This window comes from Pelodiscus sinensis, chromosome 3 (genome assembly GCF_052426305.1).
Source record: "Pelodiscus sinensis isolate ZL-2025 chromosome 3, ASM5242630v1, whole genome shotgun sequence".
Lineage (NCBI taxonomy): Eukaryota > Metazoa > Chordata > Testudines > Trionychidae > Pelodiscus > Pelodiscus sinensis.
The window spans coordinates 59,484,910-59,556,998 of NC_143054.1; the positions used below are offsets into that span (position 1 = coordinate 59,484,910).

The 72,089-nt window shown below is 43.7% G+C and overlaps 1 long non-coding RNA gene across 1 annotated transcript; it reads left to right on the forward strand.

The window, feature by feature from the left end:
- Nucleotides 1–3,147: 3,147 nt before the first annotated feature.
- LOC142827593 (uncharacterized) lies at nt 3,148–23,979 on the forward strand. Its single transcript, XR_012902277.2, has 3 exons — nt 3,148–3,283; nt 15,158–15,225; nt 23,807–23,979. It is a non-coding gene; the product is annotated as an uncharacterized LOC142827593 (long non-coding RNA).
- Nucleotides 23,980–72,089: the final 48,110 nt, after the last annotated feature.

The following is a 72,089-nucleotide window of genomic DNA, read 5'->3' on the forward strand; positions in this document are numbered from 1 at the left end:
ACACTTGGAGGAAAAAAACGAGGGTGCAACATGGGAAGCCTCCCAATTCATACTGAGAAAGTAGAGTGATACTTTGAGTATCTGCACCTGAGTGCAAGAAGCCTGGAAAATGAAGAGGCAGAATTGGCGGTCGTGGCAGAGTCAATAAACTATATTGGAATAACAGAGGTAACTCACATGACTTCAGCACTGTCATAGATGAGTATAAACTGTTCAGGAAGCACAGATGGGGGTGAAAAGGTGGAGGAGTTGCACTGCATGTAAGAGAGCAATATGATTACTTAGCACTCTAGCGTGAAATCAGAGGGAAGCCTGATAAGAGTTTTCATTTAAGATTATAGGCAACAGGAAGAAGGGTGAAGTCATGATAGGCACCTTCAATAGACCATCAGACCAGGTGGATGGAGGTACATGAGGCAGTCTTTGGAAAACTTGCAAAAGTTCCCAGATTACAGGCCCTGGTTCTTCTGGGGGACTTTCAATCACCCTGACATCTGCTGGGAGAGCAATATGGCAGAGCACAGACAATCCAAGACATCTGAAGAGTTTTCAAGACAACTTCCTGGTGCAAGTGCTGAAGGAACTAACAGAGTCATGTTCCTCTTCACCTGCTGCTCCCAAACAGGAAGATTGGTAAGAGAAGCAAAAATAAGGGGCAATCTGGGCAGCAGTGACCATGAAATGGTTGAATGCAGGATCCTGAGAGAAAGGAAGAAGGGGTGGGGGACAGCAGAATATGGACCCTGGACTTCAAGAAAGCAATCTTTAACTCCCTCAGGGAAGTGCTGGCAGGATCTCTGAGAGGCTAATATGAGGGGAAAAGGAGTCCAGGAGAGTTGATTGTGCTTTAAAGAAGCCTTTTTGAGAACACAGAAATAACTCACACCAGTGTGCAAAAAGAATAGCAAATATGGCAGGTGACTTGTTTCAGTACATGTAAACACAAAAAGGAAGCTTCTAAGAAATGAAAGCTTGGACAGATGACCAGGGAGGAATATAAAAACCTTGCTTGAGCATGCAGTGATGTAATCAGGAAGGACAACACACAACCAGAGTTGCAGCTGGCAAGGGATGTGAAGAATTTTTGTGTGTGTCACAGATTTATAGCTGTTTTCACTCATAACAAACACCCAGCCTTATAAGCATGCAGACTTTTAACCCTTCCCTAAGGATGGGCCTCCCCCTTGGACCAGAGGGACCATAGATTTGCTGGATCAGAAAGATCCACTCAATTTAAACTCAGTGGCTGGGTCTACATTGGCACCGTTTTCCGGAAAAAGGACGCTAATGAGACAAGTTGGAATTGCAAATGCCGCGGGGGATTTAAATATCCCCCGCAGCATTTGCATGAACATGGCTGCCGCTTTTTTCCGGCTCGGGGCTTTGCCGGAGAAAAGCGCCAGTCTAGATGGGATCTTTCGGAAAATAAAGCCTTTTCCGGAAAATCCCTTATTCCTCTTAAAATCAGGAATAAGGGATCTTCAGGAAAAGGCTTTATTTTCTGAAAGATCCCATCTAGACTGGCGCTTTTATCCGGCAAAGCCCTGAGCCGGAAAAAAGCGGCAGCCATGTTCATGCAAATGCCGCGGGGGATATTTAAATATCCCCCGCGGCATTTGCATTTCTGACTTGTCTCATTAGCGTCCCTTTTCCGGAAAAGGGTGCCAATGTAGACACAGCCAGTCTCCTTTGCCCTTTCTTTGGCTATATCGAGACTGCATCCCTCTGTTGAAATTGCTAATGAAGCAGGGATTTAAATATCATCAGCATAAACATGGCCACCACGTTTTTTCAAAACTGAGGTGTTTTTGGTTTTTTTGAAAAGGGCAATATTGAGGGAAAAATGTATTCCTCAAAAAATGAGATTTACAGGATCTATCCAAAAAGGCTTTATTTTCGACAGATCTGCGTCTAAACTGCCTTTTTTTTTAGAAAAAACTCTGTTTTGAAAAAAGCGGCAGCCATGTTTATGCTAATGAGTCATGGGATATTTAAATCCCTGCTTCATTAGCAATTTTGATGTACCTAATCTACATCTCTCTGTCAACAGAGAGATGTAGTCTAGACACACCCTTTGTCTGCTGATCTCTAGAGAAGTAGAGTCCCTTCAAACTTCTGTTCCTGTGCCTCTGACTTGAAATACTGTAAGCTCTTCCTTGGTCATAACTGGCAAATCTTGCACATCTCAAGCTCAATATGTAATCATGTCTTACTAGTTTCAAGAACTTTTTAAAAATATTGCTCCCACCCCCAAAAACTGGCAATAAGATGACCAATAGCAAAGAAAAATTGGTAGTGTGACTTATTCACAGACTTTCCCAATGTCATTTTAGCCCCAGATATTAGAGTGATAAGGAAAGTATGGTAATATCTTTTATTAGACCTCTTTTGGTGGGTATTTAAATTCATAACTCTTCTAGAAACAATGGACTTAACACAGACACTGGTTTTATGGCTCATTACAACAATTTTGTATATACCCTATTGTCTGTTAATCCTTAATGCCCACTTGAGTTTAAGTAGTTTCCTACAGTGTGTACAAACCTCTTATGTTTAACAGTCTGTATTACTTTGTATTTAGCTCAGACACTCTGGTAACCTTCTACAAACCTGAAGAAGAAGAACTCTTTGAAGCTCAAAAGCTTGTCTGATCCACCAGCAGAAGACAGCCCAATAAAAGATTTTAATTTACTTACCTTGTCCTCTTCAAAAACTAGCAGAAAGTGACTATCCAAATGAGGACAAAGATGATGCCATCTGACTGATACTTTCAACTTGAAATCCAATCTGTGTTTTAACCACCATATTAAAACATCAGATCTTACACGTGACCCAAATTACTTTTGTAAAACCAGTACATCTGACCAATGACATTTTCCCATTTTAAAGATTTTGGGCTGGGTCTACAAAAGGACATAATCATTTCAATGCCTCCCTTACAAGCTTTAGCCAAGTATTTAAGGTACTCACCCAGAATGCAGGAGACGTTGGTTTAAGTCCCCATTCTGCTTGATAGGAAGAAGGAACTTGAATAGAGTGTTCCCACCTCACAGGTGAGTGACCCAGCCACTGAACTATGAGCTATTGTGATGTAGGGCTCCCAGTGTCTCCTGTTGCAGCCATTCCAGATTGTATTATATTATTAAATACTAATTGGGGGTAAAGAGAGTATGTGAATGACTCTAGAGCCCTGTACTTAAGAGTGCTCTCTGAAGAGATGTGAAACCTCTTTTCAAATCATCTGTCAGAGAGAGAAACTGGACCACAAACTTCCAGATCCCAGGTAAGTTCCCTAACTACTGTGCTAAAGGTTATGCAGAAGGATACTACTCCTGCTGCTGCCTCCTCCACCTCTTCCTCGCCACACACACCCCTATTTTGTACAGAATTAGGCATGTTCAAAGCAGGTTAACCCAATCAGGTCCTGCAGGTGAGCTGGATGGGAGACTGTCTATCTTCACCTGGTTTCAGGATCATGCTAAGGAAAATTGATTAATTAGTCAGCTACACCCAGGACACAAGGACATGGAGAACAAAAATTGCAATCCAGTGCTCCGTTCCTATACCCTTCCTCTTATTGTTCCACAAACAGGAGGCAAGTGGCCTTCACATGAGAGCCCTGTGTCTCTGCAGCAGTACTCCCTTCCCAAATGCCAAGGACACAGCTTCAGTGGAGGCAGGTGACCATGGCACCACCTTGCTCTCTGTGGGAGTTTTCATTAATGATCTGTAGGAATTATCTAGGCACATTTTCTCCTATATTCTAGTTTGTGTTTTTCATTAGTTGTTTAAAGCACCAATGAGCTTAAAATATCAAAATACTTAAGGATCAGAAAGTTCCAAGTCCTGCTCCAAAACAGTGCATGTGCCATAACAAGTTTTCCAATGTTGTGCTGTTTACATTAAAAAATTTATCCTTGCTACCTAAGGTTTCAGTCACATGCTCTAGCACTATCCCCTAAGTGCACAAGCCAGACACCGGTTATATACTGTGAATTCAGTACCAATAAAAGAACTTCTGGTTGAAGGCATTTCACCCAGGCTTCCTACTCAGAGAGCAAAACTATCACTAACATAGAGCAGGTCAAGAAAATATATATAAAGTCAACCAATGTTGTATAAGGAAAACCACTGGCTGCTCCTCTGGGATTCATATGGATGTTTTGAGCCTTAGTATTTAGACTCCAGATAGGTATTAAGCATTCCTGGAGATGGAAATCCTATATCATGAAAGAGTAGAGTACCTGAGGGAAAGCAAACAAAATATTTGATTGAGGAGTGAACCTTGCTCCCATGTTTTGTACCCGATTCATTTCCTCTATAAAGAGGCAGGACTAAACTTGAGACCCTTTGTACATACCATACTCAGGAGGGAGAGATTTAGGGTTCAGTTTAAATAATGTATGATGTTTGTATGAGGAAGTAATAACTGTGACTCAGGATATTATCGCTTTTTTATTCGATTCACTAAAAGGTCAGTAAGTATAAATGACTAGGAAAGGAAATTTTACAAGAGGAAAAGATTCAAATCGTGCCACTTCCTGGCAACAAGCCTAGAGCAGGAGTTAAGCATTACATAAGCCGATTTTGCTTCAAAAACACTCATCTGAGAGTGATTGAACACTGAATAATATCGCAGTCCTCTTTCACTCACATTTAACAGAGGTCACTCTGAAGGCATAATTTATGCAGCCCAGGGTACACTTACATTCATATCTGATACTCAGGTTTTCTAATTTTACATTTAGATTAGGTGGCATACAAAGAAGTTTATGGAGTTCAAGTACTTTATACATATGAAAGTATTTGATCAAAGAAAAAAATGATAATGTACATTAGCACACAGTAAAGATGTCTGTTCACAATTTCACAAGAACTGGACCATGCAGATTGCCTTCCCCTGACAAGACTTTAAGAAAAAGCAGTATAACTACAAAGCAAGGTGCTAAGGAGAGTCCTTCCATTCACCCAAAGCACAGCAAAAATCTTCACTGAGGGGCATCATGGAAGTCTGAACCAGAACTGTCAGCCCCAAAGCACAAATCTCTACCACTTAAGCTAAATGAGTAGCTCCAGCAGATAGCAGCAGTAAAAGTGTTCTGTGAACTAGCCACAGACAGTTAATACAAAATACACTTTAAACCTATATGTTAAAGGAAGGGAAATTATGACAGTAGTTAAATATACAGAGAAAGCTATCATCCAGCTCAAACAAATTAGTTAAACCCAGTATCAGAAGTTGTGTAATCTGTCAAAAGCTTTTCAAATAAACTTTAAAAACAACAAATGGTCTGATAGCATTAACAAAACATGTAGATGGTATCATGAGCTTTCGTGGGCACAGCCCACTTCTTCAGATGACCAGAGTTTTGAGTTTAGGATATGCAGAGTCAAAATAAATACAGAAGAAGGGGGTGGGGAAAGAAGCTTTTCAGTTTGTCACCTTTCCAGTAGTTCAAAACAATTTAAAGATAAAGATGATTTTTTTCTCCATCTAAATTTTCTCCTAGGTCAACTGCATAGTAGTAAAGTTTCATAGTTGAACCTTTCAAACTTTAATAAAATATTACCCTTACCTCTTATTAAATAATTGTATAACTTGGTGAAAGAAGATCTCTGAACCATCTGCCATCAGGAGGGCCACCGCTTCACTTTTACTCCTCCAGACAAGGTAGTTCAGCTTTCTTGCCAAACCCCCGACGGCTTTGTTCTTAGGGTAATGAAAAGTCCATCTCTCAATATGGGGCTCTACACACCCCTTGGCCCAGGGATTCAAAAGCGGACATTGACACAAGCAAGCCTTCACCCCTCAGTACAAGGGCTTACAAACAGCTCTTCTTCAAAATCCCATTAGTAGAGTTCCCTGTCTCCAATCTTCTCATCAGTCTTGGGTTACCAGCTGAAAACACATTTCTTTGGATACTTTTCCAAGCATTTTGGCTGTTCTTCATACTCTTTGCCTGTAGAGATCCAAATGCAAGTCCTTCTCCATTTAGGTAGAAACACCCCTCCCCTAACAGGTGTAGCAATTATCTTAAATATACACATTCATCCCAGATCCTTTGTGGCTTATAGCTTCCATAGTCCCACTACACTACAAATCCCAGAATGCCTTGGCACTAGAACCTGCCCTTAAAGGGTCAAAACACATTTCCTTATGCTTGACTACTATGTTTAACTATTTTTGTACAACATTTTTGGAAGCGTCATAAGATTTGAGGGATTTAAGTAAAGACTGAAAATGTGAACTTTAACAGGAATATGATGTTAAACCATCCTCACCCAAGATAAAAAAATTAAATATAATTTTAACATTATAAAAATTAATGGTAATATGAATGATAACAATTACTTGCAAATAGCAACTGTAAATATTTTAATGGTGGACACTGAATTTAGTAACATACCTTCAACATCCATCAGCTGTTAATGCAAATATACACACCTACAGACATCCAAACCATGCTATATTTCTTGCTTGATATCAAGAAAGCAACACACTCTATTTTCAAATGTCCTTTTCTTAAATGTTTCCAAATCAAATTTCCTCAAGCATGATTAAGCACAAAACCATCACTCAGGACTACCCATTTGCCGCATCTGAAGTTTTAAAAAGAACTCAGAGTTATAACATTACAGAAAAAGTGTTTGAACAGCAGAAAACAATATTACTTTGATGTTCATACAACTAAAAAACATTCACATGGATTTTCTATTGAACGGTTCAAAAGAACTCAAATCTGGCTTGATAGTGGACTGAAATTTCTAGAGTGCCTCTATAATAGTTATAATCAACTGAAAAGAGGGGTTTAGAATTAAGTGTTAGCTCAGCCTAATCTACAACATTCCAGCAGGTATATGATACCAGGGAGTTCAATAAGCAAGCATCGCCTGTTGGCTTCACTCTGACTTCATGACTGACATCTGAAGTTGCAGTGGATGGTCATATTGTGACTGGATTAGTTTTCTGCTGCCATACTGTGTTTTCTGCTGGTCATTGCTCAATGTTTTATGGGAATCAAGCTGTAAGTCAGATCTACAAAAAGGCTAAAGGCAGAAAGCTGTATGCACAGTATTAAACCTTAAGAATGAGTTGAAGTGGTATGTAGGCCAGGTGATCTATTATCTCAACTTTTTAGGTGTAACAGCAGCCACCTTGACTCTGATATTTTGTACTAGTGTAACCTCACATCTACTGGGTATGGTTCACTGTCCCATGTAGTAGTACTTAGGCCACTAGAGAGAGAAAGAATAAGTTTCTTCTACCGCTTTAACTGCGAGCTAGCTGGCTTTTAACACATGCTGTGGAGGCTCATGCACTAAGTTCCAGAGGTCCCAGGTTCAGCTCTGTCTGTCAACACTACACTAGCACTTATGAATTTGAGAATGCTCAGTATAAAAATGCATTTTTAATGTTCCCACAAATGAACAGATTCTTTCACAACATAAAGCATTAAGCTTAAATAATTAGAATAGTGAGAATTTAACACTAATAGCCCATCCAATCACAGGATAAAACATTTAGTCATTGGGTTGGAAAAAGAATGAGAATTAGTATACACTGTAAGAGGCAGTCTTGATGACAGAATGCTTGTCTAAATATACTAGACAAATAAGGGCTCAGAGAAAGGATACATCCCAGGTAAGGACCTAAGGCACAGAGGTTATGTCTACTCTGCATTGTAAATCTGGAACTGTAGAATTTGAGCTTGTGAACTCAATATTTCCCAGACCCGCACTGCATTGTAAGTCTGTGTTTACAATGGCTGGACTAGGATCTCCCCACATCTATGCCAATGCCTTCATATTGCATGACAAAGACTTTTTGATTAGGATCTGTGACTTAACCTGCATCCACAAAGCAAAATGACAGGCTTTGGGCTCTGACATCTTCTTGCACAGCTCTTGGACTTAGGTTGAGAGTTCTTGAAGACCTAAATCAGACCAATAGAAGGGAGAAGTAGGCTCAAACCCTGAGCCAATATTCTGTTAAATTAGGGAATAAATGGCTTACTCAAGATCTCGCCAAAGATATGTGGATTTTGAACCCACCCATGATGTGGCTTAACCCCCAATCACCTGCAAGGTAAGGGATGGAACCCCAACTAATTATGCTACAGATTTGAGGGATAGCTAATTAACTTATTGCCTCCTGGCTGCAGGAGGTGGAGCTAGGCCTTAAAAGAAGACTGTGGAAGAAAACCACATATACATGTCTCTCCATAAAAGGACTGGGGTTAGAAACCCAAAGAAGTCCATCAAGGATGACATTTTGGGAGGGTCGGGGGGCAGCAGCAGTGCTCTCCAGGACACAGCTTGCTTTTCATCCTGTTCCTGAGATGCTAAAGGAGTGAGGTGAAAGTGCTTCCATTCTGAGCATGCCTCTTACACCTGGCTGGTGACCTTCCTTCACCAGCCAAGTGTGAGAGGCATGCACGGAATGAAAGCACTTTCACCTCACTCCTTCAGCATCTCAGGAACAGGATGAAAAGCAAGCTGTGTCCCGGACTGCATGGCTGCTGACCCCCAACTGTCCCGAAATGGCACCCTTGAAGGCCATGGAGACAGGATTGGTACCATGTGGCAAGCCATAGAAAAAGGTACATCTTTCAAGAGAGGAATGCACATGCAGAGGAACGAAATTGTAAATGAAGCACGGATTTGAATTTCCCGTGCTTCATTTGCATAATCACTTCTGGGCGCTATTTCTAAATACCCTATTTCAAAAAAAGAAACACTGTCTAGACGCAGTTATTTCGAAAGAAAACCCTTTTTTCGAAATTACCATTACTTAAGGGTAATTTCGAAAAAAGGTTAAGTAATGGTAATTTCAAAAGAAGCGTTTTCTTTTGAAATAACCACATCTAGACAGCATTTCTTTTTTCGAAATAGGATATTTTGAAATAGCGCCCGGACGGGATTATGCAAATGAAGCCTGGGAAATTCAAATCCGCGCTTCATTTGCAATTTCATTCCTCAGCATTTGCATTCCTCTCTCGAAAGAGGAATGCAGTGTAGACATACCCAAAGAGAGCAAGACATAGAGAAGAGAAGGCAGGACTCTCTTATGGGACGAAATTTACAGGAGCAGCTTCTGTGGGATGGGGCCCTGAGACAGTATTTGCAAGTGGAGAAGAAAAGACTTCAATAGCCCAAGAAGACAGAAGAATTACTTGTTTGAACTATTGTTGGAGCTTGACTGTAAAGGGCTGCACTGAGGTGAGAAAGCTGGAGGGTTGAGTCACTGAAGAGCTGGGGTCTGAGGAAGGCAGACTGCAGGAGAAACTGGAGCCAAAGATAAAACCAACATCTTGCCCCAAAGCAAAGGGCTGTTCCAGGGTGAAAGAGCACTGCCACACCTTCTCTTCTGAGTCCTGTGCCAGAGCTTTAGCCACAACTCATCCCCTTTCTTCATTCAGGACTTTGTATTAGCACCATTGGGGAGGTATTTTTTTCCAAAAGAGTTATAGGCACCTCTGTGATGGACTGGGCCATGTCTGGGCACAGCTGAGGGTGTCTACTCAGGGCAAATTGCTCAAATCCGGGGCTTTTTACAGCCCCCAGACTGGTGACCTCTCCAAACAGGCCACAAACCAGTCCCACAGAACGCTTCAGCTGCCTGCCTGAAGCCTCACGAGCAAAACCCCTCCGACACCCCAGCAATATCCGTGCCCCAGATGGCCATTGGCCTCATACACAGGTGGGGGAGGTTCTAGCACCCAATCCCACCTACCCCGAACAAGTTCTGTCCGGTTCCAAGAAACCAGCCACAGATCCCTGGACAATTTACCCTCTGGATCTTACCCACAAATCACGCTGGGCCAATCCTTTAGAATCTATATCTAAAGGTTTATTATCACAAGAAAGAAAAGCATGAGAGTAAGGTTATTAAAGAATAGTACGTTACATGCACCGAATCTCCCAGTCCTCGATGCAGGCTCTAGCAGAGATGTTACAGCTGCTGGTTTAAAAGTCCTTGTTGCACATCCTAGAATCAGGATGGGTTCACAGGTCTTTCCGGCTCTTCCATCCCTGCAATGCTGCCTCTGGGATGAAGTGCTGAGCTGAGAACAAGATGGCGTCGACCACATGGCCTCTTTATACCTCTTTCCTGGTCCCTTCTTGGCTGTAGCAGGTCACCTGGCCAGCGGCCAATCTCTGTGTTCCCTGCTGGCAGTTCTCAGGTGACAGCCCCCATTCTTTAGGTGTGTCCTTGGCCTAGTGCCATTGTCCCACAGGGCCTCGCTAATTAGCATGTCCACAGGCCCGGCCCTGCCCAGTGCTCAACCACATGCAGGGAAATCTTCAGTATCCATACAAGTACATGCTAATAATTGCACACACAGACATTATACAAACACATGAACAGCGTACATAGGATTATCAGACAGTAAGCTTCTATTCAATACCTCACATGGCCCCCTTCTATACCATTTTTGGGGCCAACACCCCCACCTATGGGTGCATCAGTGATCTGGCTGCTCCCCTCAAGATCCAGTAACGTGACAACCTCACTTCACAAATTAATAACACAGGGTCCCTGTCCCACGAGGTGCACAACTGAACAATATATAACAGCGGTAGACAACACGTGGTTCCATCTGCTAAGCACGGATCCCCTGCTACCCACCTCCCCCACATGCCTCACACACTGGGGCACTAGAGCCTTGCACTTCCTATGCTTCTCCACTCAGTCCCAGCACTTTCAGAGGAATCAGTTGTTCATGGTATTCCATCTCTAGGAGGGAGGTTGAGGCATGAGGACAAAGCACAAATCAGGCAATTTATGGCTTCTCTGAAAGTGTAGGGAGGAGGAGGAGGAACAGATATGTGTGGGACTCCAGCCCAGTGCACAAGAAGTGCATTGGGGAGGGGACAGCCAGCAAGTTCATGGGCTGCAAGTGGTACCCCAGTGGATCACAGGCCGCTACAGCCTAGTCTGGTGAAGAAGGGCCACTCATATAGCTCATCCACTATTCATGGTTGCCCATCCGTGAGATATAACAAAAATGAGACCAAAACAGGAGGGATGAGAGTAACAGAACTTTGCAGCTACTCAAACAAAGATGCATGCCCAGCTTGGTGGAGTTATTCCATAAGTACTTTAAAATATAAGATAAATAAATGTCTTAAAAGATTTTCAACTTACTTGTTGTGGGCATTGCATTACAGTCAGGTCTCGAGGAGGACTGGAAAGAAAGATTGGAAAGGAGGGTAGGTAAAATGCTTGCTAAACCAATTTTGGGAGGACATTCTAGGTCCACAGAAAATTATGGGGAAAACACGATGTCATGTTACAAGAATTAACTTGACTCTTGGTGCTTCTCATGTGCCTTCTCTCGAAGATCTTGGTTCTAGAATAGAAAAAAAAAGTCTCTAGTGCTTCAGCCTCGAACCCCAGGCCATGATCCTAGTATTAAGAGGCCCTACTTTGTTTTTTTCTTGACCAGGAAAAGTAGTCAAGTCTAAGTGAGGCTTAGTTAATATATGATAGCTTTACCTGATCTGACCTTTACTAGTTTTCTCTGTAGATCCATAGTAGTTAGCCTAATTTTAGCTATTTATGTCCTACTCTAAGTTGTGCTAGGGCAATGAAGGACAAGATTGGTACACACTCTGATGCCCAGAAGATTTAGTATAACATACATATATGGCACTTTTGAAGTGTTTTAAAAATAAAGATTAAAATAAAATAGTTTTTGAGCAATGTAAGGCTCCCGAATAATACATATCAATTAAAAGAAAAGAAAGTATCACATTTGGCAAACAAAACCCCATTTCTTTGAGCCCGTGTAAAAGGCTTATATGTTCTGCTTTTAAATCCAAGTACCCATTTACCAAACTCAGCCTCTCTCTTGATTGTTGAAAATCAGTTCAGCAAATTGGACTGAACTTATAAAAATAGTGATTTTACCCCTTTACAACAAAAAATTCAGTTATAATCAAGTAAAGTCCCCATTAAAGGTCAAATTTCACTTCTAGAGTTACTTAGAAAAGAAAATCTGTCAGAATCTGAGCAGTTGGAAGCAGTTATACAAACTGCTCAGCTGACAGAAACTGAAAATCACATGAAGAAAATATGACTGTGCCTATCAGCAGCATGGCTCAATATGCTGTTTCATGTAGAGGCCAGGTCTGTATTCAAGGAAAGGTGCTCTCACAGAGACATTGATCCTTTAGGATATATAACATGTTAGCTGCTTGACAGCGTCATGGAATGAGAGAAACTTGCAAACAAAGTGCCCTGAGCAACCAGCAGAAACTTTAGCAGCCCTTAGCACAGGTGGTAGTAAAAGCTGATAAATGTATGGAGCAAGCTTTCCCATTAGGAGTACTCAAGGGTGTCTGTAAACTATAAAGATTAGTCTGCTTGGAAGTTTACCTGTGAGCTTCTGTTGTAGATGCACAGTATATCATTATCTTTAGCCCATGTGCTAATACAGAAATAGTGCACACTGCATACACAATCATTGAGGCTTAGATATAGTCAGGGTATTTCTATAAAAGTCACAGACAGGTCAAGGGCAATAAACAAAACACTAATAGGCATATAACTTGTCCTTGACTTTTACTAAAAATACCCTGACTAAATTTCAGCTGCTGGGGCCCTGGGTTGATGTTGCTGTGGGAGGCCCCAGGGACTGACAGCTGGCTCTTGTTCTGGTAGGGGGCTTGAATGCCCCAGGCTGCTCACTGCTTTGAGGCCCCCTGGAGGGCTGCTCTGACAGTGTCTGGAGCTGGAACTGAGACTAGAGCTTGGGTGGCCCCTGAGAACAGCAGCACTAGCCATTGCTCAGGCATCCCCAGGACCAGCTGCCTGGGATGTCCCGTGCAGCTGGCTATGGGCCATCCGAGGAACTTGTCCTGGGGCCAGCTGCTTGGGCAGCCCTGGGATCGGCCACACCAGCAGAAGTCACAGAGATCCCAGAAAATAATGGAGTCCATGACTTCTGTGACCTCCAGGACAGACTTACAGGCTTAACAATGCTTCACACCTGACCCACAGACCTCCCACTCTTACACAAGTTACATTGACAATGTTTTGGTCCCCAGTACAGTATTTCTTCTCAAATTCCCATTTCATTTATTTCTGGTGATTCACATCAGCCCAACATTGTGTTATACACACCAAAGCCAAACCTTGAGCTCAGCAGAGAGTGAGCTCTCAGTCTCAATGTAAAACTTTTGTTTCAGCAACTTCATTGGAACTCATGCTTACAGGAGTTTGATATCCTGCAGACATGTTAGTTGAATTTTTTGCTTGTGAATGGGAAGTACAGCCACTGTTTACCACCTGCCTAATGAACTCAATTCAGACAGGTACATGGTGAAAAATAGTGTTTTGAAGGACTGGCTGATCAGAACTGTAACTCTATTAACAGTTTCCTGAAGTTTCACTGAAAATGACAGTAATAACATTGTTATCATAGAACATGTCAGTTCCAATGAGGCAATTGTCTTGCCCAGTTGCTTTTCTGCTTGACATACTCATTTTGCTTTCTTGCATGAAAATATTTTTATTTATAAATGATTTACAATGTAGTTTTCTAACATCAAAAATAAATTCTACTGATGTCTGTGGAGTAGTTTGTCAGTGAAAAGCACTGAAACTGGAATTCACAGGCAAATCCATTTATTGCAGTCTCCAATGGGTAGTAGTTAGATACCTGAACACAATTTGGCACAATTGGTAGCTTCTACTCAAGAGGAATTCACAAGTGAGCTAATACAAATATGTAAAAAGCTATTGCCAATCTCCATTAACTTTATTTCATAAAAACACACATGGGTAATCAGAAAACTCCATTAGCTTTCACTGCAAACTGGATGGTTTGTGATAGAAATGTAGCCGTGTTAGTCTAGGGTAGCTGATACAAAATACAGGACTATGTAGCACTTTAAAGACTAACAAGATGGTTTATTAGATGACGAGCTTTCGTGGGCCAGACCCACTTCCTCAGATCAAATAGTGGAAGAAAATAGTCACAACCATATATATCAAAGGATACAATTAAAAAAATAAACACATATGAAAAGGACAAATCAAATTTCAGAACAGAAGGGGAATGCGGGGGGGGGGGGGCGGAGGGAAGGTAAATGTCTGTGAGCTAAAAGATAGCTTCCCCAATTATCACCTCTAATATCATTAGCTCACAGACATTTACCCTCCCCCCCCCCACATCCCCCTTCTGTTCTGAAATTTGATTTGTCCTTTTCATATGTGTTCATTTTTTTAATTGTATCCTTTGATATATATGGTTGTGACTATTTTCTTCCACTATTTGATCTGAGGAAGTGGGTCTGGCCCACGAAAGCTCATCATCTAATAAACCATCTTGTTAGTCTTTAAAGTGCTACATAGTCCTGTATTTTGGATGGTTTGTGACACTACCACTTACTACATCTGATTATATGCAAGAAAACAGAGAATCAGGTAATAGAATTAATGTAATTTTTTTTAATATACAATAAAGGATTCTGTCAAATTTCTATCCTGCCTACCTAAGAAATAAGATGGAAAATGGATTAACAAAATTTGATTCTCTTTATTTGATCTCTTTGGTTTTCTTCCTCTCTCTCTGACAGTGGTTGACAAGAAATGTTAACTTCAACACCTGTCTAAAGCATACATTTTAAATGCCTTAATCTATGCTTTTATTACTTAGCTTTTTGCAATCTGTTTATGCAGTCTAATCCTGGCCCTATTGAACCAACAACAAAACTCCCATGACTTCACTATTTTCTTCATTTTTTCTACATTCTTTAGATTTTTAATAGTGTGTCCCTTTTTGGTTTTCCACCTGCTCCTAAAAGCATCACAGGTTTTTCTTTTTCTTTTGCCAATTTTGATTTATGACAAAAAGTCCATTACTTTCCCCTGAAATGGAACAGACCTTGTATTTCATGGGCTGGTTAACAATACAGTAAGGAGATATTCCTCCCACTCCAACTGCATTCAGGAATGTGTAGCCTTCATTACAGATGCATTTACTGTTGTTATCTCTACTACAAGCATATCCAAAATTTATTGTGATCATGAATCTACTCTATGCCATCTTGTCTGAAAAATATTTCCTGAAGTGTCTTTTTTTATTTCTTTGGAAGTCCATAATGAATTCCTGTGATCTTCTCTGACCATATATTTCTTTCTTCTCAGTTTAAACTATGTCTGCAGTGGAAGTCAGAAAAAATCCTATACATTTATTGGGAAAGCACAAACAAAAGGTTAGTGGTTATCTTTTCAGATGCCTTTTGTATAATTTGTTTTAATCTTTGCCACCCTCATCACTCTTTTTACAATGTTTCTATACATCTACATGAGTCTCTTTTGAATTATCCCTCCTTTCATCCAGTTGTTCTTTATCTTCCTGCTTGACAAGCAAACTTCAGATGCAGTGAACAATGAGAACACTTCAAGCATGGTTTGCAAGAATAAAATACAGCATCTGAACCCAGACAGAACAAATGGTCCAGCCTCAATCTGTAAGGAGAACATGTTCTATATTTGGTGGATATATTTTCCCCACACAAACAGAATTCTACTGAGATAAAATACTCAAGCTATGAAGTGCAGTAAATATAGCACAATGCATTCAAAGCAGCAAAAATCCTCCAACATATCTGTTGACTGTCTGCTGTCAAGATTACTTCCAGTCAAACTGCAAACCTAGCAAAAGATAATGATAAAACATTTGCCAAGTGCCATTAAAGAAGCAAATATGCTCAAAGCTCATTCCACAAAATGAGCACATTAAAATATTCAGACTTCAAGAAACACACACACACATCCCCGGAACACTATTGTATTAGACCTTTTGAAGTGCAAAGCTGTTGTTTTATTACTCTTCTTGAATCCACTCTCTTCTTCCCTCTCAAGAGGCAATCCCCCTTCATTATTGACTCAGGGTAGAACAAAATATCACCAGTCCAATGAATGAGCAGCATATTTATAGTCCAGCCCCAAAATACCTTTGAGTAGTATCATGTCATTTTGAACATAAATTGGAGTAAAAATTCACCCTCCTTCTCCAATAGGCCACAAAAGCCTGATCCCTCAATGCACATGTGGTCCCTGGCTTGTCTGGATCCAGCCCTTGGAGCTATGGGCTCCTACTCCCTCCCCCCCTCCTGCCCCACGGGGATCCCGCACTGGCACTCCAGCCTCTGTTGCGCCCTGCCTGATTGATTTTTCTGTGGGTCACTGGTCCTCAGCCCAAAAAACATTCCCCACCCCTGCCATAAAGGAACAGGGGGAGACAGCATGACACAACACTGAGGCTAAGTCTAGACTGTAAGCTTCTTTCAGAAGAAGCTTTTCCGGAAGAGATCTTTCGGAAAAACGTCTTCCAAAAGAGAGCATCTACACAGCAAAAGCACATCGAAAAAGCTACCACTAAATGGACGCTATCTTGCATTTAAGCTGTGATTACAATGGACAGAGTGGCCACCAGAGCACCTGTGCCTTTTCCTCTTTCCTCTTCTTTCGAAAGAACTCCCTCTTCCCCATCCACACACACCTTTTTCTGAAAGAGCTGTTTCGGAAAAAGTCTTCTTCCTCATAGAAAGCGGTTTACCAATGTCAGAGAAACCCCTCTGTTCTTTTGATTTTTTTTTTAAAGAACACGATTGCCGTGTGGATTTAACGAGTTTGTGTCAGAAAAACACAAACAAGCTTATGCTCCTACACTTCAGTTAGTCTATAAGGTGCCACAGGACTCCTCGTCGCTTTTGTCAGAAAAACAGTTGTTTTTCTGAAAAAACAGCAGCGTAGACATACCCTGACACAGTAAAGAGGAAAAACAAAAATGTGAAAGGAGCAATTGGACCAAATATACAACGCAAGAAGAGTGCACAGCGAGGGAGTGAGCAACCAACAAATCTTTATACAAGGGAAGTTTGTCAATGTTGCAGAAGATGCAGCAAGATACCAAACCACAGCTAGCAACAATGTCCTAAAAGAGGGCAGTTTAGAAGAGGAATGGGAGTGGGGGCTACACTTAGCATTCTTTAAAATTAAAGCAAAAAAACACTCCCTGAGAGAAACAAAACGTCAACAACAGAATGAGCTGCTGATGCCCAGTGACAGAATGAGGGCTATTCAGTTTATTGCACCCAATGCAGCATGTATGATTACTTCCCCTATAGGCAGGTGGCATATGTGTGCATTCAGTGCAAGGAGTTCCTGGCCCTCAGAGACTGTGTACAAGTTTTAGACACCAGAGTGACTGAACTGGAGGTGCTAAGAGAGACACAAAGGAACACAGAAGAGACTTTCTGGGACATGTGATTAAGGCAGACACATCTCTGAGGGGAGGGGAGATTTCACTGTGTGATAATAAAGAGGAGAGGGTAGAAGTGGTTCAAATACAAATAGGATCTGATAAGAAACATAAAAATGAAATTCCAACTGTGAAATGAAAAAGAATTCTTTTCAATTACATATTGTAATGGCAGACAGCTGAAAAGTGGCACTTTTTTAAAACAACTTACATGCAAGAAGTCTAAAGAATAAGATGAACTAGAGTGTCTTATATTAGATGACGATATTGATATAATAAACACCACAGAAATTGGTGGAATGAAGATAATCAATGGGACAGTAATACTAGGGTAGAAAATATATCAGAAGGACAAAAGAGGTTGGGCAGGTAGAAGAGTGAAAGAAAGCATAGAATCAAATGAAGTAAAAATTTTAGATGCACCAAACTGTGCCATAGAATCTCTAAGGAGATTAATTCCATACACTAAGGCTACGTCTACACTGGCATGAATTTCTGGAAATGCTTAAAATGGAATACTATTCCGTTTTCAGTTTTTCCAGAAAAGGAGCGTCTACATTGGCTGCGGAGTTTTCGTGATAACAATGCGCTTTTCCAGAAAAGTGCGTCTAAATTGGCGGCGCGCATTTCCGGAAAAGCAAAAGCCTGGAACCATTTTGAAGAGGCAAAGGCCACCAGACCTTTCCGGGGGCGGGGCCAGAGCTCCGTCCAGACGCGTGGTTAAAGGGGTCTCGCCAGGCAGCCATTGGTCTCGTGCTCCCGTGCCTTGGGACCTCTGGCAGGGACTGGCACCCTTCGCAGGGTCGGTGGTTGCCCTGTGAGTTTTGGGGACACCACCCTTTGGCCCCCCATCAGCTTTTCCCAGCGTTTTGTTTTGTCTTCCCTGCTCTGTCTGCTATGGAGCCGTGGGTGGCCATGTACCTGCTCGGGCCCCTGTTGGACCTGTACAGGTGCCTGGAGCTCGTGCTGCAGGCTGGTGCCCTGCTGTACACATACCAGGAGGCAGAGATCACCTTGGACTCCCTCACCAGGGAGGTCCTGGCAACTGTGTGGCATCAGCACCCCACTGTGGAGAGGCCCATCTGGACTTTGGAGACCAGCACCGACTGGTGGGACCGGGTGGTCCTCGGATGATGGGACGACTACCAGTGGATCCGGAATTTCAGAATGAGAAAGCGGTCCTTCTTGACGCTGTGCACCTGGCTCACCCCCGCGCTGCAGAGAACCGCCACCCGGCTGCGGGCACCCATCCCCGTGAACAAGAGGGTTGCCATCGCGCTCTAGAAGCTGGCCACACCGGACAGCTACCGCTCAGTGGCACACCAGTTCGGGGTGGGAAGATCCACTGTCGGAGTGATTGTCATCGAGGTAAGTCCCAGGGGGAGTGGGATGGGGGGAGGGTGCTGCATTCCAGTCCCAGGGACAGCCAAGACTCCAGGGGTTTGGGCCGTCCCTCCCTTGCACAGGCCCACTGGTGGGGGGGGGGGAGCCCTGGGGGCCCTGGTGTGTGTGTGTGTGTGTGTGTGTGTGTGTGGACAGAGGGAATCAAGGGGGGGACCCAAGGGAGCGCACACTCACCCCTGGCTGTATGTGATGTGTTCCCTTGTGTTTCTCTGCACCCTTCTGCAGGTTGTCCACGCCATCAATGATGTCCTGCTCCCGCGAATCATCCGCCTGCGCGACTTGGATGATACCATGGCTGGCTTCGCTGCCCTCGGGTTCCCCAACTGCGGGGGAGCCCTGGACGCCACCCACATCGCTATCCGGGCCCCAGAGCATCGAGCAGCCCATTTCATGAACCGAAAGGGGTACTGCTCCATCATCCTGCAGGCCCTCATGGATCACCGGGGCCACTTCGTGGACATCAACGGGGGCTGGTCCGGACGGGCACACGACGCCCGCATCCTCCGGAACTCAGGACTGTTTCGCAGGTTGGAGGCGGGCACCTACTTCCCCCGGAGGGACTTGACTGTCGGGGATGTGCCTATGCCCATCTGAGTCGTCGGGGACGCGGCCTACCCCCTGATGCCCTGGCTCATGCAGCCCCACACGGGGCAGCCGGACCAGAACCGGGCCCAAAACCCAGTGGAGCTGGCCTTTGGACGCTTAAAAGCCCACTTCCGTTGTTTGCTCACCCGTCTCGACATGGGTGAGCAGAATGCAACGGAGGTACTGGCCGCGTGCTGCGTGCTCCACAACATTGTGGAGCGCAGTGGGGAGGCCTTCCTTCCTGAATGGGTGGCAGCTGAGGCACAGACCTTGGACCAGCCCGACACAGCTGCCATCCGCCAGGCACGCCAGGAGGCGATGCGCATTAGAGAGGCCTTGGTGGACATGTTTGCCCAAGCCCCATAGTAGGGTCGCCTGGGTCACCTCAGACTACTCCATCCCATCTCCTACCCTTCCCCAGCTCCTCCCCTTACCTCCCTCCCCCCCAATAGTAAAGCGTCGGGTCACAGCACATCGGCCGTCATCGTGACTGTTCGTCGGGTGCGTCGGGCGTAGTTAGGGTTTTTCTTTTAAGTTAGGCTAGGGTTTAGGCCACCATCGCCTGTCCTGAAGAACAGCCAACAGGATTTGGGACTTGTGCGGAAGGCTCATGTCAGTGCCATCTTCGACGGATCTCCTGGCTCTTCCTCTCCTGAGGCCCGGAAGGACCAAAGGATTGAGGTGGCCAGCTTCACTGTCATCTTCTGTCGAGGGATCTCCTGGCTCTTCCTCTCCTGAGGCCCGGAAGGACCAAAGGATTGAGGTGGCCAGCTTCGCTGTCATCTTCCGTCGAGGGATCTCCTGGCTCTTCCTCTCCTGAGGCCCGGGAGGACCAAAGGATTGAGGTGGCCAGCAACACCATCAATCGTCCTCCCTGCACCTAGACTATGTTTCAGAATCTGTACTGTGCATCTTTTAACCATTTGTGCTTGTTTGTTGCTATGTAACTATAGTTTGTGGTTTACATCTTTACTGAAAAGTCTCAGTATTTCTTTATGCGCCACAAACCAATGACCACTGAAAAAGCCCCTCCCCGCCCCCGGTGATAGAGTCATGAATTTGTTGTCCACAGTTTGTAACCCTGTTAAATTGAAGTGGGTAATTGGCATCTCACATCATTTCTTACAGTTACTAGAGGAACACAATAACCACACAAAATTCAAGTGAAAACAGAACTTTTTATTTACAAAGGAGGGGGGAGGGAACCTTTAACTGGAACGGGGGGGACCTTTAACTGGGAGAGGGAGGGGGGGACCTTTAACTGGAACGGGGGGGGATCTTTAACTAGGAGACTGAGGGGGGACCGTTAACTGGGAGACGGAGGGGGGACCTTTAACTGGGAGACGGAGGGGGGGACCTTTAACTGGGACGGGGGGACCTTTAACTGGGAGACGGAGGGGGGGCAGTTACTGGGACGGGTGGCCCCTGTGAGCACCCCTCCGGGGGCGGACCTGCCCACGCTGGGCAGACCGCGTCGGGGCAGGCTGCACGGTGAGGTGGCCACGAGTAGGAGCACGAGTAGGGGCACGAGTAGGAGCACGAGTAGGGTCAGGGTCAGGAGCAGGGGCAGGGAGAGGAGCAGGAGCTGGGAAAGGAGCAGGGATAGGAGGGGGCATGGGCTGTGCTCTGGGAGGGATGGCGGGGGCATGCGGTCCGGCCATGACATAGTGGATGGCATGCACTAAATGTGCCGTCAGGGTGCCCATTGTGGCGAGCATCTCGCAGCATTCCTCCAGGAAGGCAGCCCAGCCCTCCTGCCACCACTCCTGGTCCCCCTGCACCCGCTCCGCAATTGAGGTCTGGATCCCCTCCACCGCGGTGACGTGACGGCGGAGCAGCTGGTCCCGGTGTCGGAGCCTCGGCCTCCGGGCTTGGGCAGCTGGGGGTGCCGCTGCTGCTGGAGTCGCGGGTCTGGTGCTGGGTCCTGCTACAGGGAAGAGAACAAAGGACGGGTCAGTCAGGCAGGCCGTCCACTGTCCCCACACCTCATGCCCTCCACCCCGGAGCCCAGGTGACCGCACAGTTGTGTGGCTTGGGCCCACTCGGTTCCCCTCCTGCTCCCGTGTTGTATGTTGGCAAGGAGGACCACCCCTGGAGTAGGGTCCTCCCTCCAGTATTGTAAGCACCGGTCTGTATCCTGGCCCCATGGAGGGCGGGAGGGTGCTTGTGCTGCGTTCACCTGTGGAACTCCCTGCCGGTGGAGACTGTGAAAAGCTTTGGGCTAATCAGTGGTGTTTGACAGGGAGCGAGATGCATCCCCACGGCAGTGCCTGGGAGCACACCTGTCAGTGGCAGTCTGGGCTCTCAGATCCCCTCGCGTGGGATATCTCCTGGACGGAACCAGAAGAGTGACTGGGTGGGGGGATGTCCAATCCTTGCAGCAAAACTCAGGGGCCCTTCTCCCTCCCACTATCCCTTCTGCAAGCCCGGTAGCCCAGGGACAGGTGTGGCCATAGTGGGGACTTCCCTCGGGGAACCTGCCAAGGCACCGGGAGCAGGTGAGGGGCTTGGTGGGGGTCCACGGTCACAGGACTGTGACACTGCGCTTTTCCCAGGAGCAGCTGGCTGTGCCTCACAGCCAGGCATGGGACAGTGTGCCGTTCTCTGTGCTGCACCCTTGGTGGAGCAGCGGGCTCTGGGCTGAGTCCCTGGGGCCCTGGCCGGTTCCAGCCAGCATCCACTCTTCCCCCTGGTCCCGCCGAATGTGTGTGAGCAGCACGGTCCCAGGCGTGCCCTGCAGCTGCCTGCCACAGCCACCTGCCGCTCGGTCACCAGGCTGCACATGCTGCTAACTGCCTCATGCTACGCAGCCTGCAGCTCACGTGGCCTGAGTGACATGCTCTCTCCCTCCCCCCTCCGGGCACCTGGCTCTCCCCCCCCCCACCATCCGCCCCCCGCCCTTTGGGAGTATAACCTGCAAAGACTCACCAATGGGTTCCTCCCCGGCCTCAGAGGAGCTGCTGGAGGGGGCCTGCTGGGTGGCAACGCTGGCCTCCTCTCCTGACGCGCCGCCACTGTCCTCTCCCTCCTCCGGCTCGGTGGGACAGTTGATGGGGGGGTGCTGGCAGGTGTCCACAGGGACAGCTGGGGCTTGCGGGGCTGGCTGGCCCAGAAATGAGTTCAGCTGCTCAAAACAGGGGCAGGCATCGGGTCCTGCTCCCCTCCCCTCCGAGGCCCGCACGTGCCCCAGCCGCAGCTCCTTCACCTTCGACCGCACCTGCTCTCAGTTGCAGCCGGGGTGTCCTTGCTGGGCCAGGTTCCGTGCCAGACGGCTGTATACGTCTGCGTTCCGGCGGCGGGACTGCAGGTCATGGAGACCCTCCTCCTCCTCCCACAAGTCCAGGAGGGTCTCCAGCTCCCTGGGGGTCCAGGATGGGGCCCTGCATTTGTGGCCCCTGGGGGATTCCTCCCCTGCCCCGAGTGACGGTGGCTGACCACCCGGAGCTGCCATGCCTGCGCTGTGAGGTGGCTGGGCAGCACAGTTGGCACATGGCAGAGCTGGGAAGGGTGGTCTCATGTGGGCTCCTGCCACGTGCGGCCATTAGCGTCCGCGCTCTTTAAGACCTCGGGTTACCCGGAAGTCCGCGGGGTCTCCCGCCGTCCAAACTGCTTTTTTCCGTTTCTTCTGCTTTTCCGGAAAAGCTGTCTACACTGGCCCTTTTCCGGAAAAGCTTTTCCGGAATACGGACTTATGCCGAGCGGGAGCAGAATAGTGTTTCCGGAATAGCGGCTGATTTTGTACAGTAGAGCATCATTGCTATTCCAGAAATTCAAGGGCCAGTGTAGACAGCTCACAGCTTATTCCGGAAAAGCGGCTGATTTTCCAGAATAAGTGGCCCAGTGTAGACACACCCTAATAGTAAGAATATAGCAGCCAGGATACATTACCAACTGCCTGACCAGGATGGGGATAATAACCATGAAATCATAAGAGAGATTAGAGAATCTATAATTTAAAAAACAAACAAACAATAATAATGGGACATTTCAACTATGCCCATATTGACTGAGTGCATGTGAGCTATGGAAGTGATGTAGAAATAAATTTTTGGACGCCTTAAATTATTGTTTCTTGGAATATCTAATCCTGGAACCCACAAGGGCAAAGGCAATTCTTGATTTGGTCTTAAGTGGAGCACAGGATCTGGTCTAAGTAGTAAATATAGTTGGGCCACTTGGTACACTGTTTAAATTAAATTTAACATTCCAGTGGCAGAGAAAACATGACAGCAGCCCAACACTTAAAAAGTGGAAGCTAAATTTTAATGAGGAAAATAGAAAGGAACATAAACTATGGCAGAGGTATAAAAATATAATCTTCACTTTTTTGGGATTTCTTGAAGAGCTAGTCAAAGACACAAATGTAATGGCAAAAAATAAAAGTACATCAGAAGCAGAAAGCCTCTGTTGTTAGGCTAGCATGAATGTGTCTGTAAGATGGAAATTGCACTCCCAGCTCCAAATGTAGGCATACCTGGATTGGCCACAAATTCATCAGTCTCTCTGGTGCTCCACAGTGTCTGTATTTATCCTTCCAGATCACATAACTTATTTCCAGCATAGCCTGCACTTCAGAGAAAATTCATCCTGGCTTCTTGCAAGAAGGAAAACAACCATTGCAGATCACAATGCTGCTCCATTACTGGTCATCACAGAATTGAGGCACAGAGGCAGTTTGGACAGACCTGGTTCAACACATCACCAATCTGAAACAAAAATGTTCCAATTTGATTTAATAAACCAAAATGAAACGTTTAAATGAGTGAATATTGAAATATTGTTAACAAGTCAAGACAAAATGCTGACATTTCTGAATCAAATGTTTTCAGAGCTTTTCAATCTGCCACAAAAAATTTTTTTTTGCCCAATTTGGGACAAAAAAATATTGAGATGTTGGAATTTCTTGCAAGATGGAATTTCTGATTTTCAATCATCTCCTTTTAGTTCACATAATTGGGTTAAATAAATAAACTTTTTAAAAGCATATTTATCAGAGAAAAATATTAGTCCAAGGAGTCTCATAAACTAACAGTGGAAATTACATTGCTTGTGATTTTAAGCAATGGACTGGACAAAACAGAAGACAGTGTACTGTAGGGATCAATCTTGCATTTGAAGGGAAATGGAGTGGAAGATTTAATAGGCTTTTTTCCATCTAATTTGTGTACTTCATAACATTCCCTGCATGTAAATCATCCATTAATATTCCTCAAATTTGAAATATATGTGATTAATTTGGGTTAAGATAAAAATGGAATATAGTTCATCCAAATAAAAACTAATCAATCTTTTATTACACCTTTTTTGCTACCAAATTTGAAACTCTCACACACGAGTGGTTTCAGCATGAGCAGCTCTAGTTGAACGAAATAACATTTCTGTCTTTATCACCAGAGTTCATTAAAATAGGAAATTGGTACATTTGTTAGTCTAAGCTGTATAAAATATAAAATAAGAGCTGAAAGACATGCACTTTTGTGCCAATAATTTTTAAAGTACTTTACAATGGGCTTGATTCTCCTCACATAAGTTTATGTAAATTAGCTATGGTTCCACTGAAGTTACCAGTCTAAAACAAGGGTAAGAATAGCATCAGGCTGTACATTTGCTTCTAGGCTGGCTGAACATGATACATAATATAGTATGCCACATCACATAACAAAACTTTATTTACATTAGAAATATGGAGACCAGAATTTTCTAGTCCTGGTAATATGAGCTAAATTGTTTATAGGTAATGGTAACCCTGCATGTAATTAATGTACCCTTTCAGCATAGGGCTTATGAGATATTTCAAGAAAAGGTAAAACAAAATGACATTTATTTCACATTGGATACCTTTCTAGCAATACTTTTTTCCCTACTGTGGCTAACATTAAAAGGAATCATGTGGCTAAATTGCCCATGTAACGTGCTCAAAATTACCACAAATGTGATGTCAGGGGTTAAAGTAAAAGAGGGGAAAAAGCTTTCTCTCTCTTCTGCTAAAACAGAGGGATTGTCCCTCCATCCCTCTCTAGCTTGAGGAAAAAGCACTCTTTAAAGCTTGAGGCTCTGGTGCTCCTGCTGCAGAGCATGCCGCTCAATACCCTGAACACCACGGAACGCTGCTTCTGATGGCAGGAGACCAGATCAGACTGGTGGGACATCATCCTGCAGCTATGGGATGACCAGCAGTTGCTGCAGAATTTCTGCAAGCCAAAGGTCACCTTCCTCAAACTTGCACCTGCCCTCAGGCAACAAGATCCGCATACAACCCAGCATCCCTGTGCAAAAGCGTCTTACCATTGCACTCTGGAAGCTCGCCATGCCAGACAGCTACCACTCTGTCGGAAACCAGCTGGTGTGGGGAAATCCACAGCTGGGGCTGTGCTCATACAAAGTAGCGCAGGCCATCACCCAGGTGCTGCTACAGATGGCCATCACTCTGGGGAACATGGACACCATTATCGATGGCTTTGCCACCATGCGCTTCCCCAGCTGTGGCGGGGCCACAGATAGTACCCACATCCCCATCTTGGCCCTGACCATTCTGCCTCAGACGATATAAACAGAAAAGGGCAATTCTCCATGATGCTGCAGGCCCTTATGAATCACAGGGATGCTTCACGAACATCGGCTGGGTCAGGGAAGGTGAACAACACCCACATCTTCCAGAAATCCTGCCTGTTCCAAAAGACACATGCCAGCACTTTTTTCCCCGAGTCACACCATCAGAGTCGAGGAGGTGGACATGCCCATAGTGATCCTAGGAAAGCAGCCTACTCCCTGCTCCCCTGGCTCATGAAACCCTACATGGGCAGCCTGGATCCCAGTAAGAAGCACTTCAACGCCAGGCTGATCAGGTGTTGCACGGTGGTGGAGTGGGCACTTGGCTCTTAAAAGGGGAGGTTCAGGAGTCTCCTCACCCGTCTGGGCCTCAGCAAACACAACATCCCCTTTGTGGTAGTGACCTGATATGTGCTCCACAACCTTAGCGAGAACAAAAGGGGAGACTTTTCTGCCAGGGTGGAGAGCAGGGACTGGACGGCTGGTCAACGCACTTGAGCAGCCAGACACCAGCAGACAACAAGGGGTTGTGCTCATCAGGGAGACCTTGAGGGAGAGTTTCATCCAAGGCTAGTTGTGAGACTCTCCCCTGTGCCTCTCCACAAGAGGCCTCTGCATTCCCTCTGTGTGCCTTTCCCTCCTCCTCCACTCCTTTCCCCTGCCCTCCCTTCCCACCTTCCCTGCACAGCAAATAAAGCCTTCTTTTTTGAAACAACAGAACTATTTATTGGGGGGATATACAACAGGGGAAGGACTGAGGAAAGAATCTAAAATGGGGAGGCGGGATGAGTACAAGCACAATTTATGATTTAGCACTATATTATACTGCCATAAAAAGAACTTAACTGGCTTAGAAAAATAAGTCTGCTTTGTGTTTAACTAATTGGGTATCTAGTATTAGCCTGATTCATTTTTAACCTGATGATATAGTAAAGCACAGAAACTGAAGAGTATAATGGAAGCATGTGTCAACATTTCACATTCCTTCTCTGTAAAGATGTCATTGGACTCCCGTCTAGAAATATTAGCCATAGTCTATAAAAATCTTTAAGGATGTGGACTTGAAGCAGCAGAATGCATAATACCTCAGAACCAGCTCAATAGACAACCTAAATATGAGGCCACATTAATTGTCTTTATATCAGGCTGATTATTAATTATTATTTGTAATAGACTAGCATCAAGACTATTCTGAAGAACAAAAGTCATTTAAAATAAGTGGATTCCCTTTTTCACAAAGTAGCTACAGTAAACATAGCTTCTGATAAATTGTGAAGCAAAAAATACAGAAAGGGCCCCTTTAATTAAGCACAGCATATGGGAAAAATAAGGAAACTCATGTTCGGCACACTTTACCTTAACAAGCTAGTATAAAAAAGACTTGTCTCTACTCCCGCTATACAGTACAAACAAAGGTATTAAAATCTCTTTCAGTGGTCAACAAGCTGTTATTTAGCATTTTGGTGTTGAAAAAGGCTCTTGTGACTCTTCCTCTTTTCCTGTCTTTGCATATCTAGGTTTCAAAACAATTTTCCTATTGGACAAAGATGCTAGCTCTGACTGTTTGGGTAACAGCATTCTAGCTTAGTTGCCCTCACCCTAAATCAGAGACAAAGCAGTCTGTATTCTCAGAGGGGTAGCCATGTTAGTCTTTAACATTAAAAGCAACAAGTAGTCCTGTGGCACCTTAGCTCTGAAATAACACGTGGAGCGTCCACAGTACCATGCCCATAATTTTGAAGTAAGGATCTTTTTTGAAATAATAACGCCTTCTTTCCTTGGGTAATAAGCTTATACCAAAATAGTTATTTCAGGAGTTACTTCAAATTTATTTATTTTCAAATAATTTCCTAGTGTAAACATGCCCTTAGAAACTAACAAATATATTATATCATGAGCTTTCTTTGGTAAAACCCAATTCATCAGATGAGTATTATTTTGTGTTTGTGATGGGTCATATAGGACTTGACCATTTTGGGTGCCATTGGGATGATGGGCAGAGTTAAAATATTGGGGGGGGGAATGTTATGCTGAGACCTACAGGCTGCATAGATTTTATTCCTCTTTGAAACTGACTGTAAACACACACTTCACATAAGACAGTTGTAAGAAACACTTAGATAACCACATTACACCCTAATGGAGTCTGCCAAAAAATTAGCACTTGATGGGCAGGTTCAGTAGGGATTGTGAGCAGGTATGTGTGGGTGGGGTGGGGGTTCCACTGGTTATTGTGGGCAGGTGTTCGTATGAGAGACAGACAGAGAAACTGAGCTAACACAACAGAAACTGAAAGAGGCAGAGGTAGGAAGAACACCAGCTAAAAGCCTTGGAAGCCTGATGTAAGCCTGAAAAAAGGAAAAGGGAGATTTTTGGTTCCATTGTGTCTAGAAAGGCTTAGCCTGTCAGGTAAGAAACTGCTCTTTTTAGTCTTGGTTTCACCTGTGTTCAGAGAAGCAGGACTTTATACATTCTTTGTAAATAAAGATTGCATCCAAGAAAATATCAAAGTCTATCAATTTCTACTTTTGACTTTGATTAGCTGTTCAGATTGTAAAGGAGCCATGGTTTTTATTTTATTTAAAAGCAGATTAAATAGTATTATTTTTGTGCTTTCCTCCTAACAAGTTTTTTTCCTGTCAAAATGATCTATAGGGATGAAATCAGGGAAGCTTTCACAAGTCCTGTATAATTTCACATCAGACACAGCAGCATTAGCATGAATGTCTCCAGAAGAAGCAAAAATATCCATACTGTAACATGTTACAAACTTGAGGAATACAGGGCATGGTTCAATGGAGCAGTTCACTGGAGTTCAACAGAAGATGCTCATGATTTTAATACATGAGTTGGGAAATACATATTTATTCATAAGTATTTATAAATAGATAAGGAACTTGGGTAAAGAGAGATTTTTAAGCTATTCTCAAAGTTCATCAGCAGTACACCAACATATATATTTTTATATAGGATGAGTTATCTCTTGTGAGAGTGCCCCAAGGATTGGTACTAGAGCCGGTTTTATTCAACATCTTCATTAATTACCTGGATGAGGGGATGGATTGCACTCTCATCAAGTCTGCGAATGACACACAGCTAGGGGGAGAAGTAGATACACTGGAGGACAGGGATAGGTTCCAGAGTGACCTAGACAGATTAGAGGATTGGGCCACAAGAAATCTGATGAGGTTCAACAAGGACAAGTACAGAGTCCTGCACTTGGGATGGAAGAATCCGAAGCATTGGGGACTGACTGGCTAGGTAGCAGTTCAGCAAAAAAAGAACCTGGGGATTACAGTGGAAGAGAAGCTGGATATGAGTCAACAGTGTACCCTTGTAGCCAAGAAAGCTAATGGCATATTAGGGTGAATTAGGAGGAGCATTGCCAGCAGATCTAGAGAAGTGATTAATCCCTTTATTTGGCTCTGGTGAGGCCACATCTGGAGTCTCGTGTCCAATTCTGGGGCCCCTGCTACAGAAAGGATGTGGACTCATTGGAGAGGATCCAGCGGAGAGCAACCAAAATAATTAGGGGACTGGAGCACATGACCTATGAGGAGATGCTGAGGGATTTGGGCTTGTTTAGTCTGCAGAAGAGAAGAGTGAGGGGGGATTTGATAGCAGCCTTCAACCTCCTGAAGGGAAGTTCCAAAGAGGATGGAGAGAGGATGTTCTCAGTAGTAACGGGTGGCAGAACAAGCAGCAATGGTCTCAAGTTACAGTGGGGGAGGTCTAGGTTGGATATTAGGAAAAACTATTTCATTAGGAGGGTGGTGAAGTATCGGAATGGGTTACCTAGGGAGGTGGTGGAATCCCCATCCCTAGAGGTGTTTAAGTTTCGGCTTGACAAAGCCCTGGCTGGGATGATTTAGTTGGGATTGGTCTGCTTTGGGCAGGGGCTGGACTCGATGACGTCTTGAGGTCTCTTCCAGCCCTAGGATTCTATGAAAATTGAAATACCCTCCTTTTCCCATTTGCAGTTCACAAATAGAAGCAAGTTTGGGGCTAGCTGTCCTGCAGGACACACTGCAGAAGCACTGCTGGGCTCACAAAACAAAAGAAAATGAAAGAATAAAGCTGCAGCTCAAACAGTTTTAATTGTGGATGTTCACAACTGCTTGATAAATTCATAGAACTAAAATTTCTTGAAGACTTCACCCTGAACCAATATTCTTTCAAGCTGTCATGGAATCCTACTGAATTAATAAATGGAAGTCCTGATGTAACCGCAAGACATTCCACTTTATACTGATTTCTGTTATTTAATTTGATTCAAATAAAACCAAAGAAAGATTTATTTTAAATGCTGTGCATAAAAATGACCTCAGTTTCTTTTCTGATTTTAATTGTCATATACCTCTGTGTTTGAAAGAACAAATATATTTGGAGTATGCACTAAATCACAAATCTTATGGAAGAGTAGCAGTGTTGAGGAGTTCAGCTAATGATAGGAAATACCCATGTATATCATTAGCTACTCAGTCTAATTAAAGATAAACTTTGCTTTTTAATCACATATTAAAAAATGCTTAATCATGCTATCATTATTTGATCAGCAGGAAAGGACCACCTGCAGATCCTTCTGTGTGAAATTACAAAGGGATTTCTATTAAAACACAGAGCAGCAGAGAGGAGGCAGGGAATCTATAAACCAGACGCCAGAGCCCTTTGACACTTACTTTTGATATTAATCAAAACCTGTGGTGCTCACATAATAGACTAAGAATCATTATGAAAGAAATGTTTCATGTCTCAGAGAGATCATCTTAACACCACAAGTCCAAATTTTGTCTGAGACTATGCAGGGAGCATGACCATATATTTTATATGAAATATTATTTATACTACAGTAATACCAGAGATCCCTACGAAGATCAGGTCTCCATTATTGTAGTCACTGTATGAACACATAGTAAGAGACTGTCCCCGAATCAAAGGGCATACCATATGGCTGCCATAGAGCTGCCATAATGGGTTTCTACTGAACTACCTACCTAGCCCAGCATGGAGGGTGTTTCAGGATCTAAAAGGAGTCAAAGTCAAGACAACTCCTATTTGCTGCAGCCATGCCTAGCTGTTGGAAGTGGCCCTTAAAATTATGGACATGGAGGCATAGGTTTTGTCCTGTTTTGGGTAGGGGGCTGGACTTGATGACCTCCTGAAGTCTCTTTCAGCTCTATGATTCTAGAGCAGCCCTCAGCTGTTCTAACCTATGCCAGGGATAAGAATGGTCCCTAACTGGTCTCTGGACTCATAACTGTGATGAAGTTATTACTAATTATTATCACTGCTATAGCACCTATGAATGCTATAGCACCTACGAACAGCCCATTGTGCTAGACACTGTACAAATGTAGAACAAAAGGGCAGTCCCTGCCCCAAAGAGTTAAACCATGGATATTCCAGGACCAGAGAGTTCGGATGGAGGGCTGGCAGCTAGGAGCCCTGTGGGTCTGTAAGGCAATAGGCTGTGTGGCAGCTGGTCTACCTAGCAGGGCCTGGAGTCCAGTGCACCCCAGCTGGGCTGCCTGGCAGAGCTGGGAAGTCCGGTGGGGCCAGCACGGAAGTAGGGCCAGCAGCTGCCTCTGGCTGGCAGCTGAGCCAGGACTGGGTGGACCAGTGTTCAAGAACTCCCCCTAAACAGAAGGGCTGGGACTGCCCCCCATCCAAGAGGAGCTGCCAGCTGGTGTGTGTGTATGGGGGTGGGAACCCCTCCTTCATGAGGAGCCTGAGGAGCCACTGTCAGAGCAGGACCACCCTTGATGATATGGATAGCCCTGGCAAGCACCCCTGATCTCTCAGCCCCCTGCCCTGAGCCCCCTCTTCCCCACCTTCTCTGAGTCCCTACACCTCCTAGTCCCTTCCCTGACTCCTGCACCTTCCCCACACCTACAACCCCTTGCCCTGAAGAATCCGACCAACACTGAGTAAGCTTTCTATTAATACTAATAATTATCCAGTTTTTTGTAGGCATCACAGCAAAGGAGAGTTTTGAGTAGGGTTTTGGAGAATAATGAGGCAGATTTTGGAATATTTATGGGAAGCTCCTGCATAACTTCAAGGGGGAGCATGGGGAAAGTACAAAAGTGTTAAATATTTAAAACAAGCAAGTGGGTGATATAGCTTGGGATCACAGGCCAATCAGAGACAAGAGTTGACACTTAGGCCAGGTCTACATTCATAGGAAATGTTGAATGAAGATATGCAATTCTGGAGTGGACGTACCTTGTTTCACGTTTCCCCGCCATCCCCACAGCAGGAGCAATGAGAGCAAAACACTTCCATCAGCTTCCCTTACTCCTTGTACAAGCAGGTGTCCAGGCAGCTGGCGGGGGTGCCCTCTGAGTTTGATTTATTTAGTCTTAACTAGACTCACTAAATCAAACTCTGGAAGATCGATCTAAGCAGTGTTGATCTTCTGTCTAGTTAAGACATGGCCTCAGTAACTAATGAGGGAGGAAAGGTAGAATGGAAATAGGCTGTAAAAGACCTTGAGAGGGAAGACAAACGGCTCCTCTTTAATGCACTAGAGAAGAGGGAGTCAATGGAGTGGGGGATTCAAAGAAAGGGATCAGTGTAGTCTTTAAGGCAGCATTCTCAATAGAAACAAGTCTGGCAAGATTCAGTAACCAAAGCCAGAGCAGCATGATGCAGAAATCAAGATGTGAGAAGACAAGACCTTGGTCAAAAGTTTTAGCCACGTGGATGCCTAGAAAAGACTGTAACTTAAAAATGAATAATGCTGATTTACTTATATAGAACTTTTCAACTGTAGATCTCAAAGCACTTCACAGCTCTTTAGTGCATTTATCCTCCCACAGCTCTGTGAAGTAAGGAAGCATTATTTTATGTATTTTACAGATAGTATGCAAGGCACAGAGTTACTAAATGACTTGTCCAGGATCCCAGAGGGAAGTCCAAAACAGAGCAGGGATTTGCATAGTGTGAGGTAAATAGCCAGAAGAGAAGTTTACTTCACACTGGCTGAGAAATAGTCAATATCTCCTCTAGATCTAAGGGAATGAGAGGTGGCTGTTGAAGTTACATAGACAGCTAGCAAATCTGGATTGATGTGAATGAATTATCAAGCACTATCCATTTAAGTGGAAGACAAAATACAGGACATTATCCCCTAACAAACAGAAGCTAAGAGCTCGTTATTTCCGCTAAGTCAGGGGCCCATGGCTTTCTTGGCCTGTGGCACTCATGGCTCCCCTCTTCTTTTCCCCCACACACCCTACAGCTTGTGCTCCAGGCATGTGACGGCACCATGACCAAAATGCCAGCACCAGCCAACTTGCATCTTTGTAGGACGTGGGAGGTGGGGAGCCCCAAGCCTTATGGGCCTGATCAAAGGAAGCGATCGGCTGGATTGGGCCCATGTGCTCTGCTTGGCAGGGGAGAGGAAGCAGCTCTGCATGGCTCTGCACACTGCAGGGAAATGCTCCCTGCAGGTACTGCCCCACATTGCTCCACTGGCTGTTGGCAGTGCCAGCAGGAAGTGCTTCCATGAAGCATACAGAACTGCATGAAGCACCTGTGACCTTCCTGGAAGTGTGCCAGGTACACACTTCCATCCCCTGCCCCCTCCTGCCAAGCCCCCTGCATTCCCAACCCCAACCCACTCATAGAATCATAGAACTGGAAGAGACCTCAGAAGGTCAAGTCCAGCCCCCTGCTCTAGGCAGGATCAATCCCAACTAAATCAAACCAGCCAGGGCTTTGTCAAGCCGCAACTTAAACACCTCTAGGGATGGAGACTCCACTACTTCCCTAGGTAACCCATTCCAGTGCTTCACCACTCTCTTGGTAAAATAGTTTTTCCTAATATCCAACCTGGACCTCTCCCACCACAACTTGAGACCATTGCTCCTTATTCTGCCATCTGTCACTAAGAACATAAGAACGGACGTACTGGGTCAGACCAAAGGTCCATCTAGCCCAGTATCCTGTCTACCGACAGTGGCCAGCACCAGGTGCCCCAGAGAGGGTGGACCGAAGACAATGATCAAGCGATTTGTCTCCTGCCATCCCTCTCCAGCCTCTGACATACAGAGGCGAAGGACACCATTTTATCCCCTGGCTAATAGCCTTTTATGGACCTAACCTCCATGAAATTATCTAGCTTCTCTTTAAACTCTATTATAGTCATAGCCTTCACAGCCTCCTCTGGCAAGGAGTTCCACAGGTTGACTACACGCTGTGTGAAGAAGAACTTTCTTTTATTAGTTTTAAACCTGCTACCCATTAATTTCATTTGGTGTCCTCTAGTTCTTCTATTTAGGGAACTAATAAATAACTTTTCTTTATCGGCCCTCTCCACACCACTCATGATTTTATAGACCTCTATCATATCCCCCCTCAGTCTCCTCTTTTCTAAACTGAAAAGTCCCAGTCGCTTTAACCTCTCCTCATATGGGACCCGTTCCAAACCCCTAATCATTTCAGTTGCCCTTTTCTGAACCCTTTCCAAGGCCAAAATATCTTTTTTGAGGTGAGGAGACCACATCTGTACACAGTATTCAAGATGTGGGCGTACCATAGTTTTATACAGGGGCAGTAAGATATTCTGGGTCTTATTTTCTATCCCTTTCTTAATAATTCCTAGCATCCTATTTGCCTTTTTGACCACCGCTGCACACTGTGTGGAAGTTTTCAGAGAACTGTCCACGATAACTCCAAGATCTCTTTCCTGATTTGTCGTAGCCAAATTAGCCCCCATCATACTGTACGTGTAGTTGGGGTTATTTTTCCCGATGTGCATTACTTTACACTTATCCACATTAAATTTCATTTGCCATTTTGTTGCCCAATCACTCAGTTTGGTGAGATCTTCTTGGAGTCCCTCACAGTCTGCTTCTGTCTTGACTATCCTAAACAGTTTGGTATCATCTGCAAACTTTACTACCTCGCTGCTTACCCCTTTCTCCAGATCATTTATGGATTCCATCTCTTCCTAACAATCCTTGTGCCCGGAACAGAGTCTCATGGTCGAAGAAACCAAAGCCCTCTCTGTGGTACCACCTGCGCAACCAGGCATTTACTTCCTCAATTTGATGATCCCTGACCAGTCCTTTCCCTTCAACAGCGAGGATGGACGAAAACACCACTTGCACTCCGAATTCTTGCATCCTTCTTCCCAGCGCTACATAATCCGCAGTAACCTGCTCAAGGTCATTCTTGGCCGTATCGTTAGTTCCCACGTGGAGAAGCAGGAATTGGTAGCGATCTGAAGGTTTGATCAGTTTTGTAAGCCTCTCAGTCACATACTGAATTCGAGCTCCCGGTAAGCAGCACACCTCTCGAGATTCCCGGTCCGGACGGCTGATGGATGGCTCAGTCCCTCTTAGGAGGGAGTCCTCGACCACCACCACCCATCGTCTTCTTTTGGGGGTGATTGTCATGGAACCCCCATCCCTAGGACTATGCATCCCATGCTTTCCAGTAGCTGGTGTTCCCTTCCGGTTTCTTCCTTGTGAGGTCCCTTCCAAAGCATTCTCCACTGCAGAGCCTGTGGAGAGAGCCTGAAAGTGATTACTTACCTCTATAGCATTGGGGGATTCCTGTGCTGGCCTTTTTCCCCTTCTAGAAGTTACATGTTGCCAGTTCTCTTCCTGGTCCCATACTGCCCTCTCTGGCTCTTCCACCTGCCATGCTTGCAGGATTAAACTCTGCCGTCTATCGAGGAAGTCTTCATCCTCTCTGATCAAGCATAGGGTCGACACTTGGGCCTCCAGTCCTCTAATTTTTTCATCCAAAATGGTGACCAGCTTGCACTTAGTGCAGATGAAATCCGTTCTTTCTTCCAGGAGGAAGACAAACGTGGCGCACGCTGTGCAGGTAACAACAGCAGACCTATCACCATCCATACCTGCTGTCCTGGAGAAAGGATTTAAAAGAAAGGCACTCCCTCCCCTCCAAACTCCCACTCTGCCCCTGCACCCTCTCTCCTGCCCACACCCCCATTCCTAGCCTGCTCCTGCACTCTCTCCCACCCAGAGCCCACACCTCACCCTGAGCCCATTCTGTAGAATTCCTCTCTCCACACACACTGAGCCCCTCATTTTGGTCCCACCCCAGAGCCCACAAAATCAGAGACCCTAGAAGATTTAATCCAGCCCTGGTGGTAAGCCTTAAGCCTCAGAACATTCTGCCTTCTTCCCTAAGGGGCCGGAGCTTGAGAGAGGAGAGCATCTCTTTCCTGCTTCTCAGTTGTGGGTCACATCTGTGAAGCCAGGTCAGTGAGGATTGTGGTGGGGAGGGGGGAGTGGTTTTTTGGGGGGAGGTGTTTTGTTTGTTTGTTTGTTCTTTTTATTTGTGTAGCCAGGCCCCGGTTGGTTTTTTTGTAGGTTAGTGGCCCCCAACCCAAAAAAGTTCCTTCACCCCTCCTCTAAGTCTTTTCAAGTTGAAGATTAGGAAGTCCCCAGCAGAAGGCCAAAGACTCAAGGAGTGAAGAGATGGGTTTGTAAGTTTGTTGCTACTATCAGACAAATATAGAGTCAGAGAAAAACAGTGACTAAAATGGATTCAAGGCGGCCCTGGAATGATGGAGCAATTATTTCTGCCAGCACCAACTTTGTCTTAAACTTGTTTATTTGCTGGCCTGGGGCTCTCAACGGTTGTATTCCAGCTGACTACAAAATAAATAATCTTCAGGGGGTAGCCGAGTTAATCTGTACAGAAAAAACAACAAATGGTCTGGTGGCACTTTATAGACTAACAAAACATGTAGATGGTATCATGAGCTTTTTTGGGCACAGCCCACTTCTTCCGGTCATCTGAAGAAGTGGGCTAATACTATCTACATGTTTTGTTAGTCTATAAAGTGCTACCAGACCATTTGTTGTTTTTTAAAAAAATAAAGGCTTGTTTTGAAAAGGCTGGCTTGTGTCTCTGCAGATACTTAACAGTTGCATTGCTTCTTGAAGGGATAAACATCTCTAATCAGACACCTGAATCTATATGGAGGTTTTGTAGAGTATATGATGAGAAACTGAGATGGGAAGGGGCTGGCACCCCAAGTCCCAGTCTCATAATGCTCAGAAATTTATCCCTATGAAAAGTTAAGCCGAGGGCTTGGCCGCTTACAGAATAAAGAGATTGTATAAAAGCTGGATCAGTGAACCCTTCTGGTTCTGTGATACCTTTGTTCACCTCTCCATGGTTCACAATGAAAGCAGATCAGCTGAGCTAGAGACTCTGGTCCTATATACTAATTATTTTTAAAGACAGAGACAATATTTTATATGTTAGTTGTACGTTCCTAGACCTCAGTTAAATTGCTGAAAAAAAAGACGAGCAACCTCTTCTAGACAACCAAAGCTGTGGCACTAGGGAGAGAAAAAAATAAGACATATGTTTGAGAGGTCTGAGATTTTTTTAAAAAAAGTTAAAGCTGTACGAAGGGAATATTCCAAAGAATAAAAAGCAGTAGCCTGGAAAATAAGAGGGCATCTTTCCTAAGAGGTTACTTTAAAAAACACACACACAGAAGTAGCTATGCCACAGTACAACAGAAGCCACGCTATACCATGGACTAGGAAAAACAAACAGGTAGTAGTTACAATTGCAGGTTTCATTGTTTGGGGGAAATGACACTGGAGGTGGAAAGGAAAAAAATAAAGCCTTTCCAAAGAACAGCATGGGGATAAAGAGTGAAGGTTATAGGTTTTTATGTTTCCATGTATAAGGTTTACTAACAGTCAGGGAATCATCAACTGAGATTGAGTTTCAAACCTGGAAATTTCTCTGGGCCTGTCACATTTGAAACTTTGCTATCCCTTCCCTTGAATACTTCTCTGGTGAGCCTACCTGCTCCTGAACTCATGTGCTTTAGCTTATATCCCTGAATCTTTAGACCTCTCTGCTAACAATAGCACTCACAGGCACCCTTACCCACCTTTAATGTTTTCCAGGTTGACTTAGTCCTTTCCAATACTCACATGGCTGTCAGACTCTGTCAGCAATTCCTCCTTCCTTGCCCAGACCTCCATCGCCAATCGTGCCTAATATAAGAATTAAAAAATAGATTGTATGAGAAAATTCCTCAGTCTCCATCATATTTGGCAAAAAATGCTAGCGCATGGGGATACTGGTGATTTTGATCAATTTATAATACCTTTTAATAATGTATTTGTGCACTAAGTGTAGTCAAAGAAAAACAAAAGGAGACAGAAGGCATTTCTGCAACATCAGGGAGTTAGTTGCTAAATAATTTGTCTCTTAACACTATGTTAGTTCACCAGAGTGTCTGTCTATACTCCTCTCTCAATGCCTTTTTTATTTAAAATGTTTACTATATTGAGGGAAGACAATTATTATACTTGTCATTAAGAAAGATGCTGAATGTAATCTTAGGAATAACAGACTTGAATGCTGTACTTCAGTACTAAGAAACAATAACTGTCATAAAATTATAAAGAGTTTAGTTGAGTGCATGTCTAGAAGTAGACAACTGATGCTAATGCGACATTCAGTTTCGGCAGGGTTTGGTTTTTTGATTGTTGGTTGTTGTTTTTTTCCCCGATAAACAATTGCTGACCTTAACCTTGGGAATTTCTGGATTCATAATAGTTTCATTTTACAATTTGAACAATTCACTAATGGTTTTGCTTTTAACCTAAGTGATTTAAAAATAATATTATGGTTGAATGCAAAACTTCCAATAAATAATTCTTCTGCTGTATTCCATGCTGATAATGTGTCATCCAGATTTTGTGTTCAGTTCTGAGCACCACATTTCAAGAATCTGGAAAGAACCTCAAGAAGTCATCAAGTCCAGTCCCCTGACCTCACAGAAGGACCAAGCACCATCTAGATCATCCCTGATAGATGTCTATCTAGCCTGTTCTTAAATATCTTAAAGATGGAGATTCTAGAACCTCCCTAGGCAATTTATTCCAATGTTTAACCACCTTAACAGTTAGGAAGTTTTTTCCTAAAGTCCAACCTAAACCTCTGTAATGGACAGGAGGAGTACTGTCCACCCAGTAAATAAGGGGTTAAACTCAGGTACGTAGCAAAGAAGTCAGCCAGGGGGCCAGGAGAACCAATCGAGATAGAGGGTTGAAATTTGAATTGGATATAGGTTCCCTGCCTGCATTCTTTGCGTGGGGAGTTAAACCAGGAGTTGAGACACACAGAAAGATTTAAACCCAGGCAGGACTGCCATGCTTCCCATGGAATTCAGAGAACTGAGCAAAGAGAAAATTAGAAGTGAGTACCAGGGAAATGTGAATCCAGTCGTAATTTTTCTATATTTTGTGGTTTGGTTTCAACTACTCTGTGTGATTCTATGCCTTCCTTCCCTCTCTCTGCTTTGATTTGGTTTCCTCAGTTGCTCTGTAACATCTAGCAACCAAGTATGCTTTATCAAGTTTATCTTTTGTTTTTTAATAAAAATCACTACTTTTAAGGTGATGATTTGATTCTTGCGTCCTGGAAGGTCGGTCTGTCTGTGCATCTACATGCCTCTGGCTGAGGGGTCAGCTACCAGAAACTGCAGCTTGTTTTTCTCTTTTCTTTTTTGCAAGCTCTTTTGGGGCAAAAGAGCTTGGGGTATCCCAGGGGGATAATTTCAAGTATTCACCCCCAGTTTTAGGGAGAAAGCTCTTGATGGTGGCAGCAGTTCCCCAAAATCTGTTTATTATGATTCTGGGGGGAAGTTTTTGTAACCAGTGCCTGTAGAGGCAATAATAATAGAAATGTAGCCCTGTTAGTCTGGTGTAGCTGAAGCAAAATGCTGGACTATGTAGCACTTTAAAGACTAACAAGATGGTTTATTAGATGATAAGCTTTCATGGGCAGACCCACTTCCTCAGATCAAATAGTGGAAGAAAATAGTCACAACCATATATACCAAAGGATACAATTAAAAAAATGAACACATATGAAAAGGACAAATCACATTTCAGAACAGAAGGGGGATGCGGGGGGGGGAGGGGAGGAAGGAAGGTAAGTGTCTGTGAGTTAATGATATTAGAGGTGGGGAAAGGTTCAAGGTTTTGAAGCTCTCTTGAGGGCCCTCACCTTCTGTACTCAGAGTGCCACAGTAGGGAACCGTCCTGACAGTCTCCCATGGTGCAATTTAAGCCCATTGATTCGTGTTCTATCCTCAGAGGTTAAGGAGAATATTTTTTCTCTTACCTCCTTGTAACAACCTCTAATATCATTAACTTTTAGGTACTAGAAAACTGTTATCATATCCCCTCTCTGTCTTCTCTTTTCCAGACTAAACAAACCCAATTCTTTCAATCTTCCTCAGGGTATGTCTACACTAGAAAGTTAGTTCGAACTAACGGACGTTAGTTCGAACTAACTTTCCTATGCGCTACACTAGCGCTCCGCTAGTTCGAATTTGAATCGAACTAGCGGAGCGCTTAGTTCGAACTAGGTAAACCTCATTTTACGAGGACTAACGCCTAGTTCGAACTAGCTAGTTCGAACTAAGGGCTGTGTAGCCCTTTAGTTCGAACTAGTGGGAGGCTAGCCCTCCCCAGGTTTCCCTGGTGGCCACTCTGGCCAACACCAGGGAAACTCTATGCCCCCCTCCCGGCCCCGGACCCCTTAAAGGGGCACGGGCTGGCTACGGTGCCCGTGCCAGGTGCAAGCCTGCCAGCACCCAGCTAGCAGACCCTGCACCTGGCACGGCACAGAGCCACCCACCCGATGCCCCCCAGCCCACCCCCTCTTGCCGGGACCAGGCTGGCGGCTCCCAGGAGCTTGCCCTGGACCGCAAGAGGCGGGCACCTTCCTGGGCTAGTGCGGACATCGTGGACCTCGTCCACGATCTCCGCACTAGGCACAGGAAAGTGGCCGTCTAGGGCAGGAGAGCTGCCAGCCTGGCCACCCAGGAGCAGGTGTGCATGAAAATCAAGGGGGTCCACTGAGACCCCCGACACTGAGCCCTGAGCTTACAATGGCCGTACTGGGTCAGACCAAAGGTCCATCTAGCCCAGTAGCCTGTCTGCCAACAGCGGCCAACCCTAGGGACCCTGGAGGGGATGGACCGAAGACAATGACCAAGCCATTTGTCTCGTGCCATCCCTCTCCAGCCTTCCACAAACTTTGGGCAGGGATACCACTCCTACCCTCTGGCTAATAGGACTCCATGGACCCAACCTCCATCACTTTATCTCACTTCCCTTTCAACTCTGTTCTAGTTCTAGCCTTCACAGCCTCCTGCAGCAAGGAGTTCCACAGGTTAACTATTTGCTTTGTCAAGAACAACAACTTTCTCTTACTAGTTTCAAGCCTGCTTCCCATTCCTTTCCTTTGGTGTCCTCTAGTCCTTCTTTATGGGAACTCAGGAAGAACTTTTCTGAATGCACCCTCTCCACCCAACCCCTGCTTTTAGAGACCTCTATCCTGTCCCCCCTCCGTCTCCTCTTTTCTAAGCTGAACAGTCCCAGTCTCTGTAGCCTCTCTTCATCTGGGACCTGTTCCCAACCCCTGATCATGTTAGTTGCCCTCCCCTCTCCCAGCCTTTCTCTTCCCCTCTCCCACCTCCTTTTCCCAGTCTCCCCCAGTTTTGTTCAATAAAGACAGAGTCAATGTTGGAAGAAACGTTATCTTTATTTTGTACATCAATAAGAAGGGGGGCTAGGGAAGGGCAAGTGGAAGGAGGTGAGGGAGGAATGGGGTACGAGCCCCCGATGGGGAGGACTGGGCTGGCTCTGCGGGCTTCTGGGGGTGGAAGCTCTCCTGCAGCCCCCCAATTACTCCCTCTCCCCAGATGGCAGCCTGCGGCAAGTGCAGCCGGGCTGATGGCCGAGTGGTGTGATGTGCCCAGTGTGGGCACTCAGGGCACTCCATGCCAGAACTTCTTTGCAAGCGGGGCACCCCTTAGAACTGTGTGTCCGGGGTGGGGGTCGGGACCCTTTAAGCGCAGCCCTCGGCTAGCCTGAGACAGCATCTCCATGCTCTAAGTCCTCCTTTTATGCCCTGCCGGCACTGCTTCCGGCCATCATTAAGCCCTGTTCAGAGTCCACTCAATGTGGACTTACTAGTTCGAACTAGCAAAACGCTAGTTCGAACTAGTTTTTAGTTCTAGATGCGCTAGTTCGAACTAGCTTAGTTCGAATTAACTAATTCGAACTAAGTTAGTTCGAACTAGCGCTGTAGTGTAGACGTACCCTCATAGATCATGTTTTCTAGATCTTTAATCATTTTTGTTGCTCTTCTCTGGCCTTTTTCCAATGTGTCTACATCTTTCCTGAAACATTTTCAAAGTGGGCTGAGGGCTGAAGACTATGAAGACTCTTTCGGTGGCACCCAGAACTGGTCAGAATATTGTAGCTGAACCCTAAACAGTGCAGAGTAAAGCAAAAGATTTACTTCTTATGTCTTCCTTACAACACTCCCGCTAACACATCCCACAATTATGTTTGCTTTTTTTGGAACAGTATTACAGTGTTGGCTCATATTTAGCTTTTCATCCACCATGACCCAGGCCCACCAATGGGGGGAAGGGCAAATAGAGCAATTGCCCCAGGACCCATGGATATAAAAAAGGCTATGTCTAAACTACGGGGTTTTTCCGAGATACCTGCGCTATCCTGGAAAAACTCTGCCGCATCCAAGGAACTCATCTCTTCCACTTTTTTTTTTTTATGGAAGAGCAGACTCGCTCTTTCAGAAGCCCTGTCTTCTTCCTTCCACGAGGAAGAAGGGCTCTTCCAAAAGAGGAGGCTTTTCTGAAATTTGGCCCAGTGTAGATGGGCCAAATTTCAGAAAAGCCTCTTCCAAAAAAGCGGAGCGCAAGTTGTGTACTTTTTTCCCCCAATAGATTAGTATAGTCTAGACGTAGCCAAAGGGAATGGAGCTCCTGGCTGCTGCCACCGCTACTTCAGCAGCAGAGGTGGCCGGAGCCCCAAACTCTTGAAATCACTCTGGGCAGCACTGAGGGCTTCCTAAGTGAAGCATGGTTCTCTTTGGGCAGCATTCACCTGCAGCTGCCGCCATATGCAGCTGCCATTTGCCATCTCTGGGTAACAGGAGCTATGGAAAGCAGTAGCCCAGCCCACACCACTTCCCACATCTCCCAGTGACCAGAAACTGCAAGTGGCCCTACCTGTGGGCACACCAAGGGTTAACCCTGTTAAACTGTGACTGGCCCACAGGCCACTTACTGTCCATCCCTGCATTTTGCCCTTCCAGAATGATATAAACCATTGATAACTATGCTGAGAACAGTTAGCCAACCAGATATGTACCCATCTTATAGCAGCTCCATCTATGCTGTATTTCCCTAGTTTGTTAATGAAAAGATCATGCGAGACTGTATCAAAAGCAACCTGGCCCAATCTGGCAATTGCCCCTTCCTGAGGAAAGAGGGCTTAAAGGCCCTTGGAGAAGGCTGTGGCAGCAGCCAATGAAGTAGAGGCATGAGGCAGCCAATCAGAGCCTACTTGGGCTGTATAAAAAGGTGGCTGGCCTAAGGAAACTTAGTCTCTCTCTAGCCTTGGAAGGAGATAGTGGAGCTGCCAATTAGAAGGAAGTACCCTGGAATGAGCAGTGCTGGGGAAGGTTGGAGTAACTCCGAGGCTGAATTCCTGCGAGGATGAAAGGCCTCCAGAGGGGCAGTCAGGTAGGAACAGGCAGTATGTCCAAACTCCCCACCACCAATGATGAAGAGGCTAGTTCAGACTGCAGTTTGCCCGTGAGGGAAGAGACTACATGATGAAGAGCAGTGGGTCGCTGAGGCAAAGTAGTGGTTTAGGTGTGACTGAGTTCCCTGCAATCCAGATCTCTAAGAGGCTGCTGTAATTCCCCCTGAAGTGAACAGAAAGGTAACACACCTTAAAGCTACCACTAAGACTGAACACCTGACTAAACTTTGGTTATGAAGCATCCATCCTTACCTCATGAAACTTACATTTAAAAAAAAACACTTCAGCACTGAACAGGGCTCTATACATTTTGCCTCTCATCACAAATATATATTACATAATTGTATTCAATAGTCAATTTAAAAAAAATTAAACTCAATGAAAACAAATATCTACATCAAAACTTTTGAAAGACTAATCAATAACCTCATTGTCTACTGGCCAAGGACCATGAAAAAATTCTCAGAATTTGCCTACACAAAATATTATGGGTGAAATACTAATTGCAATGAAGGGAATGAAAACTATGTCAATGACTTCAAAAAGGCCAATAATTTACTCCTTGTATTCTTTGTCACACAAACAATTATTAGAGCTACTTAGTACTGTTGCATAACATTGAAAATCACTAAGGTTCAATTCACGGAGGACCTTCTATTTATGTTGATCTTAAAAATCTTCCAAAAGACAGGTGTCTAATGTTAACTATGGCATTCATCTTTATTGCCCTTTTGAAGGAAGGGGAAGTACTTCAATTCACAATTACTAGTTGTTATTTCAGATATCTGTATTTGTATCAAAATTTTCACTCTATTTTGTCTCCATTTTTTCTCTGTATAGCTCTTGTGAAATTGTTCTTTTCTAACTTGAGTGACATTACAAGCTGTTGTCACAGAAATTTTAATAATTTTAATGACATAAAACAAGATCAATGCTGCAAAGCATAAAGAAACATTTTATGGCAATTTTCTGCACTTTAATGGTGTGTCTAGACAGTGGCACTATTTCAGAATACTTTTCCATGTGTTGACAGAGTGCCCGTTATTTTGAAATAGCTTTTGAAATAACAGGTACACTATTCCAACATCCCTGTATATCTCATTCCATGAGCTTTAAGGGGTGTTTTGGATTAGCGCTCTATTTCTAAATTTGGCACTGTGTAGACAACATCAAATTTCAAAATAAGCTATTTCAAAATACACTTGAAATAAGCTATGCAATTTGCATAGCCCAAGTTGCATTGCTTATTTTGAGCGACGGGTGCCACGAAGTCACATCCAGACAGACCACATTCTGGCTACTTCTAGACTGGAAGCCTCTTTCAAAAGAGGCTTTTTCTAAAGATACTTTCAAAAAAGCCTCTTTTGAGAAAGAGTGTCTCGACTACAAGCAGATTTTTAAAAAAAGCGAGCCACTTTTTCAAAAGAGAGTCTAGACACTCTCTTTCAAAAAAACATAGTTTGTATTCAATAGCACCCTTTTTCGAAAGAGTACTTTTGAAAAAAGGCATTATTTCTCCTAAAATGAGGTTTACCGGGATCGAAAAAACTGCCACGTTCTTTTGATTTACTTTCGAAAGAACACAGCTGCAATCTAGATGCAGGTGAAGATTTTTCAAAGAAAGGCTACTTTTTTTGGAAAAACCCTGTAGTCTAGACACACCCTCTGATACTTTGTTAATTCAGTCCTAATGTGCTGGTAAGGACTAAGCCAATGGAATGAAAATGCTGCTGTTTACTCAAAAGTTGCTGGTGAATCATAAGGTGTTCCTTTTTTAGACAGGTCACTGTTTAAGGCTGAAAAACTGGTACCTAGAAATCAGAACCATAACTGGCAAATTGGGTATTTGTCCCAATATCCACTTTAGTAACAAAATAATAAACAATTTTGGTCTGTGCAGAACAACAAAGCACCACAAACTGCCATCTGTAGAGATCATGCTCATTTCTATCCAGCTACTTGCATGACTCTCCCATTACTATAGAATCGAAGCATTTCACAAACGTGATTGAGTTCATCCTGATGATAAACTGTGAAGCAGGGAAATATCATCTATTTGATGAATGGGGAACTGAAGCACAGAGATATTAAGTGCTTGTTCATGAGCCTGGCTCTCTCTTATTTCTTTGCCTGGGCTATTCACATAGTCAGACTCGGTGAGGGAGAGAATACCTACCATGAGGTGGCTGTTCCCCTTCTATGGAGGTAGATGAGAAATGAGCACAGCCTTTACTAAGGCACCAAAAACATCAGCCAGCACAGTTGAGCCCATGTGGAAAGAAAAGTTAGTGCAACTTACTTGACCGGTGAAGCAAGGGGGGAGCTGGGATGTAATTGTGACTAGACTGCAAAAGTGTCCATCCCGTCCTGAGTGAATTACCCAAGGTTACTTTAAACTCTGACTGAGCTGGGTACTGAACCCAGAACCCTTAAGTCCAATTCCTGTGCCTTAACTTCAAAACAGAAACTGAAGAAATGAACATCTAACTCAACAACACCCCGTAAGCAGATTAATGTATCTTCTAGTTCTTACTACTGTAAACATGACATGTGCAGCCAGTATCTCCTGGGGCTATTTCTTTTCCTCTCCCCCCAAAATAGATCTCATTAAACCATTAAAACAGCTTCAGAGGGGTAACTATGTTAGTCTGTTTCAGCAAAAAACAATGAGTCCTGCCAAACTGAAGTTTCCACTTCATGAATCTGATGAAGTGGTCTCCATTCCACGAAAGCTCATGCCCAAATATATATAGCCTTTAAGGTGCCACAGGACTCCTTGTGGTTATTACAACAGCTGTTTCCAACAGTCCACGCTCTAACATGCTATTGCAGCCTTCACACTTAGCCTGCTGATTTGCTTGGAATATTATTTAAACATTGCTGGAAAATAAAAAAGACTGACTGAATTGTTGCTGTTGAGTTTCATGAGCCCAAAATGAGTTGAAACTACAGATTTTTGTGCGTGTGTGTGAAGGACAAACCTAATTGAAGGTAAGAAAAATAAATATTAGTCTCCATTCTCAGTTTCATGTCTTTCCTGAGTAAGCTAAGTTGCCAGACATTGTCACTAAGCCCTAGAGTTGTGCCAACGTGCTGCTATGCACGTTCACATCCACAGCCCATGCAGGAGGAAAGTGTACACTTTCCTCTGGGCATTCACCAAAAGAACAGACAAGCTATGCTGCTGTCATTAGTGACGGTATTTCTGAATCAGCAAAGAGATAGAGGGCTTTTACTTTTTAAATGCTTTTGGGGGGTTATTTTTTCACCTCACATCACTTGCAGTCACAAAAGGGACATGGTCACGTTTCAGAAGATAAACAAAAAGAAAATCCTCTTTTCCAGTTTCTAAATAATTGAGTATGGTTTAATTCTATCTGACTGATTTTGTCAAAAAGCAGTGAAAACAAAGAGGATGTGCCACCGCTGGTCTCTGATAATTTAGATCAAATATACAAATGTGTTTAAAAGATGTCTCTTGTTGGGGTGAGAAGGGGGGGTTCTTGCCAGATGCTGTTACAAACTTTGGGCTAGATGCTGCTACCTTTATTCATGTGGGTGATCATTTACTTCTTTGAGCAAACTCAGTGATTTCCATGGAGCTGCTATTCAGGAAGAGTAGCAGTGAAGAGTGTGGCCTTTTTTCAATCCACATTTTTGTCCAGAAATAATTAAGGTGCAACAAAGCAGAGAAAGCAAACTGAATGCCAACTTACTTTCAATGCAATCCCAAGGAGAATGGCATAAAGCAGCACTGAATTTGGTCCTGACTTTTTAATCTCACCTGTATTCCTCAGCAAAGAATCTCCCAGTTATTTATTTGTATTGTAGTATTGCCTAGGGGTAACAATCAGAGACCTTAACTCCATTGTATGAAGCACCATACAAATATCCTGTAGAACAACATATTCTCTGCCCCCGAAAGTATACAATCTAGTTTGTGAAAGATTTAGGGGAGGGATGAGACAGACAAACAAGGTAAATTGGGAGGATGCTGTACAAGTATTACAAACAAATTATCATATAATAAGTAGGGGTCTCGGCTCATTCCCCGTGTTATTAATCGGTAATGCTCTCTAGGCATTGCAGCAGAAATAGGTCCTGGAGTGGAATGGGAAGAAATTTATATTAATGGCTTTATGTATTTTTACAGACAATGTTTCCCAGTCATAAAGGGTACATGGGAGAAAGTATAGGACTGCTTGAGGGAAAACGAGACTGGTGGAAGTGGGAGGTAGTGTGCATTGGTTAAGTAAAAAAGGTGGTTGATATTTTGGTAATATAGCACAGTGGTTAGGTAGAATGAGACTAAACTGAAAAGACCTAAAGATAAAGGGAAGAAGTTGTGGCTGAGGCAGCTGAGAAGTGGGAGTCAGGGAAGAGACTCATTTAGGGTATGTATGATGCAGTGAGAGTGAGAAGCCAGGAAGTTGGTGTTAGGACAGCATTTTGAGTGGATTCGAGGCCATCAATTTTGCAAGTGTCAAGGTCCAAGCCCATAGTGTTAGTAATTCACCTGCTCATTTGAATAAGTTTTTTGAGAGGATTGAGGGTGTGCTCCTGGAATGAAAATGGGTTCAAAGGTACTTTGTAGCTGGTAGCTGGCTGGAAGAGTTCCTAATTGACTGATTGTTTAATACTGCTGGGGATATGTTGTTATATTAAGTGTTTCAACACCTGGAGGCTTTGGGAACAGCCACATTGTCTTTATCCATTCATTAAAGTCTTATAATTTGCCTGTGTGCCAGCCACTTTTATCTCCTGCATGACATTACAGCATTATAGTTCTGTTCTGGTCATTTCCTTTAGCAGGGTCATTTATGCAGCTGCAGTGTATGCCAGCTGCACTAAGTGGCTATGTGGACCCTACTGCTGTGCACTAAAACTTTCACAGTGTGCTTTAATGGACTTCAGTCTGAAATCACAGTAGATCAAACATTCACTATGGAACTTTTATTGTGTGCTAGAAGAGCACACCCAGCCACTTAATGCATGGCAAGACTGGGTGTGAATCCACAGTGCATCAGCTTGCTGCTCACGAAGTGTCTGTTGAGACAAGCCCTCTGAGAGTGTTCAAATGTAAACACACCCCTCCAGGCACTGTCAATAAAGACACACTTGGACAGCTCCAGATATTACAGATGTGATGCCAGTAAAATATATTCTGAAATAAAGTAGCTGCTGCTAAGTTTTATGAAGCAGAACAAGGGCTGGGCAATATCAGGAAATAAAAAACACACTTCACAGTGACAGTAGGTGATACAAAAGGTATTTAACCACTTTTACAAAAACCTCTGAGTGACCAGAGAGGAGATTCTCTTGCCTCTCAAATACCCATAGAACACATATACACTGGTTTATTCTGGGTGGTCACCCCCCGCCCAATTTCTGGTCATGGCATGGGTACAAACCTGGTAACTAGAGCTCTACCAAATTCAAAGCAAGGAAAAATGCACCATGGACCATGAAATCTGACCTCCCCCTGTGAAATCTTATCTGTTTTTTGCTTTTTACTCTGTACTATGCAGATTTCACTGAGAAGACCTACATTTTTCAAATTGAGGGTCCTGACCCAAAAGAGAATTGCAGGGGGCCTGCCGGTAGCAGCTCAAAAGTAGAGTAGTAGTACTGTCAACTCCCTTACAATAACCTCACAACCCCCCGCCTCCCCTCCCCCCCCACACACACACACGCACCTTTTTGGGTCAGGACCTCTACAATTACACCACCCGGGCCAGCCTGAGCCATTTTGGCGCCCCGGGCCCTAGGCGCGCAGCGCCACCCCCAGAGCACACAGCCCCGCCTCTGGGTGCATGGCGCATGCGCGGGCCTGCTCCCAGGATGCGTGGCCCCGCCTCTGGGTGCACAACGCATGCATGGGCACAACGCATGCATGGGCCTCCAGGGTGGACTCACGGCACATGCACTGCCCAGTCGGCCCGGCCACCACGGATAGCGCGCAGCCCGGGGTGGGCTGCACCTGGCCGTGCAGGGCCCTGCAGCCGCGGGGGGAAAGGTGCTGCTGGCCGGTGCTATGGGGGTTAACATGGCTCCCTCCCCGGGCGGCCGCTGCAGCCCACCAAGAGTTGAGCGCCCCCCATAGGTTGACGCCATGGGCAGTTGCCTGGCTATCCCACCCCTGAGTCCGGCCCTGTATAGCACCATGAAATCTCCACCATGAAATAGCTGAAATAATGACATTTTAAAATTCCTACTGACATTAAATTGACCAGAATGAACCATGGATTTGATAGGACCCTAGTGATAGCTAATTGACTTATTTCTTTAGCTGATGAGGTAGAGGTCTGCAGTTTTGGACAGCTAAGCAGGGCATCTTTATTCAGGAAGACACATATGTACATGTTTATGACCGTGCTGAAGTTGTGACATGTGCTGAAGTCCCATTGATTTAAAAACATGTTTAAGTTCTGCTATAGAATGTCCCAGGTTCACTTCCTGCTGAAGACTGTAGTGTCTGTTTATATGTAACTACTGGTTCTTTACATTTAAAGTAATTCATGGATTTCATACCCAGAAGGGATCATTGTGAACATCTAGCCTGATCTACTTATTTAATGGACACAAACTTTGCTTATTTGTTGCCTCAGAGCAATGGGGGCACATATCAGCTATTTTAAAAACACATACTGTAAGGGAAATAGTTTTTCTTGTCCCTTGCATCAAGATTTTCTTCCCATATAGTTTTTTAAAGGGTGTTTTAAGCTCAAGTGCCCTACTGAAAATTTCTAAATTGCCTTGAATGAGATGACTGATGGGTGGAAGTGAGTCCCAAAAGATTTCTTGAGTGAGAGTCTTTGGTTATAGTTTATCAGATGTTTCAAGCACTCAAACTTCAGAGCAGAAGAATCATCTAATGATTTTCATGGAAATAGGTGTACCAAATTCCAGTTACAAATGACACTGGAAAACTGCAAACCATTGGGGAAGCCAGAAGAAGACTCTTTGAAGACAATTTTTTTTTAAAAGTCCAGAAAATTCTGGGGAACACAAACCAGCTATTAACCTATTTTTGATGCCACAGGAAACTCTCCAGTGTGTGCCAAGAGCAATACCAGCAGAGGATTCCAAGCAGAAAAATACAATACAGCTTCAGCAATGTTTTTGCTCTTTTGTTAAGCTATAACTGTGGTATCTGCTCTACCAGCTTATTTCACACTATTATTTCCTTCTTATTTTGCATCTTGTAGAACTACTCCTGGATACTGAATACTGAAATTTGACACCACAGAAATTTTATCTCAAGAAAGAGTGGAGTGTATGGCTGTCACTCTCATGCAATATTCACATAAAATGGTTAAGAATTATATTAATATCACCTAGGGTACAGTTCCAAAAATTAGACATACCAAAGCATGTCCCAAGAGTCTTGGGCCTGCATTAAACCTTGAGAAGAGAATTATCATTCTTAGATGATCACAAACACAATTTAGACACAAATGTAAATCTGACTGTTCCAAACTGGACATACAAACAAGTAGCAGTCAAAAGTTAATGAACTGTATGCGGGTTGTATAATAAGCCACCCTTCAGTAGTAATCAATTTCTAAGTAACAGAAGATAATAGCCTGAGGCAGGTAGTGTTGAAGACCTTTTGAGCTCAGTGGAGTAGTGCTCTGTACTGTAGATCATACTGCTTGAAAGCAGCTGCTTGTGCCTACTGCTGCTTTCTGTAGTATGTTAGAGCTCTAGATCCATAATTAAAAATGAAATGCTGCACGTACAACCAAATTCAAACTGTGATTTGTGGATCACATCTTCAGAGTTTGTGTCCAGTATTTGATAAGTGCTCATTTACAAGATAGCCAAACACACTGAACTCTCTTCTGTGATAGAGGTACTCTCTTATTCAGGTAGGTCCAATTTTTAGCCCAATTCTACAGCCAGGTATAGACCTGAGAAAGTTATGTAACTTTTCAGGGTCACATAAGATCAAATTATGCTCATTTAAGGAAAGTAAAACTCCCACTAAAGTCAATGGATTATGTTCATGTTTGGACTGCACAGTGTGATCTTTGTTGATTAAATAACCCAATCAAAATTAAATCAAAAGTTCAGATTTTTACCATACCACTAGATCATAATCCTCATGATGGAATTGAGGAGAAATTTGCAGCAGGACAAATTATTGGTCCCTGGAGTATTTTGGTATGATTTTCCATTAACAATGGGTGCCATGGAATAAGGTGCAAAAATGCTTGTGACAGAGCTTGGCAAATGAATCATGTGGCAATGTTGGCAGAGAGAAGGGAATAACATAAGAAACAAAAGCAGGGAGTAACAGGATTGTAAAGCATCTTAAAAATGAAGACAAGAAGCTTGATTTTGATGTGGTGGAGAAGGGGATAGATAGAGGGGCTCAAGAAAATTTGGGGAAACATTTTGTAGACACTACGAAGGAAGAAGCAGCAAGACTATTGCCTGGCTGTGCAGGGTGAAGAGTAAGAAATAGCGCAGACATATGGAAGAATTTGGGAGGTAAGAACTGGTCATATTAAGTCAATCCAGAAAATTAGATCAGAGACATAGGCCTTTTGTGTGCCAGCAGCTTGCCTGAGTCATGGATTCAACACTGGAGAAGATTTGCCAGGAAGAGAGCTGTGACGGCTAATTTAAATATCCCGCGCTTCATTAGTATGATCTCGCCGGCGTTTTACTCCAAATGCCAGCTGTTCCGAAAGTGAAAGTGCACGCCAGGATGCATTAGTTCGAATCAAACCCGTTGTTTTGAACTAACGTTACTCCTCAAAAAATGAGGAACAGCTGGCATTCAGAGTAATGCGCTGGTGAGATCATGCTAATGAAGTGCGGGATATTTAAATCCCCGTTTCATTAGCAATTTTGAATGCCTGCATTTACATCCCTAGTTCGAACTAAAGTGCCTAAAAATATCCTTCATATAATTCTGAAATAACTTTTAACCTGTACAATAAAACTGGCTAATGTTTTTAAAGAGAGCTATCAAATTACCACACACTTTGGGGAAACAAAATGTAAACGCAATATTCATAGACAAATACTTTTACTGTCCAGTGTTTTTTTGTGTCTCATTTTGCTATTATTGAAGGTATTTATAAAGCAATCTTATGCATTAGAGTCATGTAATGTAATGCCATCCCAAACACATGTTATGGGTGAAAGGATCTATCATAGGGACTGATCCAAAAGGGCAGCCTTTCCCTGGACTTCAGCGAGCTTTGAATCAACTTCACACAGATGGATAGCAATGTCTGCAAAAAACAAAATATTCTTGATATTACACTGAAAGATGAATTCACTGGAGTGGGAGTAAAGCTGTGGAAATGGTGAATATTGGCTAATTTGTTTTATAATGTCATATAGTTTATAACTCAAACAGTGAAGTAACATAAAAGGCTGTCCAGGAAGACAGCTGGAAGACATTGTATTGCTGTTTGAATGGCAAAGATGAGTGTAATGTCATACTGTACTAGGTTACCAGCTGTACAGTGTTTTCCCTATAAGATCTCTGGAACATCACAATCTCAGTTAATTATTTAAATATTTTAACTAATTATGCTGCACTCATCATCAATGCATTTGAGTGCCTTATACTTGAAATAAAAACAACCAATAAAAATGTGAGTCACCCACGATGACTCAGAAAAGTTACTTCTCTTTATGTGCACTTAAATATTACCGTATAATACACCATATGAACAGCAGAAAATAATCTCTAATGTTAGCAAATCAGTTAACAGATCCTATCACAGAGAGGCATAATCCTGTGTTACCAAACACTCAGACCAACATGTTCAAAGAGTTTCACTGATGATCCTGCTTCTCCAATACCATGGGACTTCTTTGTGGAGGCACAAAGCAAATTCATCCACTGGAGGATTCCCTTGTGTCAGGAAATCCTTAGCTTCCTCCCCTCCCAGCCTCTTATAAAAGGACACTGCTAAGGACATTGGCTAGGATCTTCCTCCATCCCACAAGTCCCCAGCTGCCATCACTATCTCTGGGTACAGTGAGTGCTGTTTAGATTAGAGGAGCTTTCAGTGTGCTAGTTATGCCATGGTGTGGTCCATTTTAGGTTGAGGAGAGAATCAGGGATTCACAAATGGTGGCTTAAAGACACCTTTGCACACTCCCCCTCAGACTTGTGCCACACAGATTAATTGATTTCAAAGCCTGAAGGGACTACTGTGATCCTTTAGTCTGTTCTTCTGTACAACACAGGACATAGAACCTCTCCAAAATAATTCCAGGAGCCTAGCCATTTAGAAAAACATGCAGTACTACACACCCTCAGTCAGTGCATAAAATCTAGCTTAATATACAAAACCTTGTTTTCACAAATATATAAAAACCTGTTTTGCTTAGCCTCCTGGTGAAGTTCAAAGAGAATTCAGGCAAGTAATCATCCTCTATATTTGCAGGGAGAAATTACCTTCTGAAGATTCTTGGAGCCATATTTCAATCTTTGTTCAGAACTAAATGTTGGCCTTAAGTACTTTTTGTTGATTGACACTAAAAATTCAATTAAAGCAAAATGTAGATTATTATACTTCATATTCATATTAATATAGCTGAAGAACCAAAATTCTGAGCATCTGTTTAATTAAATATCTAAATCGATGAAGGTACAAGATACTGGTTAACATGTTAGTCAAAGAGTGGACAACCACACCTTATCATAGTTTCATGTGAAAATGAACTGAGGACAAACTACAAGGAAAACTGTGATTCCATTCTGCACATATTTGGCTGTCCTGTTCCTTACAGTTACAATTAATTTTTGTTCACAGCATGAAAGCCAAAAATACTGAATGAGTAGCAAGTATTTTCTTTTTTTCTTATCCATTTCTAGGAAAAAATTATAGCAATTACTTATCCAAGAGGTTAATGAGTGATAAGAATACTGGAAACTTAAAACAACATAAAAGACAAATTCCAGTGGTTTTAAATTATTGTTTTGGGTGATAATATAAAAGTATAAACATGCATGGACACAACCTTGATAACTATTGAAATAATTGCAAATAATAGGGATTTTGTTGCTGTCAGCATGGTGATTTCTCCTATAAAGCCTATGAGCTGACCCATAAACCACAGTTCCAGAGTACTGCTGTAAATTGTTTATTCATTGATCAATCCAGGAAGTGCACAGTTGAAAGAGCAAATTGTTTTGCATGAAGGCACCTTGGGTTTAATAAATGTCACTTACAATTTTGGGACTAAAAACAATGAAGTGGTTGCCCTGAGATGCTCTGACAGCTCAACTCTATATGTCAAACTGTAAGGTTCCTAATAATGATGACCTCTTAAGGGTAATGTAACATTTTCAGGAACTAAGCCATGCTACAATAATTCAACTGTTTTCTAATAAGTCAGCAGTAGCCACTGACAAATAATATGGCAAGGCCAGGCTCTTGAGTTCACTGTGAAATTTCTTTTTAATATATAATTTCCATTAAACCCTGATGAAAGAAAATGGCATTTATTTTCTAGATAAACTGTCCAGCACATTAACTTGGAATTACACAGATATTAATGCAGTGAACGAATAAAGGCTTTAATGAGTATTCATGTGAGAACATCCTCTTTCTTACTCAGATTTCACTTACGTTCTGCAATAAATATTTCCTATTTCATGGCTGATCAAAAACATTATATGCTTAATTGATGTCAGATTCCTCTTATATTTTACCCCCTGCCACATAGAATTACTTCATGGATCTTTCCTATCACTTTTGTCAAAATCTCCTAATATTGTCTATCGACAGGTATCATGCATCAACATGATCTACTACATATTTTAAAAGTTTGTCTGTCTGGGTTCATCTACACTGCACCATTTTTCCAGAATAACAGCCATTACATTGGAAAAAACAATACTAGCATTCACAATGCAATTGCGTTATTTCGAAAGAAAGTCGAAATAACGGACGGCTTTTTCTGACTCCAGTGAATCTCACTCTGTGAGGAATAAGGCCTCTTCTGAAAAAGCTTTTTCGAAAGAGGGTGTGTATGGACGCGGAATAGGGAGTTTTGCTGAAAAAAGATAGGCCTCCAGGAAATCCCACAGAGGCCCTGCTGGCCACTCTGGCCACACTCATTGGAACTCTAGTTCCTGTTCCGCTGGAGCTCTTAAAGTTGAAGACACAGGGGACAGGGCTTGTGGCAGGAAGCTGGCCCTCAGAGTTTCCAGCCACAGTGTAGCTGCAAGTGCCACAGGTCTGGGCACCATGTCCCAGGCAAAAGCCCCCCACGACTCCCCTGCCCATACCAGGGAGCATGTACAGGGCTCCCAAGAGCTTGCCAGGGACTGCAAGAGGCATGCACCATTCTGGTCTGGGGCAGAGATCCTGGCCCTTCTGGAGGTATGGAGCGATGAAGAGAACCTTCAGGATCTCCACTCTAGATGGCACAATGTCGATATAAAGCCGGATGGCCAAGAATCTGGCCACACCAGGACCCTGGAGCAAGTCTGGAGTAAAGTAAAAGAGTTCCTCCAGGCCTATGCCAGGTTGAAGGAGTGTAGCTCACACTCTGGGGCAGGACCCCACTCCTGTCCCTATTTTGAGGACCTGCACTGCATCCTGGGGGCGGTGCAGCCCCTTCTGTACCACTGTGTCCTAAGCATCCTCCAAGGCTGGGGGTAGATCATCAGGTGGATGCTCTTAGTTTTTCACACGCACATGGGGGTGGAGGATGCTGAGGGGCAGTGGTGTGATCATCACTCAGCCTTCTCAGCCTGCCCCTCGTGCTGCTTTCCGTGCACATGGATACATGTGCAGAGCCAGTCTGGATCACACTGCGCTCCTGCTCACAGGCTCTGGGGAGGCCACCCACACTTCTGACACACAGGAGGGGGATGCCCTCCCACCAGGAGCCACTGGTGGAAGGAGGCTGGGGACAAGGACACACGCACATGCAGACTCTGGGGTGCCACACATAACATACAGGCCTGCCTGCATGTTTAAGGCAGCACCCGCTCCCAGGGACAGCACTGCCAGGCACAGAGGTGTGTGCGGCACTGATGGAAGCCCAGGCAGCTTGAGGCCCCTCTCCCAGCCATTAGACCCCAGTGTGGCCAGACACTTCCCTTGCCTGCTTGTCTGTGGGGCATGGGTGGGGGCAGGGAGCATGGTCCCCTGGGGACCTCTGGGCCCCTGTAAGACAGGGCCCACTGTTCAGGCCACACATTGCCTTGTTCCTGGAACGACATCATCCTCTGACCCAAGAACTGTTGCTCTCAGCTCACAGTTGAGGGCAAGGCTCAGGGACAGTGTCTCCAGGGATGACTGACCACCTGTCTTCATTCTCCCTAGCTGGACCAGCTGTGACTGTGGGGCAGTCAACACCACCTGGGCCAGCTGCCCAACCCCAGGAGAGCCTCAGGTACCGGAGGGTCCAGGAGGACCTCATGAGGGAGCATGTCTCCATCCTGTAGGACATGTAGCAGCTGCTGGTCCAGAAGGTCCAGAATGATGTGCAGTGGTGGGCTCAGATGTGGACTGAGCTGCTGCAGCAGGGACACAACATGTGTGTGACCACCGGGAGCTCCTGACCCACCCAGTCCCAGTCCCTACTCCTGCTCCAGTCCCTGCGCTCCCCTCATGCCTGACCCTGCTCCAGTCCCTGCTCCTGCCTAGCCCCCATCCTCCCTGTCCCCCCAACTCCTGAAACCACAGAGGTCCCTGCACACAAGGCAGAGGAAGCACCAGAACCATGCACCACTCTCAGACCCAGCTCTGAGCCTCTCCACCCCCCTCCAAGATTCTCAGCCCCCTCCCCACTCCTGATTTCCAGGTTCTCGGGCCAGCCAAACAATGGAGATGCTAATAGTTCTTAACAGCCTGTTGTAACTATTTACTCACTGTCTCTTTTTCTTCCTCCCCTCCCCTTTTTCCTTCTTCCCTCCCCTCCTCCCCTTATTTATTCTTGGATCTGGACTTATTATACCCCAGTCATCTGAAGACTTGGGTTTTGCCCACGAAAACTCATGATACCATCTACATGTTTTGTTAGTCTTTAAGGTACTACTAGACTATTTGTGGTTTTTTAAGTTTTTCATCTTATAATAGGTTTCTTTTTAAAGGTTTTCTATAATTTTTCTTCTAATCTTGAGAGGATTTGGCTTTTTAACCCCAATTTTCCAAGTGTGGGCAAGTAGAATTACCCATCGCCAAACAACTTCTAGCCAACTGAAGACAGAAAAGGTGATAGATATTTTTACCTCCAGCTGCACAGTGTGCTAGATGAACCTCTGTGGGAAAGATATTGTATTTCAGAGCCACAAAATCATAGTTTCAAAGTATTCACATAAAATATTTTTTCAGAATGTGAATTCCATTGAAGGATGTCACTTCTTTAAAAAATGGTCACATGGAACATATTTGCACATGAAAAGCCTGTCATCTATAAAATGGAGGGGGATTTATTGTAATTATATTTAAAGTTGTACTAGAATTTAAATATCAATGGGGCTTCAGAGAAAATCTGATGAGAGTTTTACCCTCTGGACAACCCAAGATTTTAAATGCAGCAGTCAAGCACAGTCTAGAAAAATAGCAAAGGAAAATGTGCTGAGTTCATAGCTGATTTTCAGTGAGTCCCAAGAGACAGAATACTTACTATATATAAAGGAAAGTTAGAATAGAACCATTCATTATTTCAGATTACTTGGAGAATGTTTTCTAAAACTCTGATATAAGTGCATAAACATTTTTGTTTTCTAACATGTATTTAAGGATAAGAAGCATTATTAATGTTACACAATTGCACAACCCTTGATAAAGTGCTGCAATGGTTAACTATCTCTCACTGTTAATTTATTTACTATAAACCACTTTTTCTAATATTTTAATAATTTATGTGGCTCTTCACTAAACCATCTCCAGTTAAGCAACATCCTTCAACTGTGGTCATCAGAACAGGACACGGTAGTTTAGAAGCAGTTGTACCTGTGCCAAATACCGATATTTGGTGGTGGTTGTACCAGATCCAAACATGGGGTAAAATAACCTGTCCTTGCCTGCTTGAAAGTCCTCTGTTTATGGATCCAAAGATGGCATTAGCTCTTTCGGCTACAGCATGACACTAAGACTACGTGTACACTGCAGAGCTTTTCCAGGATTCTGGTATCCCAGAAAAGCTCTGCTGCATCAAAGGAATGTGTTCCCTTTTTCAGAACAGTTTCAGAAAGTGGATGAGTTCTTTCAGCATCCCTGTATTCCTCATTGCATTATGAAGGAGGGATGTTCTGAAAGAAGAGGTTTTTCCTAAATTTGGCCCCGTGTAAATGGGCCAAATTTTGGCAAAGCGTCTTCTGGAAAAAAAGCGGAAAAAGATACACAAACTGTGGTTTGCAATTTGCATATGCTTTTCCGACTTTTCTTTGCATTCTAGACAGTGCCTCAGAGATCATATTCAGCTGAATATTACCCAATATTTTCTCAGAATTCCTCATGCTTCCCAGAATAGAGTTCCCCATTCTGTAAATATGGCTTGCACTCTATACATTTACATTTAACTATATTAAAATATGAGTTGTTTGCTTGTGCCAGTTTACTAAGCTATCTGGATAGCTCTAACTCCTGCCCTCTTCCTTATTAACCACTCCCCCAATTTTTGTGTCACTATAAAACTTTATTCATGATGATTTTATGTTTTCTTCTAGGTCATTAATACAAAAGTTATATGACATGGCCAAGAACCAATCCATGAGAGACATATAGAAACATATACATTAACTGATGATTCCTTATTTACTATTACATTAAAGGGTCAGTGAGTTCTTCAGTCAGCTCTTTTAAAACTTTTAGATGCAAATTATCTGGACCTACAGATTTCAAAATATCTAAATTCAGTAGCTGTTGTTTAAGTATTATTATTATTATTATTATATAATTTCATATATGCTGTGAGTCAGCAGCAGAACAAGATCAAAGGCTTAGGCTTTAACCATTAAACTGTTATGAGAATCTACAACCAATCAAGATTTAGCAATAGATCAATACAAGACTTGCTGTACTCAGAAAGTAGTGGAGGAGGGTATATGAAAAGCCTTTAAAATTCTAATTAGCCCTGGAAAATAAAGGATAAAAAATGATTGAATGATCATCCTAATAAATGCAGAACAAGCAATGATGCAGTGACAGATAAGACAAAGGAGTCTTTTCTCAGTGAAAAATATTAATGCAATTTCCATATTAATTTGAACTGAACTCTTACTTTTTGAATATATTTTTAAAGAAGGAAGGTTCCTAAGGTGTCAGTGAAATCCCCTATATTTTTCCACTTTTTTTCCACTCCAGTATTTTCAAATCACTATGAATCTGCAAAAACATTCTGGCAAAAACATGCATACCCTCTCCTTATAAGGGTAGGAATACTTTACAAAGTATTTTGCCATCTAGAGAGAGCACAATAAAAGAGTTAAGTCTTATTGTTATTATTTGACCATCTACCTACCCCTCAAAAAAGCCCACAAACACCTTTGATGTAATCTGAAACCTCTTCTGTTTCTCTCACTTCAGCATTGGAAAACAGAAGGGTTGGTTACATGGGGATTTAGTCTGCACTAACTCATTTTAGTGTACATTGAAAATGCTTGTGTACACAGAAGGCAAAGCATTAAAACGTGCCAGCTCTCTATTTAATGCAAATGTTGTACTCCACTTTCAAAAACAGTGCAAGTTGGATAAGAATTGAGTTAATGTGAATCACAGTTTGTGTACATGCACTGCATCTGCGCGCCACTTCAGCGGTTCCCAAATTGCAGGATTGTGTGATTGTGCTGTCTATTTCTCTCTGTGCCTTTCATTGCTCAAGGGTCAGGATGGCAAGATGTCACCTCCCCCATTTAAAAACTTGACCAGGGCTAGGATCAGCCCATTTGTTCCTGGATGCAAATATATCCGCATTAGAGCCACATTATTCCAGCAGCATTTCACTTATGCCTCGTGCAGTCATCTGGAGCTATGATGAGATCCTTGAATACCATGCCATCTGGGGGCAGAAAGTGGTACAGCAAGCTCCTGTGACTAATCACAGCAATAAGAAAAACTTAAAAAACAACAAATAGTCTAGTAGCACTTTAAAGACTAAGAAAATACGTAGATGGTATCATGAGCTTTTGTGGGCAAAACCTACTGCCCACGAAAGCTCATGATACCATCTACATGATTTGTTAGTCTTTAAGGTGCTACTAGACTATTTGTTGTTTTTTAAGTTTTTCCTATTACAAACTAACTTGGTTACCCCTCTGAAGCTTTTGAGCAATAAAGTTTTTTGAAAGCATTGCAAAGCAAATGGCGGAGAAAAGTCTCAGCCAAAATGCCTACTAGTGCCACATAAAGGAGCAAAGAGCTCAGAAAAATGTAGAAAAGTTCCAAAAGAACAAAAACCACAAACCCACATGCAAACAAGGGTACCAGAAACAGATCCGGTGATGCCCCCATAACCTCTCCATTTTACAAGGAGATGAAGAAGATATATTGCGTGACCTCTACCTCTGCTTCAATGCAGAATATGAACTACATATCCAAACTGGGACATAAATCCCAGAATCCCAATCTAGCCCCCATGAATCATAAGGCATGGAATTCAGAAGCAGAGAAATGTCATTGTTGTTTCTATGGAAACAGTGCTAATATGAACTTGGTTTTTTATTCTATTCTTCCAGCTGTGGCCCTTGCTGTGGTGATAGAGTCAAGGATGGGGCTTTTATCAACAGATGGGTGGTGGGTTAACCTTTGGAGGGGGAAGAAATGGAGGTACAAAGGAAGAGGTGGCAGAGCCCTCCTTAAAAACTTTAAAAAAAACCCTAGGAGGAAGACAGGCAGGGTATCTAGAGACAATGCTGAATTCACCTGGACTGCGGTGATCAAAGGCTCTGTGGAGTAAGGCAGGAACATGCACAAACCACTCCTGGAGGTGATGAACAGGGAAGAGGCTCTGCTAGAGTGCATAGTGCTGTTAGGCCATCAGACAATGTACACACAGCCAGGATCCAATCATGTTCTTTGGCCCATGGACAATGCAGAGTACATAAACACCTGTAGCCAGCAGCTGTGCTATCAGAAGTCATTCTCCTCCCTGACCCCAGCACAGGCAGTGAGAACAGAAGCATGCGACAGCCCAGCTCTTTTGAACCATGTGGAACACTTGGTAACTTTGAGCCCACTTTCCACCACTCTCTCACTTTAAAGCTAGGTTTCATGTTTTATCACCATCAGCAAAAATGATAACATTTACTAAGTAAGTTTAATGTTTGGTTGTTACTTAACGCATCATTTGTACAATAAAACTTTTCATAAAGTCACAAAGAATCTGCAATGTATGCAACCTTTTCACAAGTTTTTGCAAAAATATAAATACACTCATAAAGTATACACGCACACTTATAAAATAAAGTGCCCCACAGCCCTCATCTCCAGCCCCACCCCAGAGCCCATACTTCCAGCCGAAACCCTCATCCCCCCCTTCACCCCAACCCCTGCCCCAGTTCCAATTCCTCCTTCTGTTCTCTGAACCTCTGAATGCCAGCTCAAAGCACCCTCCTATACTCCAAATCCCCAGGGCCTATGAGAAGGGGTGGGGAACAGGCATGACCTCACAGGAGGGATGAGGCAGGAATGGGGCAAGGGTGTTCAGTTTTGTGAGCGTTGACCACCCTAATTTACATGTTTAAGTTCATTTCTTTCACCTCAGTTCCTGACTGGATCCAGTCCCCCTCTAAGAGCTGTCTTCCTTTCAGAGATTTGGAACTGAACAGTGTTTGTTTCAGGCTGGGAATAGACTTTCCTTCCTGAGGGTCTGTCTTCCTGTTCTCCCAGCAACTCTTGTCTGGAGTTTGGCTTTCTTCACAGGCCTTGCCTGTTGATGTCTCCCAACAGTCCCAAGTATAATGGCACTGTTTCACTTTAAGTCCCAGAACCACTTGTTCAGGCTGAGGAAGAACATTTCCTGATTCCAGAGACACCCTGAGAGGCAGGTGTGCAAAAGCGGCAGTTTTCCCCAGGCCAGCTTTTAGGAGCACTGTCCAAGTGAGTAACATTGTTACCTGATGTACAGGGTCCTGAGTTAGAAGACCATATCTCCCAATATTTCAAGCAGCTAAAGTGGGTCACAGCACCATTCACATTTGGCCCAGCTGCTCTTCTGTCACTGTCTATGGATGGTTATAGGAGTCAAATTTGAGTGTTGTTCCAACCTTGTAAGTTAAGATTGTAATGTCAATGAAATCTGGCCTGTCTGCCCTCAACCCCCATCCTGGTCTCCATCTTGCAAGAGCAGATGGGCCAAATATTAATTTTGCTGCATCCTACCTTAGCTACTCATGCCCTTCTGGAAGCCTTTTTAGTCCCTGCAGTATCTGCAAGCATATCCCAACCATATGTAGCTGTCTTCCCATTATATGGCCAGCTGCCTTTCATTAAGCCCTCTTGCAGATCAGGTAATCAGTTCAGATGCTTTGGGTCCCATTTCCTTTTCAAAAAGCCAGTCACATCCTGACATACAATATTTAATTACATACTATTTTCCACTCAGATCCCATGCCTCATTCAGAGCATCTGATGGTTGATGCTCAAGGCCTAGCTCCATGGCAAGATAGTATGTGGCAAGCTAATGCTCTACAGAGTCATACCCTGACTTCCTGGATACTAATTCACCATGTGGACAGGCAGGTGTTACAGTCTAGTGTAGTTGTAAATGGCTCAGTCCCAATCTATAAGACACACAGGATATGTCTAGACTACATGCCTCTGCCAACAGAGGCATGTAAAATAGGCTACCCAACATAGTCAATGAAGCGGGGATTTAAATATCCCCAGCTTCATTAAAATAAAAATAGCCATCACATGGTGCCGACTCAGCTGATCGTCGGCACAGCACGCAAGTCAAGATGAGGATTGGTCGACAGATGAAGCCTTTATCAACCGCTCCCTTATGCCTTGTGGAACGAGGTTTACAGGAGCGGTCGACAAAGGCTTCCCTTGTCGACCAATCCGCGTCTTGACTCGCGCGCTATGCCAACAATCAGCTGAGCCGGCACAGCGTGGCAGCCATTTTTATTTTAATGAAGCAGGGGATATTTAAATCCCCGTTTCATTGACTATGTCGGGTATCCTATTTTACATGGCTCTGTCGGCAGAGGCACGTAGTCTAGACATACTCACAAGGTTTATAAGGTAACATTCTTTAGTGTACCAACTGCTGTTGATGGGAGAGACACGTTTTTGAGCCACACAGAGCTCTCCTTCAAGTCACCAGACAATACGTTCTTCAGATCACCTGAAGAAGAGCCCAGTGTGGCTTGAAAGCCTGTATCTCCCACCAACAGAAGTTAGTCCTATAACAATGTTATCTTACCCATCTTGTCTCTCTAAGCCTTTAAGGAGTTAATAAGGACTGTGTACAGAAAGATCCCTACCTCCTTTGCTGCAGAGGTTAAAATGTGTGTATAGTGATTGAGAAAAGAGCAGGTAAGAAAACAGAGTTTGGGCAGAGTTTGGTATGCTGCCCTGGAAAACTGAATTTTATTCCTGCTTAAGAATGTGAGACTGAGCAGGACACATGAGAGAAACTTTTTGCAGTCAATCACTAATTGTGTGTTCCTGGCTGCCCAACTTGAAACGCTGGGGTCTGATTAGCAGAAGTGCTGAGTACTCAGAGCTAGAACTGAAGTCAATGGGAGCTGCGTTCTGAACAAATAAAATATTATATTATACTAAGTATTCCAAAAAGCATGGTCTTAAGAGTCTCAAACTGGACACCCAAATTTGGTGGATACTTTGGATTCTAATGTCTATCACAGTTACCCATCTGTAAAATAGGGTCATCATGCTATTTCACCTCCTAGGAGTGTTGTTGCAATAAGCTCAGTAATGTTTGCAAATCACTGTGATTCTACAGACATAAGCTTCATTAGGAAAGCCCTCAAGCTCTCTGTATTCAGAGCCAGATTTGATGAGTGTGCAGTAAATAAGGTCTATAGCACACAGTGAACACTATGGATAATACAAAATATTGAACAGCTATTCATTCAATGAGAATGGTTTATCCTGTGCACTGAATAAGGCAAGAGACTTGTGGGAAAAGAAGTGTGTGATATTGGCCACTAGGGGAGAATATTAAGGTTGCCTAGAATTCTGACATTTTGTAACTTCAATACTTGATTTTGCAGTTATATATGCATATATACATACATGTGTGCATGAGTGTGTGAATTTAAGTGTGTGTGTATACAACTTGCTCAAGAGAAAATTACACCTTTGTTTGATGTGATATGAAGATTTTGACAGTGTGATTTTGGGATAGGTGCATTAATTAGCAGAGAGTTATGCAAGCAAATAGCAACAAGCATAAAAAAACCTTTAACACCACATAATGTTTCATTCTGTACATACCGTGTTAAAGAAAAATCTATTCTAAATTTTTTTTGAGGAATTTGGAGAAGTGGGAGTTAATAAAAATCTTTTCGGCTTTTCTGTGTTGATCCTTTTACTTATAAAGTAAGGTGACATATATCCAACTGTGCAGAGCTCAGCAGGAAATTTATAGCTGATATATCTAAGACAATTCTAAAAATGATCTAGTGTTTTTCTATTAACAAAAAAGCATCCTGAATTTACTAGCACATCTTCTAGGACTGGAAGCAAACACTGTGTTGCTCCATTGAGCAGCTGGGAATTGACACTTTCTATCTATCAGGCCCCATTTCTAACTTTCTAGGGGCAAAAGATATCAGCCCTTCCACCTTTTGCTGTGGCAGGACTGAATATTGTCCAATATTGTACTTCAAATCCATCTAGTTTGGAGAGAAAATTCTATATTTGGATAAGAATTGATTGATTTTAAAACATATGACAGCTCTTTGAAGCTGATCAGAGTTAAAATAATAGAAGCATTCTTAATTAAGAGGACTTAATGGACAGAAGAGTGGTGAAGTGGATAAAACATCAAAGATGCATGACAAATGCAATAACTCATATGACCTCGCTCTTCGCAGTATGTTTATCACTACTACTCACAGTATGTGCTTCTGTATTATATGTAAGCAGTTGATCAGAACCATAGTCAGAAAGCTCAGATAATATTGTTAATGATCAGGCAGCTATAAGGCTAAGACAAAAAATGGATGATAGAACCATAAAATCATAGAATACGAAAACTGGAAGGGACCTCGAGAGGCCATCAAGTCCAGTCCCTTGCCCTCACAGCAGGCCCAAGCACCATCTAGATCATTCCTGACACGTGTCTGTCTAATCTGCTCTTAAATATCTCCAGTGATGAAGATTTCATAACTCCCCTAAGCATTCAAGTAGAAACTAAGCTAGAAAATACACCTAACTATTCAATTCACCTCCCAGTGAAAACAAGAGGGCATTTCAAACCCTGGTGACTCTGCAATGTAACCCGCTCCAGTCTGCAAACTGTATCAGGGAAAGATAGATAATTATATTAATACTACTGTTAATCTAAGTACAGAACATAAGAACGGCCGTACTGGGTCAGACCAGAGGTCCATCCAGCCCGGTATCCTGTCTGCCAACAGTGGCCAATGCCAGGTGCCCCAGAGGGAGGGAACCGAACAGGAAATGATCAAGCCATCTCTCTCCTGCCATCCATCTCCACCCTCTGACATCAGAGGTTAGGGACACCATTCCTTACCCCTTCTGGCTAATAGCCATTAACGGACTTAGCCTCCATGAATTTATCTAGCTCTTTTTTAAATAGGTTTGAATTGGCTTTCGTTAGACGGAAGTTTGCAGAGTGGCTCAAGGACTAGAGCTATGTCTACACTACACGTTTTAGCCACAGAAAATATGCTAATGAGGGACTCAGCATATTTTCTGCCGTTTCTTTTTGCGCAAGGGGTTTTTGAGCAAAAGGTTGTCTTTTGCGCAAGGATGTTTCCTTTTTGTGTAAAAACCACATTTTGCACAAGATCCTTATGCCTGTCCCAGAAAGACATAAGGATCTTGCACAAAATGGGTTTTTGGCATGAAAAGGAAACATGTACACTGCTTCTTTGTGCTCAAAAAAGCCTTGCGCAAAAAGAAACAGCAGAAAATATGCTAATGATGTCACAACCTATGCTAATGAGTCCTTCAGCATATTTTCTTCTGCAAAAACATGTATTGTAGACGTAGCCTAGGAGACTGCTGAAATCTCTCCAAGCTGGGAAGGTGAAAGGAAGAACCAGTCCTGGCCCCATGCAAATCATGTCCCTGATTGGTGATGCTGTTGCCAGCAGCACCTCTCCTGGGGGTGGGGGGAACAGAGGGAATGAGAGAGAAGGAAATAGAGTGAGTGAGAAGAGGCAGCACAGACTGAAGGTGAACCTTGTCACGTTATTGGATTGTGAGCAGCCGGGTCACTGCTGCACCGGGGGGTGTTCGCTCCAAAAGTGGCACAAGGGGGGCGTGTGAGGGATCAAACAAAATCTTACTTTCTTCTGATTCTGTATCTGCTCTTCATATATCTGTATAATGTCTGTGTGTGGAGTTAGGAATCTGTACTCTGTATGGAGACTGGAAGTCTCTCTGAATGTGCTTGAGTAATGGGCTAGGAATGTTTGCCTATGGATATGCTAATGAGCGAAGCTCCAGGGAACAATGGGCCTCTGAAGGCCAAAGACACACCTGGCCACTGGCCATGTGACTCCCTCCAGCTTGGAAGAAGCCAGGAAGGGGGTATAAGTAGGCCGTGTGGCCAACTCCATGTTGTCTTCAGATCTGCTTCTCCAGATGCGGCCTCGCAGGGAATCACAAGCCAGGAAGAACTGTGGAACCATCCTGCTATAGCAGTGGTCCCCAACCTTTTCAGGTTGTCGGGCGCCAGGGGGCGTGGCCATTCGCCCGCCGGGCGCCAGGGGGTGGGGACACGTGCGCGCCCGGGGGCGGGGCCCCCACCCTCAAGCACCGCGCGCCCGGGGCCGGTGCTCCCCCCCACCGAGCGCCGCGCGCCCGGGGATGGCGCCCCCCCCCCCGCCGAGCGCCGCGCGCCCGGGGCCGGTGCTCCACCCCGCCGAGCGCGCCCCCCCCCCCGCAAGCGCCCGTGCGCCATGTGCCCGGGGCCAGGCCAGCCCCGAGCACCTGGTGGGCGCATTGGGGACCACGGTGCTATAGGGTGTGCAACAAGGACTTTTAAGCCAGCAGCTATAACATCTCTGCTAGAGCATGCATCGAGAACTGGGAGATTCGATGCATGTAATGTATGATTCTTTAGCAACCTTACTCGCATGCTTTTCTTTCTTGTAGCAATAAACATTTAGATGTTGGATGCTAAAGGATTGGCTCAGCGTGATTTGTGGGTAAGATCCGAAGGGTAAATTGACCTGGAATCTGTGGTTGGTTTCTTGGAACCGAACAGAACTTGTTCGGGGTAGGTGGGATTGGGTTCTAAGATCCCCTCCTCCCCCACCTGTGTATGAGGCCTGGGGCCATCTGGGGCACGGATATTGCTGGGATGTTGGAGGGGTTTTGCTTGTGAGGCTTCAGGCAGGCAGCTGAAGTGCTCTGTGGGACTGATTTGTGGCCTGTTTGGAAAGGTCTGGGGGCTGTGAGGAGTCCTGAATTTGAGCAATTCGCCCTGAGCGGATGCCCTCAGCTGTGCCCAGACCCGGCCCGGTCTGTCACAAACCTCTAAGAAGGAAAGAAGATAAAATGTAAGAAAAGATGTCAAGGAAAAGAAGCTTTTACCTAATAGGTAGATTCTCCAAAACCATGATCTGGTCTTTTTCTATCTCAACCCCACATCATTCTTTTAACATAATAAGAATGGCCATACTAGGTCAGACCAAAGGTCCATCTAGCCTAGTATCCTATTTTCCAACAGTGGCCAATGCCCCAGGGGAGTGAACAGAACAGTGAATCATCAAGTGATCCATCTCCTGTCATCCATTTCCAGCCCATGACAAACAGAGGCTAGAGACACCATTCCTGACATTCTGAATTAGCATTTTTCCTTTTCAAAATGTCCTATGATTTGCCTAAAAAGCCCTTTCCCTCCCTATTCTATCTCCTGCATTTTGTCAACACATTGGCATGGAGCAATGTGAGAGAGACGGGCATAAAGAACCAAAGAATAAGAGAAGCAAAGAGGAGAGTGAAGAGGCAACAGCTCATGTGGACAAAAAGCTGATAGGACGGCTTAAAAAAAAGTAAGGAGGCTAAGGAGGGGGAAGATGAAATAGAATGGAAATATCATACATGCTTCAGCATTTAAAAGCAGAAAAGAAGTACTATTAATTTTTAGAGGAAAAAGAATCAGTAACAATCTATGAACAAACAGAAGTAGCATTATGTTTGGAAAGAGAGGACTTGGATGCCAAGGTTCTACCAGAAAATGTCATTTTCCTTCCCTGCAGACTCAGTGTGACATCTATGTATTATAAAACAGGGCTATTTGCATAACAGACTGGGCTTTTTAATAGTTAAGGCAAAATTCTCCTTCAGATCTGCACAGCAGATATTGACTCTGATATTCTACTTTTTCAACATGTGCAAAAATCCCACTGTACCAGAACATCAGTGGACACCCGCAATGTGGATCTGAGAATAGAATTTTGCCCTTAGTGCTTCATATTTAATCGTAGAAAAAGAAATATGTGGAAATTCCAGGCAATGCTTCATGACAAAAAATATTTTTGCAGTGTGCCTCTGTGCTAGGTCTTTCTAAAATACCTTCTCTCTCTTCTTCCTCGTCTTCTTTTTCAAGAAGGCATTACAATTATTCAAGGATATTGACTGAAATTGGAATAGATATGAAATAAACTAAATTTATACACTTTTTTTGTTGGATTCAGCCTGAATTTGTACATATTTGTTTTGTGCATTTATTACATGTCCCTGCTCATTAATAGACAGAAAAAATAATTAGTAGAGAGAAAAAGATTCTTGAAATATTATGCACTTCAAAGATAAAGATGAAGGATCTGGCTCAAAAGAAAGTCTGTCAGATTATGGCGATGTTCACAATTCCACACTACATACTGGGTATCACTTTAATGTAGAAGTGATATGTGCAGGGGCAGCCCGTGCATGTAGGCAACCTCGGCAGTTGCCTAGGGTGCTGTGTTTAATGCGGCACCCAATGATGACATCACACCATTGAGGGCTATGGAGGCAGGGGCGCCGATCGCGCATTCCACCTAGGGCACCAGTTGCCGGCAGCTCTCCTCGAGCCACTCCTGGACATATGATTGTACCTCTAACATATAACAATCATAGTAATTATCACTGGGCAAAAATGCTTTAGCTCTGATTCTAAGTTGTAAATTTTCAAGGGCGCTGATCTGTTCTTCTACCCCCACTCTCCTTAAATGTATAAACCTCACGCCTTTGGTCTTCATCTTTCATGGTGCAATCATGATTCTCCCACTCTCAGACTGGGTCTTAGGCTGTAGTCCTCATGTACTAACCATGGTTACCTCAGCAAGCTTGAATGGAGTTCAGTACCTGCTATCCTGCTCCTGGGGAATAGTAACTAGTGGTATGCCAGGACTGAACAGAATTCTTAAAGCATAATAGTATTTTATTTAGAACCAAAATATTTCAGAGAAAAAAGATGTTAAAAACAATCTACTAATGTATTGTGTCCAGTTCTGGGCCCCCCACTACAAAAAGGATGTGGACGCATTGGAGAGGGTCCAGCAGAGGGCAACCAAAATGATTAGGGGGCTGGAGCATATGACTTATGAGGAGAGGCTGAGGGACTTGGGTCTGTTTAGTCTGCAGAAGCGAAGCGTGAGGGGGGATTTGATAGCAGCCTTCAACTTCCTGAAGGGAGGTTCCAAAGAGGATAGAGAGAGGCTGTTCTCAGTAGTGACAGATGGCAAAACAAGGAGCAATGGTCTCAAGTTGTGGTGGGAGAGGTCCAGGTTGGATATTAGGAAAAACTATTTCACTAGGAGGGTGGTGAAGCACTGGAATAGGTTACCTAGGGAAGTAGTGGAGTCTCCATCCCTAGAGGTGTTTAAGTCTCGGCTTGACAAAGCCCTGGCCGGGTTGATTTAGTTGGACTTGGCCTAGAGCAGGGGGCTGGACTTGATGACCTTCTGAGGTCTCTTCCAGTTCTATGGTTCTATGAATGTTACTAAGGCTCTATATTACACTCCTGCAGGACTCATCTCTGTGTCCATGTCAGAGCTGCCTGACAAACCTATCCCCCTATCCACATATCTCACCAGATAATTCTTTTAACTATTTAGTGCCCTTTGGTCATTTGATTCACACCTGTGGCAAAGCACCTGTGTCACTTCAAACTTGGCATTGAAGCGGGCCATCACTTATAACCTTAGATGCATACAGAAACCAGGTCATCATTTGCAACCTTACATGCATACAGTCAGGGAGGTGAAGTTACTAAGTCACATACAACAGTCATAAAACTACTATTTATCAGTATTCTTAGATTACATAGCAGCTCCATGTCTGCCACATGACATTCCATTTGTCTCCAAGCTTCATCTCTCCTTCATCTTGCAAAATATAGCTGGTGTTCATAACTGAGGATGATACCTGATTAAATAGAGTCCCTATCCCCCATACCCAGTGGCATTTTTCACTTTTTACAAGCTAGCCAAAATAGGGATGTTAGGGTATGTCTACACTACCCCGCTAATTCAAATCCCGGGCTTCATTTGCAAGTGCGGATGACTACATTACCCGTCGCTAGTTCGAACTAGCGGGGTAGTGTAGACATACCCTAGTTAAGTATATTTTTTCTTATAAATCCCCTGCCTGATTGACTTTATTTTTTATTAATGGTTGATTGAACAGAAAAAAATTGTCTTTTAAATGAAAGAATAAAAAGAAAAACCTACAGCAAGTACCATTATTTCAAGACTCTCCAGACCAGATTGTGGAAATTAGGTCAGCATCACACAGAGCAAAATATTTTTCAGCCTGAAATTTTGACCTTACACTCTGTGAGTGCTGTCCAATACTACATCAGTTTCACATCGAACAGATACTGTGTCATAATGGACTTCAAATAAGAGCATTTGTTTGTTAATTAAATAACATCCAATAACTGATGACAAAGCCAAGTATCAATGAGCCATCACCAGTTTTGAGAAGGAGAGAACTATATCATGAATTTTAATAGAAGTGACTACAATAAATAATTTCTTGTTTCTAAAGCATGTAGCATCTGCCACCTTTCAATTGCTTCTGAATTAATTGACCACATCCAGTTTTATGTTGTAAAATTATTCCAAATATAATCTAATATCTGCATGGATTTGTACCACAGGTTATCATCCTTGCAGTTTAATGCATTGCTCTCACTCTGACAGCTTATATAAAGCTACATATTTATATGGATTTTTTTTGTTAGTAGTAAAATCCAACATTTTAACATTACAGAGCCACACATTGGAAATATTTTAGCATTTAAATGGCTTAGCAATATTTTCCAAATGAGATGGCATAATTGGCGCAAAACATTATTTAATGGAAAAATGCCTCTATCTAAAACAGAGAGAAACAAAATCTTTTTCTTAGATTGTAAGAGTACCTGAATAGGCCACACTGAGAATGCCATACTCAGGACAGACTGCACGAAATAGGGCAGACAATCTCTGAAACTGATGGTTTCTTCTATAATTAATTCACCTAGGCAGTAACAAAACAGCTTCAGCAATACCACACTGGTTAACAAGATG